The 52,633-nt window shown below is 55.4% G+C and overlaps 1 protein-coding gene and 1 long non-coding RNA gene across 2 annotated transcripts; both read right to left on the bottom strand.

The window, feature by feature from the left end:
- Positions 1-6,800: 6,800 nt before the first annotated feature.
- LOC142819679 (uncharacterized) lies at positions 6,801-32,302 on the bottom strand (the record flags this gene model as incomplete). The annotated part of the gene is made up of 8 exons (XM_075908207.1): positions 6,801-10,873; positions 11,405-11,542; positions 12,246-12,401; positions 13,635-13,754; positions 27,958-29,848; positions 30,512-30,562; positions 31,697-31,747; positions 32,183-32,302. Coding segments are annotated over 8 exons (6,600 nt in total), but the record flags the coding sequence as incomplete, so codon positions are not given.
- A 3,051-nt stretch (positions 32,303-35,353) lies between these two features.
- On the bottom strand, positions 35,354-37,023 carry LOC142819736 (uncharacterized). Its single transcript, XR_012897548.1, has 3 exons — positions 36,874-37,023; positions 36,200-36,337; positions 35,354-35,508 (listed from the first exon to the last, which is right to left on the bottom strand). It is a non-coding gene; the product is annotated as an uncharacterized LOC142819736 (long non-coding RNA).
- Between the last annotated feature and the right edge of the window lie 15,610 nt (positions 37,024-52,633).

Below are 52,633 nucleotides of genomic sequence, written 5' to 3'. Positions count from 1 at the left end.
CCACCTTGTGGCTTTGCCTTCCCCTCCTTGGGCTTCAACCCCCCGTTTCCTCCCTGCTGCTAACAGCCATTGGGACAAATTCAGCCCATCACAATTAGCTCGGCTTGGTTTGGCTCATTCCCACCTGTGCTGCAGCCAAAGGGGCAGGGATCTTACGGCCTCCAGCCAATCCCAGCTCTGCAGTGTCCCCGTCAGAACGTTCTTCTCGTTACTCAGGTGCCCCCGACGACAGAAATCTCGGCCCCCGTGTCCCTCGCCCTGGAGTTCCCAGCCGTGTGTTTGGGCAGCAGGCAGATGCTCCCTGCTTGGCTGTGCAGTGATTTCATCTGTCCCAACTCAGTGCAGGGCGCGCTGCCTGGGGACACCCATGCTCTGGGGAGCAGCATTTCCATGAGTTACCTGCTGCCGGTTCGGCTCAGCCCTGGATATTTGCTCCTTCATGCTCAGTGGGACCCGGCGACAGCCCCGTCTGGGCTCCTCCGGCTGTGCAGGGGCTTTGCGGCCGGAAACAGGGGAGTGAATTGGGGTAGGAAAAGTTCCGTCCTCCCACCATCCCCCTTCCCAGGATACCAGGGGGCCTTTGCCTCCCACCAAACTGACACCTTCTGCCTGTGATCTACCCCAACCCGCTATCTCCCATTGGTCAAACGGATCAGCACAGGCAATAGGCGTTTCACTGATTTCACCTGTTTGTCCCACGAGCACCGCTTCATAGGATCTGTAGCCTCATTCAGGAGCTATTCCTGAATGAGCCACTCGCAGGTCCCTTCACGGCCTGCCAGGCATGTCCCTGACTCACTCATCTTCAAGATCTGACACCTGGTTCACCTAAGCTGCCTTGCTCAGCCCAGCCCTTCACTTCTGGCTCCTAGAGTGCGACCTGGAGATTTCCGGTGTCATCTGAGACTGTTAAAACCAAACCCTGACACTGACCATTGTCTGCAGCATCCCTCCCAGGCAACTTCCTGGGGACCAGCCAGAGCTCTCCCGGCGAATTTGACCATCAGCATCACCAGCTTGGGCTCCTCAGGGATCGAGGGGAGGGGCGCAGTCTGCAAAAGGAGATGGGATGTTTGGGCAGAGCTGCTCCCCCTTGCAGGATTGTGGGGATCTGGATCCTGCTGTGTTGGGCTGTTGCCTCTTCCAGGCCCAGGCAGCCAGTTCAGGCTTTTGAGCTGCCCTCTGAGCCTCCAATTCTTCACCTTTTTCAAGGTCTGCCAAGTCTTGGGCCCTCAAATGAGCCAGGTTCGGGAAGCTTTTTCCCTGGCTATTTGCATGTCAGCCTGCAAATTGTTGAATCCCCTCTGTGCTGGGTCCGTTCTCCCTCTCCCAGCCGGGGCCCTGCCGCGTCTCACTGGGCTGCTGTCTCCTGGCCTGCTCTGTGCTTGCTGATTTGCCTGCCCCTGCTCCCTGACCTGAACGAAGCCAACAGAGAATAACAAACCGGCAGCTGCTTGGGCTGTTCTCACCCACAGCACTTCCCACTTGCTTAAACTGAAGAACCCAGGGCACAAGCCGCACACGACTGCCACTGGGGCGGGACGGGTCACAGAGATCCCCTTGAGACTGTCACCTGATGGGCTGGAAACACCGCACAGCCTTCTGACCTGCTTTTGGGGTGCCCCAGACTATGTCAACTGAGCCAGGCCCTCTGGCCTCCTCCAGCCCTGGCACAGCGCTGGGGTCCCAGCCCACAGCCGAGTGACACAGACATTCAACACAGCTCTGCTCGGGGAAGGCTCCGTCAAAGGACTTATCCCAGCTCCCAGGCGCACAGCCCACTGGGACCACAACACCAGATCAATCCGTCCCAATCCACATAAAGTTCATGCATAGCAAGCTAATACGCTCCTCCCCTTATCACTGAGAGAGAGAGAGATGCCCAGCTCTTGTGCCCCAGAGAACGATTCTTTACTCTGGGTTTGTTAACAAATGAAAGGGTTTTATTGAGTACAAAAGGCAAGATTTCACTGACTGCCGCTGGGGGCCTTTCCCTAGGCCTCCCCTGCTCCCTGGGGCCTGCCTGAGGCTCCCAGAACTGTGGTGAGCTGCAGAATTTCCCTTTCTCTGCATGCCCGGCGAAGTCAGCACAATAGGTCCATCTCCTGTGCTGGGGCAATTGGGCTATTGCAATGGATGAGAGGTGAGAGCCGTGCAGGACGGGCATGGCACCCGCTGGAGGCGTCGCTCCCCTTGGGCACTGAGAGCTGGAGAGAAAGCAACAGTTTGATTCCTTTAATTACCTTCTCCATTATCTGCCCTGGCACAGAAGTTAATCTGTAAACACCTGGAAGATAATAAGGTGCCAGGTAACAGTCAACCTGTGTTTGTACAGAACAAATCATGTCAGACCAATCCGAGAGCTTTCTGTGTTAGATAACAAGCCTTGTGGAGAAGGGGGAAGTGGTGGATGTGGGATACCTAGACTTTAGTAAGGCTTTTGGTACAGTCTCGCATGATATTCTTATCCATACACCAGGCAAATACAATCTAGATGGGGCTCCCATGAAGTGGGTGCAGAACTGGCTGGAGAACTCTTCTCGGTGTGGTTGTTAATGGTTCACAGTCATGCTGGAAGGGCAGAACAAGTGGGGTTTCGCAGGGGTTGGATTTGGGGCGGGTTGTATCGATGTCTTCCTCAACGAGTTAGCTATTGGCATAGAGAGGACGCTTATTAAGTTTGCTGCTGATCCCAAGTGGGGGGGATTGTGAGGGCTTTGGAGGACAGGGCCATAATTCAAAATGATCTGGACAAAGTGGAGAAATGGGCTGAGGCAGTGGTTAGTGACCAGTAGATCAAGGTCTACTGGCAAATTTTGGAGCCTCTGACGGGGTCCTGCCTGGTTTGGCCGGGAGGCTGCCAGGTGCCTGCACTTCAGCTGTCCCTCCCCGCATGCCTTCCTGCTCCTACCCAGAGCCTCAGGGATGCCCCTGGGAGCCTCCTGCTTGTTGTGCAGGGTGGGGGAGACAGGCAGGGGGAAGCTGATGTCACCACTCTCTCCCCCTCCCATGTACCCCACCTTCACAAAGGGAGAAGGGCAGGGCCTTGACGAAGAGGCGGGGCAGAGGCGGGCCTTGGGTGAAGGGGTGGGGCAGGGGCATTTAGGTTTGACATTGATCCAGGACTGACTTAAATTCAAAAAGCGACCTTGTGCTTAAAAAGGTTAGAGATCCCTGGTCTGAGGTTAATAGGATGACGCTGAATAAGGACAAATGCAAAGTGCTCCACTTAGGGAGAAACAATCACAGAATGGGAAGTTGAAAGAAAACACAGGACTATGCAGCACTTTAACGACTAACAAGATGGTTTATTAGGGGAGGAGCTTTCGTGGGCCAGACCCACTTCCTCAGATCAAATAGTGGAAGAAAATTGTCACAACCATATATACCAAAGGATACAATTTAAAAAAGAACACATATGAAAAGGACAATAGGTCAGTGACTGTCCAGAAAGGATCCTGCAGAAAGGGATCTAGGGGTCAGAGTGGATCACAAGCTAAATATTTGACGATAGTGCGACACTGTGGCAAAAAAAAGCCAATGAGATTCTGGGCTCTTCAAACAGGAGTGTTGTGAGCGAGACACGAGGAGTCGTTCTTCCACTCTGCTCTGCCCTGAAGTGGAGTGTTGTGTCCCGGTCTGAGCACCACATTACAGGAAGGAGGCAGAGCAACTGGAGAAGGTCCAGAGAAGAGCAACAAAAATACTGACCAGATAGAGAACGTGAGCTGTGGGAGGAGGCTGAAGGAATTGGGCTGGTTCAGTTTGGAGAAGAGCAGATGGAGAAGGGGCAGGAAGGCAGGTTGCACAGACATCGATCAGGGAGGGTCCAGATGGTGCCTGGTCCTGCCGTGAGGGCAGGGGACTGGGTGTGATGAGCACTTGGGGTCCCTGCCAGTTGTCAGGTTCTAGGGATCTGTAATTCTACACGTCTCTGTCCCCCGAGACAAAAGTGTTCCTGCTGCCCCCCTCACGTAGTTCTTGGAGTGACTGGCCCCTCATGTGGCCGGTTCTCACCCATCAGCTTGGACGTGTTGGTTTGATTCAAACGGGTGGGAACCTCAGGTCTAGGGGCCAGATGCAGCCCCCAACTTGCCTGGATCCAGCCCCCGAGGGACAGGCCCCGCCCGACATTGGGGACCCTACACTGGCGCTCCAGCCCCTCCGCTGCCCCACTGCGAGGTGGAGCACACAGTCTACTAGCCTGGCCCCCTCGGCTGTGGTGGGGGGGGAATGGGGATGGTCCTCCTGCTTCTCAGCTGGGCCACGGCAGTGAGGGGATTTGGGGGGGTTTTGCTTCTCACTCGTGTGTGGCCCCCGGCTGATTTCTCTGTGGATTGGTGGCCCCCGACACAAAACAGGTTTCCCTCCCCCCCCTGGATTGACACATCTCCATTGTCCTGATCTCTGTCTGGAGAGCTGGGGGGGCCCCTGAAAGTGGCATGTAGGAAATGTGTTCCGGGGGGGTTAACATACTCTGGGAAGAGACCAGTGACATTTCCAGAGACCAGGCTGGAAATCGACGCCTGCCCTGCAACTCCCCCTCCCCCATGGCCTGACACGGCCCAGCCAGGCTGCTGCCCAGGGACTCTGCTCCAAGGGGTCCCCCGGCCTTCCCAGCAGCTGCCTCCTCCCAGTCCTGCAGCTGTCTCTTGACCCAGCTATGGGAGGCTGTTAGCCCTTGGGGAGTATCCACATGGCAGCCATGAGGGAGCTCGGGGAGAGGGCTCATGCTGGCACCACTCCAGCTCTGGAGAGGAGGTTGCCATGTGCCAGGGGAGACACATGTCAGGCCTCCCTGGCTGACGGCTCCTGTGCTCAGTGTCCCAGGACTCTAGTGTTACCCGCACACGGAGTGGGCGTGGGTCACTGTCCCAAGCAGAGACACTTAGAGCACGTGCAGCAAGAGATGAGAGCAAGGGAGCTCTGCAGCCCGAGCTGAGAGCCAGCTGGCTCTATAGCCCTAGTTGTAGCAGTTCCTCCACTAAGCTCCCGCGGTCCCAGGTTCCCATCCGCCTGGTGCGGTTAAACCAGCACAGATGGAGTCATTAATGTTTGTGCCACCCTCCTGCTGAGAGCTCCGTAGAGAGGCCTGGGCGGTAACACTGATTATTCGATGCAGCGCAGGCTGCAAACAGGTGGGTGGAAACCATAGCTGGGAGTCGCATATATGCCATGCAGTGGATACAGGGCTCTAGAGAAACTCACACCCAGAAAGACAAACACACTCTTTTGTGGCTCAGGCCATGCTCCGGTCTCATGCAGACACAGCAGGGAATGTGCAACCGGAACAGAACACACCGGGGGGCTTCTATTTCCAATCCTGGTTTATTCAGTGAATTTACCAAAGCCCAGAGAGACTGCAGCCAGCAGTGAGGTACTGAGACCCATGCACTGGGCACCCCTCACCACATGGTGATTCAGCATCTCTACATCGCCACTATGCCATGGAGGGGCCTTGGAGAGGGAGCAGCTCAGATTTCAGACCTTCATTTACAGGCATCAGGTGCTGCATGGCCCATGCAGCAGGAGGTCAGGAGAACAGGTTCACCATCAGCAGCCCAGCAAGGAGTGGAAGGTAGAGGGCAAACGAGAATTTCCACAGAGCTGGGCTAGCTCCAGAGATGGGGTTAGTTGTTGTTTTGCTCGTGGTGGTTGTTTTGGGGGTGCACGTTGTTTTAGAGGTAGTGGTGAATTTTGGAGTGGTTGTTGTAGTACGAGTGGTAGTGGCAGTAGTTCTAGGGGAGGTTCTCTTGGTGGTTGGGTAGTGAGCACTGGTGGTTGTAGTAGACATGGTAGTTCTGGTGGAGGTGTTCCGGGTGGTACGGTAGAGAGTAGTGGTAGTTCTAGGAGATGTGGTGGTGGTTGTTCTGCTGGTGTGGTTGGTAGTTCCAGTGAAGGTGCTCCAGATGGTAGGGTAGCGAGTAGTGTTAGTTGTAGGGGTGGTTGTTCTGGGGGTGGTAGTTCTGGTGCAGGTGCTCGGGGTGGTTGTATAGGGGAAGCGGGTGGTTGTAGTACGGGTGGTAGCTCTAGTGGAGGTGTTCCAGGTGGTAGAATAGCGAGTAGTGCTAGTTGTAGGGGAAGTGGTGGTGGTTGCCCTGTAGAAGGAGGTGCGGGTGGTTGTAGAGATGTAGTGGTGGTTGTAGCAGGGGTGGTAGTTATAGTGGAGGTGCTCCGGGTGGTAGGGTAGCAAGAACTGGTGGTTGTAGGAGATATGGTGGTGGTTGTTCTGTGGGTGGGAGTGGTAGTTCTGGTGGAGGTGCACCGCATGGTTGTATAACGAGTGCAGGGAATTGTAGGAGAGGTGGTGGTTGTTATGCAGTTGGCGGTGGTACTTCTGGGAAAGGAACTCCAGGTGGCTGTGTACTGTGTTGAGGAGGTCGAAGGAGAGAGGATAGTGGTGATAGTAATGGGAGGGGGTAGAGCTCATCCTTGTGGAACGAGTAGTGGTGGCTATAGGAGTAGTAATTCTGCGGGGGGAGGTGGTTATTTCCAGAGTGATATGGGTGAGAGGGGTTCTTTCTAGAGTTGTTGTGGTGAGGGTGGATATGGATGTTTCCAAATTGGTACCACTTAGAGTGGTGGTGGTTGTTTCTGGAGGAGTAGTGGTGGGGGTAGAGCTGGATCTTTCCAGAGTGCTAGTGGTGCAGGTGCAGGTGCAGGTCCGATGTTTCTGCAGTGGTAAAGGCAGTGGAGGTGCATCTTTCCAGAGTGGTAGGTATGGAGGGGGATTTTTCCTGAGTGGCAGTGGTGGGACTGGCTGTGGATGTTTCCAGAGCAGTAGTGGTGAGGCTGGAGGTTTATGTTTCCGCAGAGGTGGTGATGAGGCTGGAGGTCGTTGTTTCCGGTGCGGTAGTGGTCACGCTGGAGGTGAATGTTTCCGGAGTGGTAGTGGTGAATCCGGAGGTGGTTGTTTCTGGAGTGCTACTAGGAAGGCTGGAGGTGGTTGTTCCCAGAGCGGTAGTGGTGAGGATTGAGGTGGTTGTTTCTGGAGAGGTAGTAGTCAGGCTGGAGGTGTTTGTTTCCAGGGTGGTAGTGGTCGCAGTGGAGGTGGTTGTTTCCGGAGAGGAAGTGATGAGGCTGGAGGTGGATGTTTCTGGTGCAGTAGCGGTGAGGCTGGAGTTGGTTAATTCTGGAGCGGTAGTGCTGAGGGTGGAGGTGGTTGCTTCCGGACCAGTGGGGGTGAGGCTGGAGGTGGTTGTTACTGGTGCAGTAGTGATGAGGCTGGAATTGGTTAGTTCTGGAGCGGTAGTGGTGAGGGTGGAGGTGGTTGTTTCTGGAGCGGTAGTGGTGAGGGTGGAGGTGGTTGCTTCCTCAGCGGTGGTGGTGAGGCTGGAGGTGGTTGTTTCCGGTGTGGCACTGCTGTGGCTGGAAGTGGTTGTTTCGAGAGTGGTGGTAGTGAGGCTGGAAGTGGTTAGTTCTGGAGCGGCAGTGGTGAGGGTGGAGATAGTGGTTTCTGGAGCGGTAGTGGTACCGGCGGATGTGGTTGTTTCCAGAGAGGAAGTGGTGAGGCTGGAGGTGGTTGTTTCTGGAGCAGTAGTGGTGAGGCTGGAGGTGGTTGTTTCTGGAGCAGTAGTGGTGAGGCTGGAGGTGGTTGTTTCTGGAGCAGTAGTGGTGAGGCTGGAGGTGGTTGTTTCTGGAGCAGTAGTGGTGAGGCTGGAGGTGGTTGTTTCTGGAGCAGTAGTGGTGAGGCTGGAGGTGGTTGTTTCTGGAGCAGTAGTGGTGAGGCTGGAGGTGGTTGCTTCCTCAGCAGTGGTGGTGAGGCTGGAGGTGGTTGTTTCTGGTGTGGCACTGGTGTGGCTGGAGGTGGTTGTTTCCAGAGTGGTGGTAGTGAAGCTGAAAGTGGTCGTTTCTGGAGTGGGAGGGGTGAGGATCGAGGTGGTTGTTTCCGGAGAAGTAGTAGTGAGGTGGGAGGTGGTTGTTTCTGGTGCAGTGGTGGTGAGGCTGGAGGTGGTTATTTCCAGAGCGGTAGGGGTGAGGCTAGTGGTGGTTGTTTCTGGAGAGGTAGTAGTCAGGTTGGAGGTGTTTGTTTCCAGGGTGGTAGTGGTCGCAGTGGAGGTGGTTGTTTCCGGAGAGGAAGTGATGAGGCTGGAGATGGATGTTTCTGGTGCAGTAGCGGTGAGGCTGGAGTTGGTTAGTTCCGGAGCGGTAGTGGTGAGGGTGGAGGTGGTTGTTTCTGAAGTGGTGGCAGACAGACTGGAGGTGTTTGTTTCCGGAGCAGTAGTGGTGAGGCTGGAGTTGGTTGTTTCTGGTGCAGTAGTGATGAGGCTGGAATTGGTTAGTTCTGGAGCGGTAGTGGTGAGGGTGGAGGTGGTTGCTTCCTCAGCGGTGGTGGTGAGGCTGGAGGTGGTTGTTTCCAGAGAGGAAGTGATGAGGCTGGAAGTGGTTAGTTCTGGAGTGGTAGTGGTGAGGCTGGAGGTAGTTGTTTCTGGAGCGGTTGTGGTGTGGGTGTAGGTGGTTGCTTCCTCAGCAGTGGTGGTGAGGCTGGAGGTGGTTGTTTCCAGAGTGGTGGTAGTGAGGCTGGAAGTGGTCGTTTCCGGAGTGGGAGGGATGAGGATCGAGGTGGTTGTTTCCGGAGAAGTAGTAGTGAGGCTGGAGGTGGTTGTTTCTGGTGCAGTAGTGGTGAGGCTGGAGTTGGTTAGTTCCAGAGTGGTAGTGCTGACGCTGGAGGTGGTTGTTTCTGGAGCAGTGGTGGTGAGGCTGGAGGTGTTTGTTTCCTGAATGGCAGTGGTGATTCCGGGGGTTGTTGTTTCTGGAGGGCTAGTAGGAAGGCTGGAGGTGGTTTCTTCCACAGCGGTGGTGATGATGCTGACGGTGGTTGTTTCCGAAGCAGTAGCGGTGAGGATGGAGGTGGTTGTTTTCGGAGCAGTGGTGATGAGGCTGGAGTTGGTTAGTTCTGGAGTAGCTGTGGTGAGGGTGGAGGTGGTTGTTTCTGGAGCGGTCGTGGTACTGGTGGTTGTGGTTGTTTCCAGAGAAGAAGTGATGAGGCTGGAGGTGGTTGTTTCTGGAGCAGTAGCGGTGAGGTTGGAGGTGGTTGTTTCTGGAGCGGTTGTGGTACTGGTGGTTGTGGTTGTTTCCAGAGAAGAAGTGATGAGGCTGGAGGTGGTTGTTTCTGGAGCAGTAGCGGTGAGGTTGGAGGTGGTTGTTTCTGGAGCGGTTGTGGTGAGCGTGTAGGAAGTTAGGGTTGCTTCCTCAGTGGTGGTGGTGAGGCTGGAGGTGGCTGTTTCCAGAGTGGTAGTGGTGAAGTTGGATGTGGTTGTTTCTGGAGCGGTTGTGGTGTGGGCGTAGCTCGTTGCTTCCTCAGCGGTGGTGATGAGGCTGGAGGTGGTTGTTTCTGGTGCGGCAGTGGTGTGGCTGGAGGTGGTTGTTTCCAGAGTGGTGGTAGTGAGGCTGGAAGTGGTTGTTTCCGGAGAGGGAGGGGTGAGGATCGAGGTGGTTGTTTCCAGAGAGGTAGTAGTGAGGCTGGAGGTGGTGGTTTCTGCAGCAGTAGTGGTGAGGCTGGAGGTGATTATTTCCATAGCGGTAGGGGTGAGGCTGGAGGTGGTTGTTTCCAGTGCGGTAGTGGTGAGGCTGGAGGAATTTGTTTCCGGAGCGGTAGTGGTGATGCTGAAGGTGGTTGTTTCTGGAGCGGTAGTGGTGATGCTGAAGGTGGTTGTTTCCGGAGCAGTAGTGGTAGCGGTGGATGTGGTTGTTTCCAGAGAGGAAGTGGTGAGGCTGGAGGTGGATGTGTCTGGAGTGGTTGTGGTTAGGGTGTAGGTGGTTGCTTTCTCATCAGTGGTGGTAAGGCTGGCGGTGGTTGTTTCCGGAGTGGTGGTAATGAGGCCTGAGGTGGTTGTTTCTGTAATGGTAGTGGTAGGGGTGGACGTGGTAGTTTCTGGAGCGGTAGTGGTAGGGGTGGAGGTGCTTGTTTCTGTAACGGTAGTGGTAGGGGTGGAGGTGGTTGTTTCTGTAACGGTAGTGGTAGGGGTGGACGTGGTCGTTTCTGTAACGGTAGTGGTAGGGGTGGAGGTGGTTGTTTCTGTAACGGTAGTGGTAGGGGTGGACGTGGTTGTTTCTGTAACGGTAGTGGTAGGGGTGGACGTGGTTGTTTCTGTAACGGTAGTGGTAGGGGTGGACGTGGTAGTTTCTGGAGCGGTAGTGGTAGGGGTGGACGTGGTTGTTTCTGTAACGGTAGTGGTAGGGGTGGACGTGGTAGTTTCTGTAACGGTAGTGGTAGGGGTGGACGTGGTAGTTTCTGGAGCGGTAGTGGTAGGGGTGGACGTGGTTGTTTCTGTAACGGTAGTGGTAGGGGTGGACGTGGTAGTTTCTGTAACGGTAGTGGTAGGGGTGGAGGTGGTTGTTTCTGTAACGGTAGTGGTAGGGGTGGACGTGGTAGTTTCTGGAGCGGTAGTGGTAGGGGTGGACGTGGTAGTTTCTGGAGCGGTAGTGGTAGGGGTGGACGTGGTAGTTTCTGGAGCGGTAGTGGTAGGGGTGGAGGTGGTTGTTTCTGGAGAGGGAGTGGTGAGACCAGAGGTCGATGTTTCTGGAGCGATAGTGGTGAATTTGGAGGTGGATGTGTCTGCTCGGTTTTCAAGTGTGATCGGGCTGCTGGGGGTTATTTGCCCTCTCAGAAATGTGAAGGTGTAGGCTGTAGAAGTCACTGTGGTTCTGGGTTTAATCCCCTGTGCCGCCACTGACGCACAGCCCTTTGCAGCAAATGGTGACGATGATGCACCTGTGGGAGAAATCCAGCCTGTTCTTAGGGTAGAGAAGCTCTTTGTCCTTTTCTGTAGCCTCCCTTTGGTCTCCCCCACACTGAGGTTCCCCTTCTGTGTCCACCTCCCACCTGCCTGGGGATCTTGCTGCTGAGGCTCCACCAGGCGTCTGTCACCCGCTTGAGCCTGGTGTTGGGGTTGCAAACAGAGTTGTGGCCAGGATCCTTCCCCAGGGCACAGCACAACAGGGATTGAAGCGCCTCCGTCCCTCCGCCCAGATCAATTATTTGTTAACTACCACAGGCTGTCAAGAGCCCTGGGCCACACTGAGAACAGGAGCTGCCTCACGGAGCAACAGCAGCGTAGCTCCACTTTAGACAGCACGGGGGTGGGGACTAGTGGTGAGAGCAATGGGTGTGTGAGTGAGGATTCTCCCCAGCTCTGCATCCCTGACATCACAACCCTCCCCCGGCAAATATCCCGCTGCCATCGCCCCCGGAGCAGGGCGGCATCACTGTGGGTGGTGGGGAGCTGGGCTGGGAGGGAAACGTCCCAATTCCTCTCTCTTTCCCTCCAGCCAGAACCCCTCTTGGCCGCCCCACCCGCCCAGGGCTCAGCCCAGACTCCGGATCCCTCCAGCTTTCGGGGGAGCTCTGGGGCCGGGACATTCCCGGGCACCCCCGACGCTGCGACCAGCTGGTAGAATTTACCTTGGTTCAGCTCGCCCGTGTAATCCAGGCAATAGGTCTCCTGCCCTGTGCAGGGGGTGATTTCGCTGTTGCAGGTATCGGAGCCCAGAGCAAAGCAGGTTGGGCACTGCCGCCCGTTCGGGGTGGTGTCCGGGGACACTGAGAATAAAAACAAAGAGACGGTTACAGGGTGCGTTAGGCCTTGTTCCAACTAGGGGATGGGCCCTTCCTCGCCCAGCATGTGCAGGCCCCTCCCTGCATCTGGGCAGCATTTCTCCATCTGTCTAGGATACAACCGTTGGCGACGGCCGCACTGGCTCAGTTCTAGTGTGAAGGGGGAACCAATAGGGGCCGGGAAGTTTAGATTTGAGGCTGTCCGAGCGGCTGCTCCCTCCTTTGCCTGCAGCCCCCACCCGTGTGATTGCAAACAGGCCCCGACTGTTCTACCCCCCGCTTGGAGACCCACCAGCTACAAGGATTTCACTAGAGACAGAAATGACATGGGAGGAAATAGAGTTTGGGGCAATAACAGGGAGAAACAGGAACAAATACAATTTTGCTAGGGCTTGTCCACATGAACAGTCCAGCTGTAGGAAGGGAAATGGGGTGTACGGAGCCTCTGGGGTGTGACTCTTCCCTGTGCTGGTCCCATGACCTAACTGTCCATGTGCACCCAGCTGATACATGGGAGTCGTTTATTCCTGTGCTTTGAGCTAATGCCCTTCCAAAGCGCTCCTCCTGCCCACCCATGTACATTGGCAGGGGCACACGGAGAGGTAGAGCCACACCCAGCTCATACCTTGTAATTATTCATGTGGCCGTGCTCTGAAATAGGGACAATACGAACAGACCCACAACGTACCTTGAGGTGTGGCCGAGTTGCACAAATCTGTGTTGCATTGTGTGACATCGATCCTCACGTACTGGTCCTTCCCCACGGTGAAAGAGAAGGGGCCTTTTACGTCACTGTTATAGCTGCTGAGACATTGCTTGGAGAAGAACGTCTGCTTCGTCCCGTCTTCGTCACATACATAAAAGCAAAACAGAAAATGTGAGTCTGGGAGGGACCTTTGGGAGAGGGTAGGGAGGGGATTTCACCTCCTTGTGTTGCTGCTGGGATCAGGGGCAGCCCTAGACGAGCTGCCAGAAACTGGCGCCCTAGGCGAACCATGCAATCAGCGCCCCCACCTCCAAACCCCTCAATGACATTGCACCACCATTTGGCACCCCATTTAACTTGGCGCCCTAGGCAACCGCCTAGTTTGCCTAATGGATGGGCTACCCCTGGCTGGGATCCTGGGGTGCACAATTCAAGATGCTCAGGAGAAACCGAGGCCTAAACTTCACTCCACACTGGGTCAGGTAGTTTGAGGCTAAAGGGTTTGTTTGTGAGGGTTCAATCTCAGGTCCCGGCCACATTAATCTCAGTGAGGTCAGAGCCTGAATAAACCCACTGGGGACTGTGCTGGGAAAACGTCCTGAACAGGCTCAGAGGCAGGTGGGCGTGGTGGGGAATGAATAAGGAGGGAGGTCGGCAGACATGCGGCTGGATAACGACCGATCCCGGTAAATCTGGTGGGGGCTCCGCATCATTCCTACAGGAAGGGCCATTCAGTCCCGTTAGTCAATGGTAGAATGAACCAAACTGGGTCTGTAACTCAGGTTTCCCATGTCAAAGGACAAACTGTGGGAACTGAAGGGAACTGGTGAAATCTGCCGGCCTGAGGAACTTGGGGAGGTTGAACAGGGAGAGGTTTGTTTGGCATCTCCGAGTTGAAGGGGAAAATGATCTTAACTTTACATGCTAAGAACAAGCAAAAAGCTTGAAAGGAAGGGCCCCAGGCCTGAGGAGGTGGCCCATGGCATCACATGGGCTTTGGGAGCGGCTGGCAGGGCCCAAGGGATCCCATCCCCAGTCTCCTTTTCTACCCCCCTCAGAAAGTGCGTTTCTACCCGATGGAGCTACGTTTAGTGCTGTGCAGCCGGCCTGTGTGGGGTTGAAAGCCCAATGGATGAAATCCCATCAGTAGTTCCCAGGAGGTGAAATCAGTCCCCTGAAGTCAATGGGAGCTTTGCAACTGACCAGTGGGACCAGGTGCCCGGCCTGTCCATTGCTGCATCAGCAACTGGAACGTTGCCAGAACTGACCCAGCGCCCCGCCCAGGAGGAGCGGTGTTGGGGTGGCTCTGGTGGCGGGGGTGGGGACGGAGACAGAGTAAGATGTGCCAGGGGTGAAGGCAACGTCACCTACTCAGGGAAATTTCTTCTGCCATGGAGAGGCAGCCACCTGTTGCCGGGTCGTCTTGGCAGGTGCCTGGAGCCACATCGCAGGCCTCCGTTGGGCCCAAGCACACGTTGCATGTCAGGGTCCCTGCTGGAGAAAGAAGAGCGAGTGTTTCCTTATTACTGGGGTAATAGTGTCCGCTCGGACACGTCCCTGAGCCCGAGTCTCCCCCTGCTCCAAACAAGAATGGGTCCAATCGCCTGTGGGACCGTCCGCAACTGCACAATTTCAATGACAGGGCCTGCAGCAGTATCCAGGCCAGGGACTGTGGCAGTCGCGGGAAGTCCTAGACAACTAGAAATAGGCAAATGTGGTGCCCCTCTGTAGAAAGAGTCTGAAGGACAATTCATGGAACAACTTCATCATTATTTCAACACATCCCTGAATGTTGCACTGAGCCACCAAACCTACAAGAACAGTCATTCAGAGACCCTTCCTGACAGTTGAAATGATAGTCGGCACCTCTACGGGGAAAGCTTCTGCAAATGGGCCCAGGCTGACGTTGTGAACAAACAACATCCCACTCCTAGGGTTGCCAGGTGTCCAGTTTTCTACTGGACCGTCCAGTATTTGCACCATATGTCCGGTAGAAAAAGTCAGAATATACCGGTACTCCACGAGGAGTACTGGTAGTTCGAATTAGAGATCCTAATTCGAACTATCTACTCCGTGCCACGTGTAGCTGTGGGCACGGAGTTCGGACTAAGGGGGATTTAAAAATGGTGGCGCCCAGGAAGATGCAAATGAAGCCCGGGATATTTAAATCCCGAGCTTCATTTGCAACTTCAAATGCCTAAATTAGCCTCCCTAGTTCTAATTAGAGGGCTAGTGTAGACATACTCTCTTGAGATTTTCAGGCTATGACAATCCAGCCACAGCTGTCTGCACAGCCAGACTTGAGCTATTCTTTGTAGGTGACAAATCTGAGGAACTGTCCCACACGGAGGTGTCATTAGAGGCGGCTTTGGCACAAACTCATAAACAAGTCCCCAGGGCCAGATGGTCTCACACATGAGTTCTGAAAGGATCAAACGTGAAACTAGGGAATTGCTAACTGTGGTGTGTAGCGTGGCCTTGAAATCAGCTTCTGTACCTAAGCACTGGAGGGGAGCTAATGTGACCCCAATCTTTAAAGGGGGTTCTAGAGGTGAACCTGGCAATTACAGGCCGGTTCGCTGATTTCAGTACCGGACAAACTGGTTGAAACTCTAGGAAAGAACAGAACAGTCGGACACAGAGATGAACAGAATTTCTTGGGGAGAAATGCCAACAGGTTTTCTGTGAAGGGGAATTCTGCCTGGCTCATCCGTGAGACCGCTTTGAGGGGTTCACGAGCATGTGGCTGGGGGGATCCAGTGGCTACAGTGTGCTTGGATTTCTGGAAACCTTTGACAGGGATCCTCAGCAAAGGCTCCAAAGCAAAGAAAGCTGCAATGGGATTAGAGGGAATGCCCTCATGGGTTGGTAACTGGCTAATAGACAGGAAACAAAGGGTAGGAATCAATGGTCAGTTTTCCGAGTGGAGAGAGGGAACTAGTGGGGTCCCCCAAGGGTCTATCCTGGGGCCCATCCTATTTAACATATTTATAAATGATCTAGAGAAAGGGGTAAACAGTGAGGGGGAAACATTTTCAGATGATACAAAACTGCTCAGGATAGTGAAGCCCAAAGCAGAGTGTGAAGAGCGTCCAAAGGATCGCACCAAACTAGGTGATGGCAGTGGAATGTTAATGCTGATCAGTTGAAAGGAATGCCTGTTGGGAAATAGGATCCAATCTGTACGTGTCAAATGCTGGGGAGTAAACAAACTGTTCCCACTCCAGAGAGAGATCTTGGAGTAATGTGGACAGTTCACATAAGGTGTGTCTAGACTACATGCCTCTGCCTACCCAGCATAGGGAAATGAAGCGGCGATTTAAATAATTGCTGCTTCATTTAAATTAAAATGGCTGCCACGCTCTGCCGACCAGCTGTTTGTTGGTTCAGCACGGTAGTCTGGACGCTCCACAGTCGACATCAAAGGCATTTGTCGACCTCCCCGATATATTTCCTGGCAGCCATTTAAATTTAAATGAAGCGGCGATTATTTAAATCACCGCTTCATTTCCCTATGTCGGGTAAACAAATCTACAAGCCTCTGTCTCCAGAGGCATGTAGTCTAGACATACCCTCGGTGTCAGCGGCATCAGAAAAGCAAAAAAAAATGTTGGGAATGATTGAAAAGGAAATGCAGAATGAAAGAGAATCTCATATTGCCACTGTATAACCCATGATACGCCCTCATCTCACAGAGCTGCTGATAAAATTGACACTTTTTACTTTAGAAGAGAGGAGACTGAGGGGGATATGACAGAATTTTATAAAATCATGACTAGGGTGGAGAAAGTGAATAAGGAAAAGTTATTTACTTGTTTGCATAACACAAGAGGTGGGGGTCACCAAATGAAATTAAAAGGCAACAGGCCTAAAACAAAAAAAGGAAGCCTTTTTTCACACAACACACAGTTAACCTGTAGAACTCCTTGCTAGAGGGTGTTGTGAAGAATTTAACTGGATTCAAAACGAGGTAGATACATTCATGTAGTTCATGAATGGCTATTAGCCAAGCTGGGTGGGAATGGTGTCCCTACCCGCTGCTTGTCAGAGGCTGGGAATGGACACAAAGGAGGGATGAGTTGATGATTCTCTGTTCTGTTCACTCCCTCTGGACCTGGCATGGGAAGACAGGACACTGGGCAAGATGGATCTTTGGTCTGACCCAGTCTGGCCACTCTGATGGTCTCAGACTGGCTCAGCCTTTCCGACATCCAGGTCATGTCTGATACTTGAGCTAGGATTCGTCTTTTAGACGTATGTCCAACCTCAATGGACTGAGTGTGTAGGATGAAGGCCAGGAGGGTTAAGTGGCTGCAGCCGTGGACGACTCACCTTGGGCACTGGCTGTCGCTAGGAGAGCAGGGAGGAGGCAGAGAAGTGAGGAAACCCCCATGGTGCTGGGAGGAGCCTGGGGCCGGGCTGGGAGCTGAACGGAGCCTTCTCACGGCTGGTGCAGCGAGCTCTGCCGGAGGGGAGCAGGAGAGAGTCACAACAAAATTGGGCTAGAAAGGGAATTACGTCCGAAATTGGAAGTTCAAGGGGAGGCAGCACCCGGCAACAGACCTGAGCAAATACTTGATTTCTGGTTCCCTGGCAGTTCTAAAATCTTTGACCGCAAATAGTCTGTGTTGACCACATTTCTCATCTAACTGAAAAGCCAAACGTCATAGCGGTTGGGTTCATTGTCAGACATTTATAATGACACCAATTTCTAATGCTTTTCAATGTTGCAGTCAATTCTGAAAAGAAAAGCTACCTTGAGAGGAGGAAAAAGTGAAGTGTCGAATTCTGGAAATGTCGCTTTTTTTCAAGGTTTTTTTTAACAATTTTTTTCACTGGTTTGTGCAAATTTTCAGTTTCCTCAATTCTGTATTGATGGAAAAATATGACTGGAGAATTTCTCCCCCGGAGTATGCCTCAGATATTCCCACAAATAACAGAACAGGAGTCCTGGGAGTAGAGCCCCGCATGGGACTATATTTTAATCCTACACGTTTCCACCCTGTTTCTTGAATTTTTATCCTTGCGCCTGCCTGCAAAGACCTTAGCTCTCTAATCCCACAGGAGACATAGTCCATCATGCTACTTCAAAAACGAGTTTGGTTAATATACTGGATATGCAGTCACACAGAGACACACACACACACTCCTCAGACATAATTTTTACCACTAAAATATGGATGAAATCTTGCATGTAAAAAGTCATTTCACTGCTGTTCTAATGGACTTCAACTCTCTTCCCACCCCCTCCTCACATTCTAGTATTTAAACCTTTCTTTAGGAAAACACTTGCTCTCTCTCGCTGACATTTCTGACAAGCTGCTGTCATGTGCTTTGCCCCGTGGCCCCACAGTCTCTTCTTCTTGCCCACCCAGCAACCACCACAGTAAAGCACCTTTTCCCACTCCCACGACTGTAGCAGCGAGGCCGGTGGTACCGGCAGGATTCCAGTCTGGCTGAAGGGCTCTACCCTGGACCGGTTTTCCCCTCCCCCATCCACATTGACTCCAGATCTGTGCTATCCCTTCTGAAACGGGGCAACCGGCACTGCCCACCTCAGGGCAAAAGCATCCTACTGGTCCGGAGAGGGCACTGCAGTATTTCCATGTAGTTCCCCATCCCCTCTGGCAGCCAAATGTCCTTTTTGGCTTTTCCCTTCTGCAGCGGCACGGCGAGCCCAGGTGAGCACGGCTCCTCCTCCGGGGACACTTGGGTCCCTTCCCTGGCTCCCCTCGGTTGAATTAGAACCTGCCAAGTCCTGGGCGCTTCAAACTCACCATCCCCCAACGCGCAACCAAACCTGAATTTCATCTGCCATCCTGTTGCCCTTGAGCCCACCTTGACCAGGTCTCTCTGGAGTTCCCGACTCACCTCGGTGTCTGTCACCTCTGCGAATCTCATCCCCTCACCTGAGAGCCACCTCTTATCAACTGTTAAATACCAATGTAGGGGCGCTGCCCCTCCCCAGGTGCCACCCAGCTCAGCCCACGTTTGAGATCCCTTGTGGGCACCCAGCCATCCATTTCCTAGGAACCCAGAATGGCTCATTCGAAGAGCCTCAGGGTAATTAGCACCACCCTGCTTGTGAGCAAAGACAGGGACCGGAGTGGGCGACGTGCCCCGCCGGGGCCCAGTGACTCAGCTTGGCAGGGATCAAGGATCTGGGCATGTGGCTCAAGCTTGAGGAACCTGGCCAGGCCCACCGGGGCAGGTCCGGATGAAAACACGAGTGAGGGATACAAGGGGGGAGGGGTGGGGATGTGACAGACTGGGTCACACAGAGACCTCCCCTCGGAAGGGCCATGGAGCCCACCGACCTGCCTTTTTGCCTGCTGCTAAGCCAACCTCTCCAGCTTCCTCGTGCCCAAGCGCAGAGTTGGGGTCACAGCTCTCGGCAGAGAAACAGGGGCACTCAACACAGCCCGTCTCGGGGACGGCTCAGTTCGAGGGACTCATTGCAGCTCCCAGGTGCACAGCCCAGTGGGAGCAGAACCCCAGATCAATCTGTTTTAGTCCTGTAGTGAGCTGGGGTGGCCACTCACTGACCCCGACGGGGAAGAACTCCTCTCTAAGCCCGTGTAGGCTGAGCCGCATCCTGCCTCTTTAACTCCCCGGAGGCCCAGGTATTTACCAAGAGGTGAGGGACTGCTGCAGCACCTGCCCTGAGTCTTAGCTGGCTGTGTACACCGGGTCCAGAAAGCCCTCCTGGTTCCCATTCTAGTAGTAGGGACCCCCCTTTAAACAGGTCGCCCTCGACTCAGTGGGGCTGCTACTGGAAAGCAAAGCCAGGTATTGGTACGTTCTGGTCCTGCTTGACTATGCGACTTTGTTTCCCAAGGCCTTTCCACTCTGAAATACTGGAGCACAGACTATTGCTTCTGAGCTGGTGAAAATTTTTGCCTAGGTGGGGCTTCGCCGGCAGTTGCTGGGAGATAAGGGGACCAGTTTCACCTCCCAGCTTCTTCGCTAGGTGTGTGCCTTGCTGGGCGTACAGAAGTTACAGACTTTGGTCTCCCACCCCCAGACTGATCTGTTGGTCGAACCATTCAACCACACCTTAAAGGGAATGTTGAGAAAGTTTCCTCCTGCCAATATGCAGCAATGGGACCAACGCCTTCTGCCCTTGTTACTGGCTATTCGTGAGGTGCCCCAAGCCTTCACCCACTTTTCACCATTCAAGCTCCTCTATGGGCGTTAGCCCCGTGGGGCGCTCGATTTGATGCAGGAAGCCTGGGAAAACACCCCCCCCCCCCACGTACAGGGCCTGCAACAGTATGTTTTACAACTGCAGGAATGGCTGGACTGAGCAGGAGCCCTGGTTCGAGAGAACCTTCAGGCCACCCAGGAGACCCAGGTAAGATACTACAGCCAGAAAGCCCTGGAAAAGACCTTGGAGCATGGGGACCGGGTGCTTCTCCTACTCCCTTCGGAGGAATCGAAGGTCATGGCCTGATGACAGGGCCCATATGAGGTCACCTGCCAGATGTGCCCAGTTACTTATGAAGTCCACCAGCCTGATCAGAAGAAGAAGTGACAAGTTTATCATGTCCGTCTTCTGAAGCCATGGCAAGCATGTGAAGGGTTACGCATCCCCTGGACCTGGCACTGGGACCGCAGGTACTACAGTTAGCCGAGGAGGAAGGACCCCAGCTGGGCGACCCAGTGTCTGAAGGTCAGTGGAAGCAGATTCAAAAATTGATATAAGCTTTTAGGAACACTTTTACCACCTTCACTGGCCGGACAACAGTCACAACCTATTCCATTCTGAAACCTCCCAGCCAAATAGTGCAAGAAGGGACCCGCCCCCTACAAAGACGGATGAGAGAGACCGTGGAGAGTGAGGTCCAGACTATGGTAGACCTTAGAGTGATTGAGAGATCTGCAAGTGAGTGGAGGAGCCCTCTGGTTCTTGTCTCAAAGCCCAAGGGTAGTATTAGATTCTCATTGACGTCTGATCAATGAGATATCAAAGTTCGATGCGTACCCAGTGCCTAGAACAGAAGATCTGCCTGACTGTCTCGGAACGGCACAATATCTTACAACCTTGGACCTGTTGAATAGGTAGATCCCCTTGAGTCAGGGTTCCAGGGAGAAGATGGCATTCTCCATCCCCTAGAGCCTGTTTCATTTAGTCCGGATGCCTTTTGGCCTTCATGGGGCCCCAGCTACCTTCCAGAGGATGATGGACCAACTACTGAGCCCCCCATCCAGCCTATGCAGTAGCCTGCTTAGACAATGTGGTTGTTTACAGCTGTATCTGGAATGAACACCTCCTACAAGTGGCGGCCGTCCTTCAGACACTCTGGGACACAGGCCTTACTGCCAATCCCAAGAAATGCCGCATCGGATTGCAGGAGATCACTTATTTGGGGTATTGGTTAGGATGGGGGTTGGCGCACCTCCTCATCAGCAAGGTAAAGACCATATAACAGTATCCTGTGACCTCCACAAAGCAGAAGGTACGGCAGTTCCTCAGGCTAACTAGCTTCGTGCCCCAGTTTGTGGCCATCGCCACGTCCCTCACAGATCTCCTGACCAAGAATAGTGCACAGAGTGTACGGGAGCCCCCTGATTGTGAAAAGGCCTTCCAGACCCCGAAGGACACATTGTGTAGAGAACCCGTCCTGTTCAGCCCAGACTTCAACCGTCCCTTCATCGTGCAAAGACGCCTCGGAGTTGGGGCTGGGGGTGGTGCTCTCTCAGGAGGTGGATGGGGAGGAGCACTCCGTTGTCTATATTAGCAGGAAACTCTTCCCTAGGGAGCGTAACTACTTGGTCAAAGAAGGCGGCCCTGGCTATCAAGTGGGAGGTCGAAGCCCTACGCTATTTCCTCCTTGGGGACTTTTTTCTACTAGTTACGGACCACACCCCATCAAGTGGCTGCACAACACGAGCAACTCCAACGCCAGGGTAAAGCGATGGTCCCTGGCCCTGCAGCACTACGCTTTTACCGCACAGCACCGAGCCAGGAAGGAGAACGCCAGCACTGATTGTCTGTCCCAGTGCGGGAGGTTCAAGCGCCCAGCCCTGCAGACCAGGAGCTGGACTTAAGCAGGGGGGGTTGTAGTGATCAAGGAATGCCACTCTCTGACCTCGAGGGGGAAGAACCCCTCTCCGAGCCCAGATGGGCCGAGCTGCATCCTGCCCCTTTAACTCCCCAGAGGCACAGGTGTGGGGCAGAGAGCATAGATGCCCAGACCAGGAGCTCAGTAGGGTCTCAGCTGGAGGAAGCAAAGGCCTGCCCTGAGCTTGAATCCAGGAGGGCCTGAGGACCTTAGAGAGGCTGAGGAATGACCTGGACTGCCGGGCACTGGCTCTGAAGAGGAGACCTTGTACACCCCTGCCCAAGGGTTCAGACTACCACGACCCCGAGGACCAGCAGCCGGTGTGGAGCCAGGTAGCTGCTGAGGGGGAGTTAGGAAATGGCCCAAGGGAAGCTGTCGGCTGCCAGACTGCTCTCCTAACATCCTAGAATGGGTCAGTGTCTTGCGGGACAGATACCCGCTGACCCCAGGAGCAGCCAGGACTGCCACGGCTAGGGCCCTGGGCGAGGACGTAGTGGAGTAGGGAGGGCCTGCGTCCCCCCTGTCCAACTCCCAACCAGGACAGACCCTGCCCTGGGAAGCCAGGTTCCCCTCCCCCTTCAAACTGGTCCGGCCTCCAGTTACCAAGTCCCTGGGGTCCTCATTGCCCATAGCAGCTCCTTGGGCCCCAACTTCCCCCTGAAGGCCCCTGTCTGAGACATGTCTCTGTGCAGGCTGGGGCAGGATCTACCCCCTGCTCAACTGCCCCTGCAGTCCCCAGCCTGGACGGCCCCTCCACTATTAGGCAGAACATCTCCCGTGTCCCCTCCCCCAGAGATGTCCATAGACGGGCTGGCTTCCTCCATCCTTGTGGCAAATGTGTCGCAGTCCTGGAGAGGAATAAGAGACACTCCCAGATTTCCTCAACCGCCTCTCTGGCTTCGCCTTCCCCTCCTTGGGCTTCAGCCCCATTTCCTCGTGTTGCCGACAGCCCTTCGGATGGATTAAGCCGCATCATAAAGTCATTTCCCAGAAGAAGTGGTGTAACATCGTGTGACACAGCAGCACTCAGCCCGGCTCCTCCCTCTTGTGCCACAGCGAAAAGGGCAGGGATCTTACAGCTTCCAGCCAATCCTAGTTCTGCTATTTCCCCAGCAGAACGTTCTTCTTGTTACTCAGGTGCCCTCAATGACAGAAATCTCGGCCCCCGTGTCCCTCGCCCTGGAGTTCCCGGCCATGCGCTCGGGCAGCAGGCAGATGCTCCCTGCTTGGCTGCGCAGTGACCTGCCTCAACCCAGTGTGCAGAGCGGCTGCTGCCTGGGGACCCCCGTGCTCTGGGGAGCAGCATTTCCATGAGTTACCTGCTCAGCCCTGGGCATTTGCTCCCTCGCGCTCAGTGAGACCTGGTGACAGCCCATCTGGGCTCCTCTGGCTGTGCAGGGGCCTTGGGGCTGGGAACAGGGGAGTGAATTGGGGAGGAGAAGGCCCGGCCTCCCTCCTTCTTAGGTTACTGCGGGGCCTTGGCCTCCCACCAAACTGACACCCCCTGCCTGTGATCTACCCCAGCCAGCTGTCTCCCGTTGGTCAAACTGATCAGCACAGGCAGCAAGTGCTTCTGCTCATTCTGTAGCCACATCCAGGAGCTGTTCCTGAACAAACTTGCACGTCCCTCTATGCCTGCCAGGCCTGTCCCTGACTCACTCATCTACCAGATCTGCAGGTTGGCTCACCTAAGCCGCCTTGCTCCGCCCAGCCCTTCTAGAGAGCACCCTGGAGATTTCCGGTGTCATCTGAGGATATGTCTACACTACAAAGTTAATTTGAAATAACAGCCATTATTTCAAATTAACTTTTAATAGCATTTACAAAGCCAAACAGTGTGAATTTATTTCGAAATAGTGGAGCACTTATTTCAAATTTAGTAAACCTCATTCTACAAGGAGTAATGCCAATTAAGTGCTATGTAGACACTTAATTCGAAATAGGGGGCCTCCAGCCCTTCCCAGGGAGCCCTGGTGGCCACTCTGGGCACAACCAGGAAAACTTACTCTCCTCTCCTCTAGCCCCGCAGCCATTGAAGGGGTAGACCCTGGCCACAGTGCCTGCCAGCTCCAAGCCTGCCAGCCCAGAGCCAGCAGTGGCCACCAGAGCCCCTGACCCTGTGGCTCCAAAACATAAGCCAGCAAGCCACTGGCAGCCAGCCCTCGACTGCTCCCCAGGAGCAGTCTGCCAGCTCCCAGCAGCCTGACAGGGGCTGGAGAAGGCGGGCGCCTTCCTGGTCCAGGGCAGAGATCATGGACATTATTCAGGTTTAGGGGGGATGCCCCCAACTTCCATGATCTCAGCCGTAGGCGGAGGAACACGGCCGTCTACGGTAGGATAGCTGCCAGCCTGGCCACCAAAGGCCACATGCGAACTCAGGAGCAGGTTTGCATGAAAGTCAGTTTAATCCGGTGAGACCCCCCAAACCTGAGCCCTGAGCTTCCCCTCCCCCTTCTTCCCCTTGCTTCCCCCTTCCAGCTCCCTCCTTCCAGGTTTCCCCGTCCCCTCTCCTACCCTCTCTGTTCCCCTCTCCCACCTCCTTTCCCAGTCTCCCCAGAGGTTAATCCCCCCCCCCAGTTTTGTTCATTAAACCAATTTTCTATTTTTGAACATACGTGTCTTTTTATTTGACATCAGGAGGGGGGCTAGGGCGGGGTAAGTGGAAGGATGTGAGGGAGGAATGGGGCACGAGCCCCTGGTGGGGAAGACTGGGGAGGATCCGAGGGCTCCTCGGGGTGGACGCTTTCCCGTAGGGCCTCCTGGATCCTGACAGCCCCCCGATAGATTCCCCAGATGGCAGCCTGCACCAAATGCAGCCGGGCTGATGGCAACGACCCCACGAGATGCACTGGCGGGCCCAGGAGCAGCTCTGGCTCCATGTGGCCGAGTGCTGTGGTGTCCCGAGTGTGGGCACTCAGGGCTGTCCGAGCCAGGACTGCTTTGCTGTTCCTCAGCGAGATAGACAAGCAAGCGGAGAACCCTGAGAACTGTCTGTCCGGGATGAGGGTAGAGTCCTTTTAAGCCCAGAGCTCAGTTAGCCTCAGGCAGCAGCCTCACACACTAAGTCCTAATCTGATGCCAACAGAGAATACCAAACCAACAGCTGCTTGGGCTGTTCTCACCCACGGCACTTGCCACTCGTGTAAACTCAATGCGAGAACCCAGGGCAGAAGCCACACACAACCCTGCTTGACTGCGCCACTGGGATGGGATGGGTCACAGAGATTCCCTTGGGACTGTCACCTGCTGGGCTGGAAACACCACGGAGCCTGCCGACCTGCCTTTGGGATGCCCCGTCTCTGTCAGCTGAGCCAGGCCCTCCAGCCCTGGCACAGCGCTGGGGTCCCAGCCCACTGCCGAGTGACACAGACACTCAACACGGCTCGGTTCAGGGAAGGCTCCGTCAAAGGAACACATCCAAGGTTCCAAGTGCACAGCCCACTGGGACCAGAACCCCAGGTCAATCCATCCCAGTCCGTATAGGGTTCACACAGAGCTAGCTCATAGCACACTCCCCTCTTTGTCACTGAAGCAGAGACGTGTCCAGCTCTTCCCCCTCAAGGAACGATTCTTCACACTGGGTTTGTTAACAAACAAAAGTGGTTTTATTGAGTACAAAAGGCAGGATTGAACTGGCTGACCCGGCGGTCTGGCCCTAGGTCTCCCCTGCTCCCTGGGGCCTGCCTGAGGCTCCCAGAACTGTGGCGAGCGGCAGGGTTTCCCTTTCTCCGAGTGCTCCGTGAAGTCGATGCAAAAGGTCCCATCCCCTTTGTTGGGGCTATTGGGCTACTGCAATGGATGAGAGGGTGACAGCCCCGCAGGACGGGCATGGTGCCGGTTGGAGGCGTCGCTCCCTTTGGGCACAAAGAACTGGAGACAAAGTGACAGTTTAACTGCTGTGCCAGGGCAGATAACGGAGCAGGTAATTAAGGAATCCATCTGCTAACAGCTGGAAGATAATAAGTTGCTAAGTAACAGCCGGCCTGGATTTGTACAGGACAAATCACGTCAGACCAATGTGAGAGCTTTCTGGGATAGGATAACGAGTCTTGTGGAGAAGGGGAAGTGGTGGATGTGGGATACCTAGACATTAGTAAGGCAGTTGATACAGTGTCACGCGACCTTCTAGGCAAATCCAACCTAGATGGGTGCCATAAGGTGGGTGCATAACTGGCTGCATAGCCATTCTCAGAGAGTCGTTATTAATGGTTCACAGTGAGGCTGGAAGAGCAGACCAAGGGGGGTTCTGCAGGAATCTGGTTTGGGACCAGTTCTGTGCAATGTCTTCATCAACAATTTAGCTATTAACAGAGGGGTAGCCGTGTTAGTCTGAATCTGCAAAAGCAGCGAGGAGTCCTGTGGCACCTTATAGACTAACCGAAGTGTAGGAGCATAAGCTTTCGTGGGCAAAGACTCACTTCGTCAGATGCATCTGATGAAGTGAGTGTTTGCCCACAAAAGCTTATGCTCCTACACTTCGGTTAGTCTATAAGGTGCCACAGGGCTCCTCGCCAATTTAGCTATTGACATAGAGAGTTTGCTTATAAAGTTTGCAGATGATCCCAAGCTGGGAGGGGTTGCGAGTGCTTTGGAGGTTGGGTCAGAATTCAAACTGATCTGGACAAAGTGGAGAAATGCTCTGAGATAAACAGGATAAAGTAAGGACAAATGCAAAGTGCTCCCCTTAGGAAAGACCAATCCGTGTCACATACAGAACTGGAAGTGACTATCTAGGAAGGATCCTGCAGAAAGGGATCTAGGGGTCAGAGTGGACCACAAGCTAAATATGAGCCAACAGTGTGACGCTGTTGCAAAAAAATCAAACGTGATTCTGGGCGGCATGAACAGGTGGCAGGGCGGGCGTAGTACCAAAGAATTCCCGCCTGGAAGGAGGCTGTGAGGTGCCAAGTTTCCAGTCTTGGTCTGGGGCCGGCGTGGCCCTGCCAGGAGACTGAGCCAGAGACTTCGGGGAACCATCTTCCCTGGCTTGGAGGGTTAGTCTGTGCTGAGCTTTCAGTGTCCTGCTGCTTGTCCTGAGCACAGTCGCAGTCATGGACCGCCAGGCCCAGAGTAAATGACTGTTACCGGGGAGCGATCGGTGTGCGCATCCGCCTGTCAGTGCTGCAGCGGGTGGCCGGGAGGATCAGTCGGGTTCTCAGCCCGTTCGGGGAGGGGTCCCTGCAAACTGGGCTCAGACCTGCGTTTTCCTCAGACCGAAGGAGTTTCAGTGTCTGTGCTGCTCCTCAGGGGGCGGGGATCTCAGCTCGGTGCCTTGCCTGGGGAGACCAGGGGGTCTGGCCTAACCGGGCCAGGTGGTGAGACGCCCCAGAGTCCAGGGAGACGAGTGTCAGAGGCTTTGTCAGCACCCGGGGACCAAGAGGTCTTCTGTGACCACTCCCCCATCACATTCCCCCCATCTATCGATCTATCCCCACACCCCCCGTATCTATCTATCTTCACCCTCCACCCCTCTCCCTCTCTCTCTCTCTCTATGGCAGGACTGTATCTATGTGCGTGTGCAGCATCTGGTACATTGGGGGCCTGATCTAAAAGGCTGGGCTGGGCCGCACGTGTCACTGGAGAGCAGCGTATAGAAAACATGCTCTGACAGGAGCCCAGTCACGTTCCCAGAGACCAGGCTGGAAATTGGCGCCTGCCCTGAGAATCCCCCTCCCCCACGGCCTGTGACAGCCCAGCCAGGCTGCTCCCAGGGACACTGCTCCAAGGGGTCCCCCGGCCTTCCCAGCAGCTTCCTCCTCCCATCCTGGAGCCATCTCTTGGGGGGCATCTGCACGGCAGCCATGAGGGGCCTCCCTCCTTGGGGAGAGAGCCCGCACTGGCACCACTGGAGCGCTGGAGAGGGGTGTGACCGTGTGCCAGGGAAGACACATGACAGGCCTCCCTGGGTGACACGCCCTGTGCGTCAGTGTCCCGAGACTCTAGCGTTACCCGAACACCGAGTGGGTGCGGGTCACTGTCCCAAGCAGAGACACTTACAGCAATTGCAGCGAGAGATAAGAACAAGGGGGCTCTGCAGCCTGACGTGAGACCCAGCTGCGGCTATAGCCCGGCTGTAGCGGTTCCTTCACTAAACTCCTTAGATCCCAGATTCCCCGTCCAACCAGTGGTGCTTACACAGAGCGAGTCATTAATGCTCGTGCCACCCTGCTGCTGAGAGGCCTAGGAGGTGTCACTGATCCTGTGGCGCAGACTGGGAATGGCGGGTGGGCAGTGCGGCTGGGGTCACACACGCCCAGCAATGGATACAGGAATCTAGAGAAACACACACCCAGAAAAACAAACAAACTCTTCTGTGGCTAATGCGCGTGGCCGAGCTTTGGTCTCAAGTGGGCCAGGCCAGGCAGGCAAAGGGACAGAACACACGGGGGCTTCTATTTCCAATCCTCGTTTATTAGTGAATTTGCCAAAACCCAGAGATGTTCCAGTGGGCAGTGAGGTACTGCGACCCATGCACTGGGCACCCCTCCCCCCATGGTGATACAGGATCCCCTTAGCATCACCACTGCGCCAAGGAGAGGCCTCATAGATGGGGCAGCTCAGATTTCACATCCTTGTTTACAGGGATCTGGTACCGTGAACCCCATACAGCAAGGGGAGCTGGGCCATTCAAGAGAATAGATTCATCATCAGGATCCCAGTAAGGAGAGACAGACAGAGGACAAAGGAGGATTTCCCAAGACCTGGGCTAGCTCCACAGATGGGGTCAGTTGTTGTTTTGCTAATGGTGGTTGTTTTGGTGGTGGACGTTGTTTTGGAGGTAGTGGTTGTTTTGGGGGTGGTTGTTGTAGTACGAGAGGTGGTGGAAAGAGTTCTGGTTGAAGAGCTCCGAGTGGTTGTGTAGCGAGTGGTGGTAGTTGGAATAGGGGTGGTAGTTCTGGTTGAGGTGCTACGGGTGGTTGTATACAAACTACGAGTGGATGTAGGAAAGGTGGTGCTGGTCATAGTGGAAAGAGGGGTAGTTCTAGGGGAACTGCTCCTGGTGGTTGTTTTGGAAGCGGTAGTGGTGAGGACGGAGGTGGTCGTCTCAGGAGCCGTAGTGGTGAGGACTGAGGTGGTCGTCTCAGGAGCCGTAGTGGTGAGAACGGAGGTGGTCGTCTCAGGAGCCGTAGTGGTGAGGACGGAGGTGGTCGTGTCTGGAGCGGTAGTGGTGAGGATGGAGGTGGTCGTCTCTGGAGCCGTAGTGGTGAGGACGGAAGTGGTCATCTCTGGAGCCGTAGTGGTGAGGATGGAGGTGGTCGTGTCGGGAGCGGTAGTGGTGAGGACTGAGGTGGTCGTGTCGGGAGCAGTAGTGGTGAGGATGGAGGTGGTCGTCTCTGGAGCCGTAGTGATAAGGACGGAGGTGGTCGTGTCGGGAGCCGTAGAGATGAGGAGTGAAGTGGTCGTGTCAGGAGCGGTAGTGGTGAGGACTGAGGTGGTCGTGTCGGGAGCGGTAGTGGTGAGGACTGAGGTGGTCGTGTCGAGAGCGGTTGTGGTGATGACGGAGGTAGTCGTCTCGGGAGCTGTAGTGGTGAGGACGGAGGTGGTCATGTCGGGAGCGGTAGTGGTGAGGACGGAGGTGGTCGTCTCAGGAGCCGTTGTGGTGAGGTCGGAGGTTGTCGTCTCGGGAGCCGTAGTGGTGAGGACTGAGGTGGTCATCTCCGGAGCCGTAGTGGTGAGGACTGAGTTGGTCGTCTCCGGAGCGGTAGTGGTGAGGACGGAGGTGGTCGTCTCTGGAGCGGTAGTGGTGAGGACTGACGTGGTCGTCTCTGGAGCTGTAGTGGTGAAGACGGAGGTGGTCGTGTCGGGAGCCGTAGTGGTGAGGACCGAAGTGGTTGTGTCGGGAGACGTAGTGGTGAGGACGGATGTGGTCATCTCCGGAGCCGTAGTCGTGAGGAGTGAAGTGGTCGTGTCGGGAGCGGTAGATGTGAGGACGGAGGTGGTCGTCTCCGGAGCCGTAGTGGTGAGGATGGAGGTGGTCGTCTCAGGAGCCGTAGTGGTGAGGACTGAGGTTGTCGTGTCGGGAGCGGTAGTGGTGAGGACTGAGGTGGTCGTGTCGAGAGCGGTTGTGGTGATGACAGAGGTAGTCGTCTCGGGAGCTGTAGTGGTGAGGACGGAGGTGGTCGTGTCGGGAGTGGTAGTGGTGAGTACGGAGATGGTCGTGTCCGGAGCGGTAGTGGTGAGGACTGAGGTGGTCGTCTCTGGAGCTGTAGTGGTGAGGACGGAGGTGGTCGTGTCGGTAGCGATAGTGGTGAGGACTGAGGTGGTCGTGTCGAGAGCGGTTGTGGGGATGACGGAGGTAGTCGTCTCGGGAGCTGTAGTGGTGAGGACGGAGGTGGTCGTCTCTGGAGCTGTAGTGATGAAGACGGAGGTGGTCGTGTCGGGAGCCGTAGTGGTGAGGACCGAAGTGGTTGTGTCGGGAGACGTAGTGGTGAGGACGGATGTGGTCATCTCCGGACCCGTAGTGGTGAGGAGTGAAGTGGTCTTGTCGGGAGCGGTAGATGTGAGGATGGAGGTGGTCGTCTCCGGAGCCGTAGTGGTGAGGATGGAGGTGGTCGTCTCAGGAGCCGTAGTGGTGAGGACTGAGGTTGTCGTGTCGGGAGCGGTAGTGGTTAGGACTGAGGTGGTCGTGTCGAGAGCGGTTGTGGTGAATACGGTGGTAGTCGTCTCGGGAGCGGTAGTGGTGAGTACGGAGATGGTCGTGTCCGGAGCGGTAGTGGTGATGATAGAGGTAGTCGTCTCAGGAGCTGTAGTGGTGAGGACGGAGGTGGTCGTCTCCGGAGCCGTAGTGGTGAGGACGGAGGTGGTCGTCTCCGGAGCCGTAGTGGTGAGGACTGAGGTGGTCGTGTCGAGAGCGGTTGTGGGGATGACGGAGGTAGTCGTCTCGGGAGCTGTAGTGGTGAGGACGGAGGTGGTCGTTTCGGGAGCGGTAGTGGTGAGTACGGAGGTGGTCGTGTCAGGAGCGGTAGTGGTGAGTACGGAGGTGGTCGTGTCGGGAGCGGTAGTGGTGAGGACGGAGGTGGTCGTTTCGGGAGCGGTAGTGGTGAGTACGGAGGTGGTCGTGTCGGGAGCGGTAGTGGTGAGTACGGAGGTGGTCGTGTCGGGAGCGGTAGTGGTGAGTACGGAGGTGGTCGTCTCGGGAGCGGTAGTGGTGAGTACAGAGGTGGTCGTGTCGGGAGCGGTAGTGGTGAGTACAGAGGTGGTCGTCTCGGGAGCGGTAGTGGTGAGGACGGAGGTGGTCGTGTCGGGAGCGGTAGTGGTGAGGACGGAGGTGGTCGTCTCGGGAGCGGTAGTGGTGAGGACGGAGGTCGTCGTGTCGGGAGCGGTAGTGGTGAGTACAGAGGTGGTCGTGTCGGGAGCGGTAGTGGTGAGTACAAATGTGGTCGTGTCGGGAGCGGTAGTGGTGAGTACAGAGGTGGTCGTGTCGGGAGCGGTAGTGGTGAGTACAGAGGTGGTCGTCTCGGGAGCGGTAGTGGTGAGTACGGAGGTGGTCGTCTCGGGAGCGGTAGTGGTGAGTACAGAGGTGGTCGTGTCGGGAGCGGTAGTGGTGAGTACAGAGGTGGTCGTCTCGGGAGCGGTAGTGGTGAGGACGGAGGTGGTCGTTTCGGGAGCGGTAGTGGTGAGTACGGAGGTGGTCGTGTCGGGAGCGGTAGTGGTGAGTACGGAGGTGGTCGTGTCGGGAGCGGTAGTGGTGAGTACGGAGGTGGTCGTGTCGGGAGCGGTAGTGGTGAGTACGGAGGTGGTCGTCTCGGGAGCGGTAGTGGTGAGTACACAGGTGGTCGTGTCGGGAGCGGTAGTGGTGAGTACAGAGGTGGTCGTCTCGGGAGCGGTAGTGGTGAGGACGGAGGTGGTCGTGTCGGGAGCGGTAGTGGTGAGGACGGAGGTGGTCGTCTCGGGAGCGGTAGTGGTGAGGACGGAGGTGGTCGTGTCGGGAGCGGTAGTGGTGAGTACAGAGGTGGTCGTGTCGGGAGCGGTAGTGGTGAGTACAGAGGTGGTCGTGTCGGGAGCGGTAGTGGTGAGTACAAATGTGGTCGTGTCGGGAGCGGTAGTGGTGAGTACAGAGGTGGTCGTGTCGGGAGCGGTAGTGGTGAGTACAGAGGTGGTCGTCTCGGGAGCGGTAGTGGTGAGTACGGAGGTGGTCGTCTCGGGAGCGGTAGTGGTGAGTACAGAGGTGGTCGTGTCGGGAGCGGTAGTGGTGAGTACAGAGGTGGTCGTCTCGGGAGCGGTAGTGGTGAGTACGGAGGTGGTCGTGTCGGGAGCGGTAGTGGTGAGTACGGAGGTGGTCGTGTCGGGAGCGGTAGTGGTGAGGACGGAGGTGGTCGTGTCGGGAGCGGTAGTGGTGAGTACGGAGGTGGTCGTCTCGGGAGCGGTAGTGGTGAGGACGGAGGTGGTCGTGTCGGGAGCGGTAGTGGTGAGTACGGAGGTGGTCGTGTCGGGAGCGGTAGTGGTGAGGACGGAGGTGGTCGTGTCGGGAGCGGTAGTGGTGAGTACTGAGGTGGTCGTGTCGGGAGCGGTAGTGGTGAGTACGGAGGTGGTCGTGTCGGGAGCGGTAGTGGTGAGTACGGAGGTGGTCGTTTCGGGAGCGGTAGTGGTGAGTACTGAGGTGGTCGTGTCGGGAGCGGTAGTGGTGAGTACGGAGGTGGTCGTGTCGGGAGCGGTAGTGGTGAGTACAAATGTGGTCGTGTCGGGAGCGGTAGTGGTGAGTACAGAGGTGGTCGTGTCGGGAGCGGTAGTGGTGAGTACAGAGGTGGTCGTCTCGGGAGCGGTAGTGGTGAGTACGGAGGTGGTCGTCTCGGGAGCGGTAGTGGTGAGTACAGAGGTGGTCGTGTCGGGAGCGGTAGTGGTGAGTACAGAGGTGGTCGTGTCGGGAGCGGTAGTGGTGAGTACGGAGGTGGTCGTGTCGGGAGCGGTAGTGGTGAGTACGGAGGTGGTCGTGTCGGGAGCGGTAGTGGTGAGGACGGAGGTGGTCGTGTCGGGAGCGGTAGTGGTGAGTACGGAGGTGGTCGTCTCGGGAGCGGTAGTGGTGAGGACGGAGGTGGTCGTGTCGGGAGCGGTAGTGGTGAGGACGGAGGTGGTCGTGTCGGGAGCGGTAGTGGTGAGTACGGAGGTGGTCGTGTCGGGAGCGGTAGTGGTGAGGACGGAGGTGGTCGTGTCGGGAGCGGTAGTGGTGAGTACTGAGGTGGTCGTGTCGGGAGCGGTAGTGGTGAGTACGGAGGTGGTCGTGTCGGGAGCGGTAGTGGTGAGTACGGAGGTGGTCGTTTCGGGAGCGGTAGTGGTGAGTACTGAGGTGGTCGTGTCGGGAGCGGTAGTGGTGAGTACGGAGGTGGTCGTGTCGGGAGCGGTAGTGGTGAGTACGGAGGTGGTCGTGTCGGGAGCGGTAGTGGTGAGGACGGAGGTGGTCGTGTCGGGAGCGGTAGTGGTGAGGACGGAGGTGGTCGTGTCGGGAGCGGTAGTGGTGAGTACGGAGGTGGTCGTGTCGGGAGCGGTAGTGGTGAGTACGGAGGTGGTCGTCTCGGGAGCGGTAGTGGTGAGTACAGAGGTGGTCGTCTCGGGAGCGGTAGTGGTGAGTACAGAGGTGGTCGTGTCGGGAGCGGTAGTGGTGAGGACGGAGGTGGTCGTGTCGGGAGCGGTAGTGGTGAGGACGGAGGTGGTCGTCTCGGGAGCGGTAGTGGTGAGGACGGAGGTCGTCGTCTCGGGAGCGGTAGTGGTGAGGACGGAGGTCGTCGTGTCGGGAGCGGTAGTGGTGAGTACAGAGGTGGTCGTGTCGGGAGCGGTAGTGGTGAGTACAAATGTGGTCGTGTCGGGAGCGGTAGTGGTGAGTACAGAGGTGGTCGTGTCGGGAGCGGTAGTGGTGAGTACAGAGGTGGTCGTCTCGGGAGCGGTAGTGGTGAGTACGGAGGTGGTCGTCTCGGGAGCGGTAGTGGTGAGTACGGAGGTGGTCGTCTCGGGAGCGGTAGTGGTGAGTACAGAGGTGGTCGTGTCGGGAGCGGTAGTGGTGAGTACAGAGGTGGTCGTCTCGGGAGCGGTAGTGGTGAGTACGGAGGTGGTCGTGTCGGGAGCGGTAGTGGTGAGTACGGAGGTGGTCGTGTCGGGAGCGGTAGTGGTGAGGACGGAGGTGGTCGTGTCGGGAGCGGTAGTGGTGAGTACGGAGGTGGTCGTCTCGGGAGCGGTAGTGGTGAGGACGGAGGTGGTCGTGTCGGGAGCGGTAGTGGTGAGGACGGAGGTGGTCGTGTCGGGAGCGGTAGTGGTGAGTACGGAGGTGGTCGTGTCGGGAGCGGTAGTGGTGAGGACGGAGGTGGTCGTGTCGGGAGCGGTAGTGGTGAGTACTGAGGTGGTCGTGTCGGGAGCGGTAGTGGTGAGTACGGAGGTGGTCGTGTCGGGAGCGGTAGTGGTGAGTACGGAGGTGGTCGTTTCGGGAGCGGTAGTGGTGAGTACTGAGGTGGTCGTGTCGGGAGCGGTAGTGGTGAGTACGGAGGTGGTCGTGTCGGGAGCGGTAGTGGTGAGTACAAATGTGGTCGTGTCGGGAGCGGTAGTGGTGAGTACAGAGGTGGTCGTGTCGGGAGCGGTAGTGGTGAGTACAGAGGTGGTCGTCTCGGGAGCGGTAGTGGTGAGTACGGAGGTGGTCGTCTCGGGAGCGGTAGTGGTGAGTACAGAGGTGGTCGTGTCGGGAGCGGTAGTGGTGAGTACAGAGGTGGTCGTGTCGGGAGCGGTAGTGGTGAGTACGGAGGTAGTCGTGTCGGGAGCGGTAGTGGTGAGTACGGAGGTGGTCGTGTCGGGAGCGGTAGTGGTGAGGACGGAGGTGGTCGTGTCGGGAGCGGTAGTGGTGAGGACGGAGGTGGTCGTGTCGGGAGCGGTAGTGGTGAGGACGGAGGTGGTCGTGTCGGGAGCGGTAGTGGTGAGTACGGAGGTGGTCGTGTCGGGAGCGGTAGTGGTGAGGACGGAGGTGGTCGTGTCGGGAGCGGTAGTGGTGAGTACTGAGGTGGTCGTGTCGGGAGCGGTAGTGGTGAGTACGGAGGTGGTCGTGTCGGGAGCGGTAGTGGTGAGTACGGAGGTGGTCGTTTCGGGAGCGGTAGTGGTGAGTACTGAGGTGGTCGTGTCGGGAGCGGTAGTGGTGAGTACGGAGGTGGTCGTGTCGGGAGCGGTAGTGGTGAGTACGGAGGTGGTCGTGTCGGGAGCGGTAGTGGTGAGTACGGAGGTGGTGGTGTCGGGAGCGGTAGTGGTGAGTACTGAGGTGGTCGTGTCGGGAGCGGTAGTGGTGAGTACGGAGGTGGTCGTGTCGGGAGCGGTAGTGGTGAGTACGGAGGTGGTCGTGTCGGGAGCGGTAGTGGTGAGTACGGAGGTGGTCGTGTCGGGAGCGGTAGTGGTGAGTACGGAGGTGGTCGTGTCGGGAGCGGTAGTGGTGAGTACGGAGGTGGTCGTTTCGGGAGCGGTAGTGGTGAGTACTGAGGTGGTCGTGTCGGGAGCGGTAGTGGTGAGTACGGAGGTGGTCGTTTCGGGAGCGGTAGTGGTGAGTACTGAGGTGGTCGTGTCGGGAGCGGTAGTGGTGAGTACGGAGGTGGTCGTGTCGGGAGCGGTAGTGGTGAGTACGGAGGTGGTCGTGTCGGGAGCGGTAGTGGTGAGTACGGAGGTGGTCGTGTCGGGAGCGGTAGTGGTGAGGACGGAGGTGGTCGTGTCGGGAGCGGTAGTGGTGAGGACGGAGGTGGTCGTGTCGGGAGCGGTAGTGGTGAGGACGGAGGTGGTCGTGTCGGGAGCGGTAGTGGTGAGTACGGAGGTGGTCGTTTCGGGAGCGGTAGTGGTGAGGACGGAGGTGGTCGTTTCGGGAGCGGTAGTGGTGAGTACGGAGGTGGTCGTGTCGGGAGCGGTAGTGGTGAGGACGGAGGTGGTCGTTTCGGGAGCGGTAGTGGTGAGGACGGAGGTGGTCGTGTCCGGAGCTGTCGTGGTGAGAACCGCGGTGATAGTTTCCAGAGCCGTAGTGGTGAGGGTGGAGGTGGGTGTTTCTGGAGTGGTGATGTCAGTGATTGGGGTAATGTCTCTGTTTTCAATATCAATCAGGCTGCTGGGGGTTATTTTTCCTGTCTGAAATGTGAAGGTGTAGTCTGTAGACGTCAAGGTGGTTCCAGGTTTAATCTCTTGTGCGGATGGTGATGCGCAGCCCTTTGCTACAAATGTTGATGTTGCTGCACCTGTTGGAGATATTCAGCCTGGTTTTAGTGATGAGGAGCTCCCGGTTCTTCTTTACCCCTGTTTGGTTCCTGCCCTGCCTCCCCTTCTCACCTGCCTGGGATCTCCCTGCTCCTGCTGGAAGAGGCCTCAGTAGGGCAGGTGCCTGGGGGCCTCTAGACTCCCCCGCGCTCCACAGGAGCCTGGTGCCAGGGCGCCTCCTTCCCCAGCACAGAGCACAACAGGGATTCCACCGCCCCGTCTTCCCACTCAGTTCAGTTATTTTTTAAGTATCTCAAAAGCCCTGGGCGCACACTGAGAACCCTGGGCACACATTGAGAGCAGGAGCTGCCTCATTGAGGAACAGAAGTTTATCTTCACCCTAGACATCATGGGTGTGGGGACTAGTAGTTAGAGCTGTGGGGAGTGGGTGTCAGTACTCCTGAGTTCTTTACCCAGCTCTGCATCCCTGACATCACAACCCTCCCCCGCTGCCATCGCCCCCAGAGCAGGGCGGCATCACTGGGGCGGGGAGCTGAGCTGGAAAGGAAACGGTCCAATTCCTCTCTTCTTCCCTCCCGCCAAAACCCCTCTTGACAGCCCCAACCACCCAGGGCTCCGCACAGACTCCAGATCCCACCAACTCCCAGGAGAGCTCTGGGAGCAGGAGATTCCTGAGCACCTCCCCCCCCCCGTCCAGCTGGGAGAAGTTACCTTTGCTCAGCTCGCCAGTGTAATCCAGGCAATAGGTCTCCTGCCCTGTGCAGGGGGTGACTTGGCTGTTGCAGGTACTGGAGCCCAGAGCAAAGCAGGTTGGGCACTGCCGCCCGTTCGGGGTGGTGACCGGGGACACTGAGAACAAAGCCAGAGAGACGGTTACAGGTGGGTTAAGGCTTGTTTCAACTGAGGGATGGGCCCTGCCTCGCCCTGCATGTGCAGACCCCTCCCTGCAGCCGGGTGGCATTCTTCTTCCCCCCCACGCGGAGACCCGTCAGCTACAGGGATTTCACTGGAGATAGAAATGACACATGAGGAATTGGAGTTTGGAGCAATACAGGGGAGAAAAGGAAACAAATACAATTGTGCTGGGACTTGTCCACATGAACAGTCCAGCTGTACCGAGGGAGATGGGGTGTGCGGAGCGGCTGGGGTGTGACTCTTCCCTGTGACGGTCCATTGACCTCGCTGTCCATGTGCACCCAGCTGACACATGGGAGCCGTTTATTGCTGTGCTTTGAGCTAATGCCCTTCCAAAGCGCTCCTCCCGCTGACCCATGTGCATCAGTTGGGGCACACAGAGAGCTAGAGTCACACCCAGCTCACACCCTGTAATTGTTCGTGGGGCCGTACCCTGAAATAGGGAGAAATCAAACAGACCCACAACGTACCTTGAGGTGCGGCGGAGTTGCACAAATCTGTGTTGCATTGTAGGACATTGATCCTCACGTACTGGTCCTTCCCCACGGTGAAAGAGAAGGGGCCTTTTATGTCACTGCTATAGCCGCTGAGACATTGCTTGGAGAAGAACGTCTGCTTCATCCCGTCTTTGTCACATGAAGAAAAGCAAAACAGAAAATGTGAGGCTAGGAGGGACCCTCGGCTGGGGGCGGGGAGGGGATTTCACCTCCTTGTGTGGCTGCCGGGATCCTGGGGTGCACAATTCAGGGTTCTCAAGAGGAGCCCAGACCTACACTTCACCCCATACTGAATTAGCCAGGCTGAAGCTAAAGGGTTTGGAGTAGGGGCAGTGAGTGTTACATCTCGGGTCATGGCCACTTTGAAAACAGTGGGGCCAGAGCCTGAGTTTGGGAATTTGAATGAACCCACTGGGGACTGTGCTGGGAAAATGTCCTGAGTGTGCTCAGAGGCAGGTGGGCGTGGCGGGGAATGAATACGTAGGCAGGTTTTCAGACAGGTGGCTGGATAATGACCGACCACGTAAAAGCTGGTGGGGGCTGCGTGTCATTCCCACAGGGGAGTGGAAGGGCCGTTCAGTCCCGTTAGGTCAGTAGCAGGGTGAACCAAACTGGGTCTGTAACTCGGGTTCCCACATCAAAGGACAAAGTGCGGGAACTGAAGGGAACTGGTGAAATCCACCAGCCTGAGGCACTGGGGAGTAGAATAGGGAGAAGGTTTTTTTGGCATCTACCAGTCAAAGAGGAAAAACAATTTTGACTTTACATGCTAAGAACAGGCAAAAAGCATGGGAGGAAGGGCCCCGGCTCTGAGCTGGTGACCTAGGGCATTAGCCGGGCTTTGGGAGCAGCCGGCCGGGCAGAAGGGATCCCATCCCCAGTCTCCTTTTCCACCCCCCTCAGAAAGTGCGTTTCTCCCCGGTGCAGCTTCGCTTGCGGCCGTGCAGCTGACCCCTGGGGGGGTTGAAAGCCCAATGGATGAAATTCCATCAGTAACGCCCAGGGGGTGAAATTGGGCCCGTGAAGTCAATGGGAGCTTTGCAGCTGACCAGTGGGGCCAGGCCTCCAGACTGACCGGCCTGCCAGTCGCTGCATCAGAAATTGGAATGTTGCCAGAATCAGCCCAGCGCCGCGCCTGGTCGGAGTATGGTTTGCCAAGTGCCGGGGCTCCGGGAGGGGCTGTGTTGGGGCTTCGTCTGTTGGTGACGGTGGGGACAGAGGCAGGGTAAGATGTGCCGGGGTGAAGGCAACGTCACCTACTCAAGGAAATTTCTTCTGCCAAGGAGAGGCAGCCGCCCGTTGCCTGATCGTCTTGGCAGGTCCCTGGAGCCACATTGCAGGCCTCTGTTGGGCCGAAGCCCACGTTGCATGTCAGGGTCCCTGCTGGAGAAAGAAGAGAGAGTGTTTCCTTCTTACTGGGGTAACAGTGTCAGCTCGGACACGTCCCTGAGCCCGAGTCTCCCCCTGCTCCAAACAAGAATGTGTCCAATCGCCTGTGAGACCCTCCGAAACGCCACAGTTTCAAAGACAGGGCCTGCAGCAGTATCCGGGCGAGGGATTGTGGCAGTTGGGGGGAGATCCTAGAGAACTGAAAATAGTTAAATGTGGTGCCCCTCTATAGTAAGAGTCTGACGGACAATCCATGGAACGAGAGACTGGCCAGCTTCCCCTCGGCCCCCAGGAAAATCATGGAGGGGATCCTCAAGGAATCCATTTGGAAACTCTTGGGCTATGTCTACAATGGCGGGTTATTGTGCAAAAATGGCTGTTTTTCCGGAAAGTGTCCACACTGCCCACCCACTCTTGAGCACGAAGATTTACAGTACGGCACTGTAAGAGAGAGCTTCTTGTGCCAGAGCAATGCTCTTTTTTAACAGGTGTAAGCTCTCTTGGGCAGGAGCCCTTGTGCAAGAGGGCAGTGTGGACGCTGGACATGCTAAAATGGCCATCCGAGCTTTCTTGCTCAAGGAGCATCCACACTGCCATGGATGTTACTGCGCAAAAGCACAGCTCGCACAGGGCAGTGTGGACATTTTCTTGCACAAGAACCCTTGCACAAGATGTTCTTGCGCAAGAAGCCACCAGTGTAGACATAACCCTGGAGGAGAGACAAGTGATCAGGAACAGCCAACATGGATTCCAAGGGCAAGTCCTGTCTGACCAGCCTTCCTTGGTTCCTTGCTGAGTTAACTGGCTTGGCCTTGGGGCAAGCAGTGGGCGTGATCTATTTTGATTTTGGTGCCGTATCCCGCAGTGTAGTTGTCCAACAGGTGAAGAGGTGGGGAGTGGATGAATGGAGTGTAAGGCGGGTCGTTGGGCTCAGCCAGTAGCAATCAACACGTCGGCTTCTAGTGGGCTGCCAGTATCAAGCAGAATCGGACCTAGGGCCAGTTTTGTTCAACGTCTTTGTATTTCAACACACCCCTGAATGTTGCACTGAGCCACAGGATCCCTTCCACCAATCCCACAAGAACAGTTCTACAGAGACCTCTCCTGACAGTCGGAATGACAGTCGGCACCTCTACAGGGGGAGCTTCCTCAACTGGGCCCGGGCTGACATTGTGAGCAAACAATGTCTGGCGCCTTGTAACCCCAACCGTGCAGAACACTGTGCACAACCTCAACAGCCGCTTTGACATTACAACCGAAAGGGGCTGCTGTAGTCGTCATGAACAGGTCACATGACAAACAGGAGGCTGTCAGACAACTCACCCACCTCACAGTCCACAGGCCTATTTCCTCTGACCCCACTGAGGAATACCTTAGGAAACTACCCCATCTGCTTGAGAAACTCCCTGCTACAGTTATGAACCAAATCTACCCCAAAACCCGACCAAGATCCATAAACCTGGAAATCCCAGACAGCCCATCATCTCAGGCCCCAGCCCCCTTACAGCAGAATTATCTATGTCAACTCTCTCCTTAGACCATTCCGTGCCAGGGCTCTGTCTAGACTGGCATGATTTTGCGGAAATACTTTTAACGGAAAAGTTTTTCCATTAAAAGTATTTCCGCAAAAGCATCCGTGGCCAGTCTAGACGCGATTTTGTGCAAAAAAGCCCCGATCACCATTTTAGCCATCAGGGCTTTTTTGCACAACACAGTTCTTCCCTGTCTACACTGGCCCTCTTCTGCAGGTATTCTTGCGCAAGAGGGCTTTTTCCTGAGCGAGAGCATGAAGGTATTTGCACAAGAAGCACTGATTTTGTCCATTACGAAGTCAGTGCTTTTGCGCAAATTCAAGTGGCCAGTGTAGACAGATGGCAGCCGGTTTTGCGCAAAATCTTGCCAATCTAGATGCACCCCGAAGATTCCTGAGGGAACTGCAGCACTTCAATGATCTACCTGCAGGCACCAGCCTGGCCCCCGTGGCTGTAGAATCTCCTTACACCACCGTTCCTCACAAGGAAGGACGAGAGTCTGTTGGGAACACTCTCCCCAATGAGTCCCCAGCTCACCTGGCAGCGGAGCTCTGCGACTTTGCCCTCCCCCACAGCTATTTCCCGTTTGGGGACAATTTAAACCTTCCAGTTGGCGGCACAGCCCTGGGCACCCACACGGCCCCACAAACAACGTTTCCTCAGCTCCCATCCCCTGGCACCCTCCTCCACTTGCGCTATATTGACGATGTCTTCATCATCTGCACCCACAGGAAGGAGACCCTTGAAGAATTCCAGTATTTCAACAATTCCCACCCCAAGATGAGCCTCAGCCTGGGCCAATCCACACAAGAGACCCACTTCCTTGACACTGCAGCACGAATATATGGTCACGTTAATGCCATTCTGTACCGGAAACCTACTGCTCCCTGTTCTAAGCCGCATGGCTCTAGCTTCCGCCCGGGACACAACACATGATCCGTTGTCTACAGCCAGGCCCTAAGATACAACCGGCTCCGCTCCAACCCACAGACAGAGACAAACACCCGCAGGATTTCTATTGGCATCCTTAAAACTTAAATACCCACCTGGGAAAATGAGGAAACAGACAGACCCAGACAAGTACCCAGAAGTCCCCTGTTTAAAGACAGGCCCAACAAGGAAAAGAGCAGAAAACCATTAGTCATTTCCTATAGCCCCTGCCTTAAACCTCTCTAGCAACCCACAACCAACCGTCCTTCTGAGCAAATGTGGCCATTCTTATAATGGGAACGTGCCTACAGTACTGTTACCTCTGATTAATGCTTCCTATCAATGGCTCATAGCCAGGCTGGGCAGGGAGGGTGTCCCTGGCCTCTGTGTGTCAGCGGCTGGCAATGGGCAACAAGGGAGGGATCACTGGATGGGAGAGGTAGATACACTGGAGAGCAGAGAAAAGGTCCTAAGTTACAAAGACACATTGAGGCTACGTCTACGTTGGCAAAATTTAGCGCAAAATCTTGCTGCCTGTCTACACTGCCCACGAGTATTTGCGCAAGAACACTGACGTTCTACTGTATGAAATAAGTGCTTCTTGCGCAAATACTCTGATGCTCCCGCTCAGGGATAAGTCCTCTTGCACAAGCGTTCTTGCGCAAGAGGCCAGTGTAGACAGGTAACATCAATTTCTTGTGCAAGAAAGCCCCGATCTCTAAAATGGCCATGGGAGCTTTCTTGCGCAAGAGAGTGGATACACTGGAACGGATGCTTTTGCGCAAAGGCACATGCCAGTATAGACGCTCTCTTACTCAAATACTCTAATGCAAAAACTCTTGCGTTTAGAGTATTTGCGCTAAATCTTGCCAGTCTAGACATAGCCTGAAGGTTTAGGCCTAAAGAACCAAGGGGCGCGAGGGGTCCAAGTCAAGGAGGGTTAAGTGGCTACAGCCACGCATGACTCACCTTGGGCACTGGCTGTCGCTAGGAGAGCAGGGAGGAGGCAGAGGAGCAAGGAAACCCCCATGGTGCTGGGAGGAGCCCGGGGCCGGGTTGGGAGTTGAATGGAGCTTTCTCACGGCTGGCGCAGTGAACTCTGCTGGAGGGGAGCAGGAGAGAGTCATGACAAAATTAGTCTGGAAAGGGAATTGCAGCTGAGATTGAGGAGGTACATGGGGGAGGGGGGTGTAACACCAGACAACAGACCTGAGCAAATACTGATTTCTGGTTCCCTGGCAGTTCTAAAAACTTTGACCACAAATAATCTGTGTTGTCCACATTTCTCATCTTACTGAAAAGCCAAATGACATAGGGGTTTGGTTCATTGTCTGGTATTTATAATTCAGCCAATTTCAAACATGTTTTGAATGTTTCAGTCAATACTGAAAAGCCACCTTGAGAGGAGGAAAAATCGAAATGTCAAATTCTGGAAACGTCACTTTTTTCAGGGTTTTTTTTAATGATTTTTGTCCACTAGTTTGCACAAATTTTCAGTTTCCCCATCCTGGCCCTCTTCAATGACGAAAAGTTCTGGTTGAAGAATTTCTCCCCACTGGATTATGCCTCAGATATTCCCACAAACAACAGAATGGGAGTCCTGGGGATTGAGCCCCGCATGGGACTATATTTTAATCCTACGCGCTCCTGCATTATTTTTGTATTTTAACCTCACTACTACCCGAAAGATCTTCTCTCTTTCATCCCACAAGAGAGCTATATTCCATCATGGTACGTTAAAAACTTCTTTGGTTAATATACTAGACACACAGTCACACAGACAAACACACACACAGACACACACAAGTCATCCACAATTTTTACCACCCCGTCCTCACGTTCTAGTATTTAATCCTTTCTTTGGCAAAACACTTGCTCTCTCTTGCTGACATTTCTGACAAGCTGCTGTCATGTGCTTTGCCCCTGGCCCCACAGTCTCTTCTTCTTGCCCACCCAGCCACCCCACAGCAAAGCACCTTTTCCCTCTCCCATGACCATAGCAGGGAGGCCAGTGGTAACAGCAGGATTCCAGTCTGCCTGAAGGGCTCTGCCCTGGGCCAGTTTTCCCCTTCTCCATCCGCATTGGCTCCAGATCTGCGCTATCCCTTCTGAGACGTGGCGACCGGCACTGCCCACGCCAGAGCCAGAGCATCCTGCTGGTCCGGAGAGGGCACCACAGTATTTTCCACGTAGCTCTCCATCTCCTCTGGCAGCCGATGTCCTTATTGTCTTTTGTCTTCTGCAGTGGCGCAGTGAGCCTTCCCTGGCTCCCCTTCGCTGTGTTAGAACCTGCCAAGTCCTGGGCACTTCAAACTCACCACCCCCCAATGCGCGACCAAACCTGACTTTCATCTGCCATCCTGTTTCCCTTGAGCCCACCCCGACCAGGTCTCCTTGGAGTTCCCGACTCACCTCGGTGTCTGTCACCTCTGCAAATTTCGTCCCCTCACCCGAGAGCCACCTCTTCTCAACTGATAAGTACCCAGGCAGGGGCACTGCCCTTCTCCGGGTGTCACCCAGCTCAGCCCACGTTTGAGATCCACTGTTGGCACCCAGCCAGCTATTTGCCAGAAACCCAGAATGGCTCACTGTAGAGTGATAAGGGAATTAGCACCGCCCTGCGTGTGAGCAACGACAGGACCCGAGTGGGAGACAGGTAGTGACAGGGCCCGGTGACTCAACTGGGAGGGGATGGATGCCGGATGCATCCCACTGCAAAACAGGGATCTGGGCACGGGTGACGGATGCAGGGCGGGAGGAATGTGAACATGAGGGGTTGGGTCACAGAGACCCCCTTGGGACTGTCACCTGATGGGCTGAAAACACCACAGAGCCCACTGACCTGCCTTTTTGCCTGCTGCTAAGCCAACATCTCCAGCTTCCTCATGTCCAAGCACCAAGCTAAGGTCACAGCCCTCAGCAGAGAAACACGGGCACTCAACACAGCTCGGCTGGGGGCAGCTCAGAGGACTCATCTCAGGTCCCAGTGGGACCAGATCAATGCACCTTACTCCATACACAGCTCATAATATGCTCCCTTTATCACTGTCAGACAGGTGCCCAGCTCTTGTCCCCAACCAAGGAACAATTCTGTACACGGGGTCTGTTAACAAACACAAGGAATTGCTTTAAGTATTACCGTTTGCATTGAAGTGGCTGCAAGTGGCAGACGGATCAAAGTCAGTCACTAAGCAAAGGAAAAGAAAGTTGCACCTGCTACTCTCAGAAACCTGCTCCCTGCAGCTTCGTATCCGAACAGTCGTTCTCATCGCTTGGGACGCTTCCCACCTCGGGCGTGATCCTCCCCCTGTTCAGTCTTATGTTCCCTGCAGGCAGCTTGGGTGCTAATCTGGGTTCTGTGTGGCTACGTCGAGACTTGAGGCTTCTTTCGGAAATAGCTTTTCCCGAAGAGATCTCCCGAAAGAACTTCTTCCGAAAGAGAACATCCACACTCGAAAAGTGTATCGAAAAAGTGATCTGTTTTTTTGACAGATAGCGTTCAGACTCATTGGATGCTCTCCCGCATGTAAGCTGTGGTTGCTATGGGCGGAGTGACCACCTGGGCACCTGTGCTTTTTCTTCTTTCCTCCTCTTTCAATAGAACTCTCTCCCACGTCCACACACACCTTTCCCAAAAGAGCCCTTTCGGAAAAAAGATTCTTCCTCATAGATAGAGATTTACAACTGTCGGAAAAACCCCTTCTGTTCTTTCGATTTTCTTTCAGAGATACATAATTGCATTGTGGACGTAATTGAAAACTCTGCGCACAGCTAGACGCCATCTTTTTCTTTTTTAAAGCGACTCCAAATGTGCTCCGCATTTTGTGTCGCCTTTTCCGATTCTTTGTCAGAAGAGGCTTTTCTGACATCAAGACTGGAACGAGGAGTAGTGGAGCTTCCGAACGAGGAATACTGGGGCTTCCGAAAGAGCGCGTTTGTCTTTTGCAAAAGAAAGCAGAAGAGCAAACGCGTTCCCTAGAGCAAGTAGTGTTCTTCCAGGATACCTCAGATATCCCAGAAAAACCGTGTAGTCTAACCATACCGTGTGTAGTGTAGACCTACCCTGGGCATCTGACAGCCGCCCCCATTGTCCAGTTTCCTGCCTACAGAGGGATTTTGCCCCAGGCGGGATCCCTTTGTGCTCAGCTCAACCTTTGTCCCATTTCCGGGGGAATGTCGAAGCCCCGCAAGGGGCTCCAGCAGCAGGTTTCTGGCCCCGTGTCCCGGCAGGATCCAGCCCAGTCCAGGCTCACAGGAGAAACGAGACTATTCACAGACCAGTGTCCCCAAATACCAGTCGCTGTCTCTCTTCCGCACCACTAATGGCCCCGCTTTGCATGTCTAGGTCAATACACACCGTGTGTGTTTCACTTCACTATCTCCCACCAGGATGGCTACAGGTAGCCAGACAGAACAGGCACATTCATCCGCCTGTAACTTTTCAATGGCACGTTACATGGACGGGGAAGCATGCTGGAGTCATGTATATTCATATTCATATGCCGCTTTTCATAAAAGTCTAGCCGTGACCCCTCCCCCGCAATCATTCCTGTAGTTCGGGAGGGTGTTCAATGCGGAGACCACGTGCCTACAATGTTTGTTAGGCTCCGGTTACACCCCGCCCAGGCTCATTATCCCTGTGACGCCATTCGCAGGGGTGTTTGCCGAGTTCTAGGTCTCTGTTCACGGGATACCTGGAAACATTCTGGGCTGCAGCCTTGATCCCTGGGCTCTTACATCACAACCCCCCCCCCTCCCGAAAACCTGAACAACAGGAGAAGTGCCTGGGATTACAGAGCCAGCACCCGCCTCTCGGCAACACCTCCCTGCAATCAATGGAGAGCCAATCCTGCACTGCCCCCTCCAGGCCACCTGCCTCCTGTGCAGCTCCCAGCCATGACAGACCCTGACCTGGAACCCAGGTCCCCTCCCAACAGGGACGGCCTCCAGTTACCAAGCCCCTGGGGTCTTCATTCCCTACAGTGTCTCCTTGGGCCCAGCTTCCCTCTGAAGTTGCCTGGCAGTCCCCAGCCTGGACAGACCTCATCCCCCCCATTAGTAGATAAAACATCCTGCTCCCCCTCCCCACAGATGTCCATAGACAGGGGCTGGCTCCCTCCATCCCACTCCCTGGGGCAAATTGAGTCGCAGTCCTGGAGAGGAATTAAAGAGACGCTTTCGGATTCCTCAACCTCCTCTGTGGCTTCGCCTTCCCCTCCTTGGGCTTCAGCCCCAGTTCCCGCCGTGCTGCTGACAGCCCTGGGGACAGATTCAGCCCATCACAGAGGTGGTGTCACGTTGTGCCGCAGCCAAAGGGGCAGGGATCTTACGGCCTCCAGCCAATCCCAGCTCTGCAGTGTCCCCGGCAGAATTTTCTCATTACTCAGGTGCCCCCATGACAGAAATCTCGGCCCCCGTGTCCCTCGCTCTGGAGTTCCCGGCCGTGCGTTCGGGCAGCAGGCAGATGCTCCCTGCTTGGTTGCGCAGTGACCTGCCTCAACCCAGTGTACGGAGCGGCTTCTGCCTGGGGACCCCCGTGCTCTGGGGAGCAGCATTTCCACAAGTAACCTGCTGCCGGGGACACTCAGGCCTGGGTATTTGCTCCTTCTGTTCAGTGGGACCCTCAACAGCCCTGTCTGGGCTCCTCTGGCTGTGCAGGGGCCTTGGCACTATGAACAGGAGAGTGAACTGGGGGAGGACAAGGCCTGACCTCCCCCTCCTGCTCCTTCCCAGGATACCGGCGGGCCTTGGCCTCCCACCAAACTGACACCCCCTTCTTCTGATCTACCCCAACCAGCTGTCTCCCGTTGGTCAAACTGATCAGCACAGGCAGCAAGCACTTCTGCTCATTCTTTAGCCACATTCAGGAGCTGTTCCTGAACAACCCGTTTGCACGTCCCTCTATACCTGCCAGGCCTGTCCCTGACTCACTCACCTACCAGATCTGCCACCTGGCACCCTGGAGATTTCCGGTGTCATCTGAGACTGTTATAACCAAACCCTGATATTGACCATCGTCTGCCTCATCCCTCCCAAGCTACTCCTCGGGGACTGGTCAGAGCCCTCCCGTCGAATTCGGCTGTCGACATCGCCACATTGGGCTCCTCCTGGATCGAGGGGAGGGGCCTGGTCTGCGAAAGGTGATTGGATATTTGGGCAGAGCTGCTCCCCCTTGCAGGTTTGTGGGGATCTGGATCCTGCTGTGTTGGGCTGTTGCCTCTTCCAGGCCCAGGCAGCCAGTTCAGGCTTTTGAGCTGCCCTCTGGGCCCCCAATTCTTTGTCATTTCATGGTCTTTCAATTTCTAGGCCCCTGGATTTGGGGTTTCCTTAGGGGAGCCCAGTTCTCTCTCCTGCGGGGCTGAGACTTGTTCATGAGAAGCTTTTCCCCCGGCTATTTGCATATCAGTCTGCAAATTGTTGAATCCCCTCTGTGCTGGGTCCATTCTCCCTCTCCCAGCCGGGGCCCTGCTGCGTCTCGCTGGGCTGTTGTCTCCCAGCCTGCTCTGCGCTTGCTGATTTGCCTGTCCCTGCTCCCTGACCTGCAAGAGGCCAACAGAGAATAACTAACCTGCAGCTGCTTGGGCTGTTCTCACCCACGGCACTTCCCACTCGCTTAAACTCAACACGGGAACACAGGACAAATGCCGTGTACGCCCCTGCTCGATTGCGCCACTGGGACGGGACGGGTCACAGAGATCCCCTTGGGACTGCCACTTTTTGGGCTGGGAACACCATGGAGCCTGCCGACCTGCCTTTGGGTTGCCCCAGTCTCTGTCGGCTGAACCAGGCCCTCCAGCGTCCTCCAGTCCTGGCACAGCGCTGGGGTCCCTGCCCACTGCAGAGTGATACAGACACTCTACATAGCTCGGCTCGGGGAAGGCTCCATCAAAGGGACTCATCCCAGGTCCCAGGTGCACAGCCCAGTGGGACCAGAACCCCAGATCAATCCATCCCAGTCCGTATAGGGTTCACACAGAGCAAGCTCATAACATGCTCCCCCCTTTATCACTGAAGCAGAGACGTGTCCAGCTCTTGTCCCCCTAAAGGAGCCATTCTTCACACTGGGTTTGTTAAGAAACAAAAGTGGTTTTATTGAGTACAAAAGGCAGTATTGAACTGGCTGACCCGGTGGTCTGGCCCTAGGTCTCCCCTGCTCCCTGGAGCCTGCCTGAGGCTCCCAGAACTGTGGCAACTTGCAGAGTATCCCTTTCTCTGAGCTCCTAGTGAAGTTGGCGCAATAGGTCCCATTCCCTGAGCCGGGACGTTTGGGCTACTGCAATGGATGAGAGGTGAGAAGGGCAGGACAAGCACGGCGCCGGGTGGAGGCGTCACTCCCCTTGGGCACTGAGAACCGGAGAGAAAGTGACAGTTTAATGGCTGTGCCAGGGCAGATAATGGGCCAGATAATTAAGGAATTAATCTGCAAACATCTGGAAGATAATAAGGTGCCAGGGAACAGCCGGCCTGGATTTGTACAGAACCAATCACGTCAGACCAATGTGAGAGCTTTCTGGGATAGGATAACGAGTCTTGTGGAGAAGGGGAAAGCGGTGGATGTGGGATACCTAGACATTAGTAAGGCAGTTGATACGGTGTCACGTGACCTTCTAGGCAAATGCAACCTAGATGAGGTACCATGAGGTGGGTGCATAATTGGCTGCATAGCTGATCTCAGAGAGTCGTTATTAATGGTTCAGTCAGTCTGGAAGGGCAGAACAAGGGGGGTTTGTCAGGGGGTCTGTTGTGGGGCAGGTTCTGTGCAATGTCTTCATCAACAATGTAGCTGTTGGCGTAGAGAGTTCGCGTATTAAGTTTGCAGATGATCCTAAGCTGGGAGGGGTCACAACGACTTTGGAGGAAAACACAGGACTACGTAGCACTTTAAAGACTAACAAGATGGTTTATTAGATGATGAGCTTTCGTGGGCCAGAGCCACTTCTATCACTAACTACTTTGGAGGTTGGGTCAGAATTCAAAGGGATCTGGACAAACTGGAGAAATTGTCTGCAATAAATAGGATAAAGTGAAATAAGGACAAATGCAAAGTGCTCCGCTTAGGAAGGACCAATGTGTGCCACAAACAGAACTGGAAGTGACTATCTAGGAAGGATCCTGCAGAAAAGGATCTAGGGGTCAGAGTGGGCCATAAGCTAAATGTGAGCCAACAGTGTGACGCTGTTGCAAAAAAAAGGAAACATGATTCTGGGCAGCATGAACAGGAGTGTTATGAGTGAGACACATGAAGTCGTTCTTCTCCTCTACTGTGCGCTGATCAGGCCTCAGTTGGAATTTTGCGCCTAGTTCTGGGCCCCATATTACTGGAAAGATGTGAGGAAATTGGAGAAGGTCCAGAGAAGAGGAAAACTGGCCTCGAGAACATGAGCTCTGGGGGAAGGCTGAAGGAATTGGGCTGGTTTAGTTTGGAACAGAGCAGACGGAGAGGGGGCAGGAGGGCCAGTTGTACTGACGTCGATCAGGGATGGTCCGGACTGTGCGTGGCCCTGCCGTGAGGGCAGGGGACTGGGCATGATGAGCACTCGGGGTCCTTGCCAGTTGTAGGGTGCTATGGATCTATAATTCTACACGTCTCTGTCCCCTGAGAGAAGCCTGTTCCTGCTGCCCCCCTCGCATAGATCCTGGAGTGACTGGCCCCTGATCCGGCCAGTTCTTGCCCATCAGCATGGACTTGCTGGTTTTATTCAAACGGGTGGGGAACCTCAGAGCTGGGAGCCAGATACAGCCCCCAACTTGCCTGAATCCAGCCTCTGAATCTCAGGGCCCCGCCCAGCATTGGGGGCCCTACTCTGGCGCTCCTGCTCCTCCGCTGCCCCACTGCAGTTTGGAGCACACAGTCTACTAGCCTGGCCCCCCTCAGCTCTGGTGGGGGGGAAAGGGAATGATCCTCCTGCTTCTCAGCCGGGCCCCATCAGTGAGGGTTTTGGGGGGGGTGGCTTCTCACTCGTGTGTGGCCCCCGGCTGATTTCTCTGTGGATTGGTGGCCCCCGACACAAAACTGTCGTCCCCCCCCGGATTGACACGTCTCCATTGTCCTGATCTTTGTCCGGAGCGCTGAGTGGTCCCCTGTTCCCCATGGGGGTGTTTGTACGTGGGCTGTTGGACACAGCTTGCTGTGGGACGTGTCTGTGGGAGCACTCGGTACCCAGCACCCTTAGCAGTGGGGGCTCTGCCAGCCCAGCCCTGTGCTCGCCGGGTTCCAGGAGCCGCTCCCACCTCACTCCAGGCCTGAGACCCAGAGCGTCTGCCTCAGGCGCTGCCCCTACGGCCGCGAGCCAGCTGCCCTGTCCGGCCTGGGACGAGTGCCCCCCTTTCTAGGCTTTATGAAAGTAACTCTTGGGCACAAATGTGGGCAGCTCCCAGAGCCTTTGGGCACAGACCCCGTGGGACCTGTCAGTTATAACATCACCACCCACTGAAGCCACGTCGCTCCCGTTGGGGCGTCACTCGTGTGTAGTTAGGTACGTGCAGCCTGGGATGGGCCATGGTCTGAAATGTGCAGGGGAGGCCACCCAGGGCTTGTCCCTCAGGGTCACCTGGCACAGCCCTTTTGTCCTGTCAGTATGAGCACTGGTTAGTTTGAGGAGGTCACATGACCCCGCACCTGGGAGGGCCTGGGAGGTAATTTCTCATGGCAGGGCGGACTAGTAGGCTTCCTATTCCGAACTACCTGTACACCTCGTTCCATCAGAACTGTTGCCACCACCTCTTGTACTACAACAACCACCTCGTTTCACGAGGTGTACAGGTAGTTTGGAAAAGGAAGCCTAATCCGAACTACCTAGTCCGTGCCGCGTTTAGCCGCGGGCACGGAGTCCGAACTAGCCGGCATTTTAAAATGGCGGCGCCCGGCAACATGCAAATGAATCCCGGGATATTCAAATCCCAGGCTTCATTTGCAAGTTCGTATGACTACATTAACCACCCTAGTTCAAACTAGGGTGGTAGTGTAGACATACCCTCAGAGAGTCATTAATGCTCGTGCCACCCTCCTGCTGAGAGGCCTAGGAGGTGTCACTGATCCTGTAGCGCAGACTGGGAATGGCGGGAGGGCACCACAGCTGGGGTCACATGTGTGACCGGCGAGGGATACAGGAATCTAGAGAAACACACACCCAGAAAAACAAACAAACTCTTCTGTGGCTAATACGCCTGGCCGTGCTTGTGTCTCGAGTGGGCCAGGCCAGGCAGGCAACAAGACATAACACACGGGGGTTTCTATTTCCAATCCTGGTTTATTAATTAATTTGCCAAAGCCCAGAGATGTTCCAGTGGGCAGTGAGATACCGCGACCCATGCACTGGGCACCCCTCCCCCCATGGTGATACAGGATCCCCTCAGCATCGCCACTGCGCCAAGGAGAGGCCTCATAGATGGGGCAGCTCAGATTTCACATCCTTGTTTACAGGGATCTGGTACCATGTACCCCATACAGTATGGGGAGCTGGGCCATTCAAGAGATTAGATTCATCATCAGGATCCCAGTAAGGAGAGACAGACAGAGGACAAATGAGGATTTCCCAAGAGCTGGGCTAGCTCCACAGATGGGGTCAGTTGTTGTTTTGCTAATGGTGGTTGTTTTGGGGGTGGACGTTGTTTTAGAGGCAGTGGTTGTTTTGGGGGTGGTTGATGTAGTACGAGAGGTGGTGGCAACAGTTCTGGTTGAAGAGCTCCGAATGGTTGTGTAGCGAGTGGTGGTGGTTGGAATAGGGGTGGTAGTTCTGGTTGAGGTGCTACGGGTGGTTGTATACAAACTACGAGTAGTTGTAGGAAAGGTGGTGCTGGTCATAGTAGAAAGAGGGGTGGTTCTAGTGGAACTGCTCCAGGTGGTTGTTTTGGGAGCGGTAGTGCTCAGGGTGGAGGTGGTTGTTTTCGGAGCGGTAGTGCTGAGGGTGGATGTGGTTGTTTTCGGAGCAGTAGTGCTGAGGGTGGAGGTGGTTGTTTTCGGAGCGGTAGTTGTGAGGGTGGAGATGGTTGTTTTCGGAGCCGTAGTAGTGAGGGTGGAGGTGGTTGTTTTTGAAGCGGTAGTGCTGAGGGTGGGGGTGGTTGTTTTGGGAGCGGTAGTGCTGAGGGTGGAGGTGGTTGTTTTCGGAGCGGTAGTGCTGATGGTGGAGGTGGTTGTTTTGGGAGCGGTAGTTGTGAGGGTGGAGGTGGTTGTTTTGGGAGCGGTAGTTGTGAGGGTGGAGGTGGTTGTTTTGGGAGCGGTAGTGCTGAGGGTAGAAGTGGTTGTTTTGGGAGCAGTAGTGCTGAGGGTGGAAGTGGTTGTTTTGGGAGAGGTAGTGCTGAGGGTGGAAGTGGTTGTTTTGGGAGAGGTAGCGCTGAGGGTGGCAGTGGTTGTTTTGGGAGAGGTAGTGCTGAGGGTGGAAGTGGTTGTTTTGGGAGCGGTAGTGCTGAGGGTGGATGTGGTTGTTTTGGGAGCGGTTGTGATGAGGGTGGTGGTGGCTGTTTTAGGAGCGGTTGTGCTGAGGGTGGGGGTGGTTGTTTTCGGAGCGGTAGTTGTGAGGGTGGAGGTGGTTGTTTTGGGAGCGGTAGTGCTGAGGGTGGCGGTGGTTGTTTTGGGAGCGGTAGTGCTGAGGGTGGAGGTGGTTGTTTTGGGAGTGGTAGAGGTGAGGATGGAGGTGGTTGTTTTAGGAGCAGTAGTGCTGAGGGTGGAGGTGGTTGTTTTGGGAGAGATAGTGCTGAGGGTGGAAGTGGTTGTTTTGGGAGCGGTAGTGCTGAGGGTGGAAGTGGTTGTTTTGGGAGCGGTAGTGCTGAGGGTGGATGTGGTTGTTTTGGGAGTGGTAGTGCTGAGGGTGGAGGTGGCTGTTTTAGGAGCGGTTGTGCTGAGGGTGGAAGTGGTTGTTTTGGGAGCGGTAGTGCTGAGGGTG

The sequence above is a fragment of the Pelodiscus sinensis genome, chromosome 24 (assembly GCF_049634645.1).
Source record: "Pelodiscus sinensis isolate JC-2024 chromosome 24, ASM4963464v1, whole genome shotgun sequence".
Taxonomy (NCBI): Eukaryota; Metazoa; Chordata; order Testudines; family Trionychidae; genus Pelodiscus; species Pelodiscus sinensis.
This window is presented reverse-complemented; position numbering and strand designations above follow the sequence as displayed.